The sequence below is a fragment of the Theropithecus gelada genome, chromosome 5, assembly GCF_003255815.1.
Source record: "Theropithecus gelada isolate Dixy chromosome 5, Tgel_1.0, whole genome shotgun sequence".
NCBI lineage: Eukaryota > Metazoa > Chordata > Mammalia > Primates > Cercopithecidae > Theropithecus > Theropithecus gelada.
In genome coordinates this window covers 21,026,535-21,098,623 of record NC_037672.1, presented here as the reverse complement: position 1 = coordinate 21,098,623, position 72,089 = coordinate 21,026,535, and positions in this window count along the sequence as shown.

Genomic DNA, 72,089 nt, shown 5'->3' with positions numbered 1-72,089 from the left:
AGAGACGCAGTTTCACTGTGTTAGCCAGAATGGTCTTGATCTCCTGACCTTGTGATTTGCCCGCCTCGGCCTCCCAACGTGCTGGGATTACAGGCATGAGCCATAATCACTGTGTTAACAATACTGTCATCACTGACAATAACAATATCATTACTGCCTCTATGACTGCCACCACTGTCACTACTATGATTACTCCAACAGCCTCTGTTTCTTCCATTACTGTTCCGTGGCCTCAATAACTTCTCTACCACCACTGCTAGAATCACTACCATCAGCAACCACTCATTTGCTACAGTTGATGATGCTCATGTCAGCCCTTGGGATAAGGGGTTTACATAAAATATTGTGTTAAAACCTTACAGCATTCCTATCAAGAAAGTAGTGTCATTCTCCTTTAAGAAGAAGAGGGCAGTTCAGGAATTGGAGTTGATTAATAGGTTGTGCAGCCTGAGCTCTCAACCACTCCTTAATCCTTTCCCTGAATGCTGGCCACCTGTGATGGGTTAGAATGACATCGTCTGCCTCCTCAATTTTTTTTGATGGCAACGTAAGGCATCATTTTGTTCTTGGGAGAAAGAGCCCTGCTCTTTAGTGTTTGTCTATAAACATGTGGTATGAAAGGAAATGTAAGTAGATGTGCTTTTGCTTCACTGGCAGGAAGAAGGTGTTGGTGATATAGGGATGCTTATACAGTGCAGAGAGCAGGTGCCTGGGATTTGTCCTGGCCATTCTGAAGTCGCATGTTTTCGGACAGTCACCTTACCTGGCTGCACCCTAATTTCACCTCATTTTGTTGAAAGAGGTTGTAAAAATTCTTCCAACTCTATCTTATAGGCTAGAATTAAGGAGACAGGAAGGAGTAGGGGAGAGATGCAGCTTTCCTCAAGAAGCCAATGTTGGGAGCAGGTTTTCAGGGTATTCGTTCCAATTCACCTGCATCTGAAATTTTGTTGGGAGTTACAGCAGACTTCTCACCTACGGAAAAGCATAACTGATCTTTAAGAAGCAAAGGTGGGGAATGGGTTTTACAGTGTTTACTGCTTTGGAATTGGAGGATCTTTAGCTCTGAAAGCTTTTGAGCAATGTTCAAATTACATCAAAGCACAGGACTTCATAAACATTTTAATGAATATTCTTCCAGTAATGAAATTACTTTGGGTAATGCATTTCTTGGATGTTTCATGTAAGGAGAGGAAAATAAAATTGTGTCAATTAAATACACTGAAGTGAACTTGATGAACTAAAGCTACTAAATATTTAAAAGATCTAAACCATTATAGCACCCTTTTCATTTCATTTTAACAGAAATACTGAAGAAGATATTTAATAAAATGTTAACACAAATGTGTGAAAATTTATGAAAATAAGCATTTTATTAATCCAGTTCACACTGGTGTGGACTTCCTTCATTTTACTACTCAGTAGTTTGGAGTGTGAGAGTGTGTGTGTGTGTGTGTGAGAGAGAGAGAGAGAGAGAGAGAGAGAGCAAGCACACGAGAGATTGAAAACCCAGATCCCATGTCTAGCTTTTCTTAATTGATAGCTTCAAAAACATGATTAATACCAAGTACCATATATGTAGTGCCAGCTTGTAATATGGCTTTCTTGAATTCTGCTTTTCCTTGAGTGATTTGCAATTTCTTGACAGACAATGAAAATAATCACTAGTGTTTATTGAGTGTTTCTGTCTCTGCCAGGTGCTGTGCTAAGCATGTCTTATGAGGCCTTCCAAGATTTCTTATGAGGTTGGCACTGTTATTACCATCCTCATTTTACAGCTGAGGAAATTGAGGATCAGAACCACTAAATAAATTCTTAGGGCCACAGGGCTGCTAACAGCCAGTCCTTGAACCCTCCTCCCTCGGAATCTAGAGCACAGGCTCTTAAAAACCATGTTACCCTGGGCGGCACTGGTTCCCTTTTAGTCCTGCATTACTTGTTGCACTGATTTGGGCATAATGTTGGGATTATTTTCTGAAGTTTGAAGTAATGACCTGTCTTATAGAATGACTGCATCAATGGCCTGCTATCCACAAAGTCAAGGATTGAACTCTGTCATGCACAGTGTTTCCAGCGAGAACTTCTCAGTTGTGTGCACATGGCCCCAGCATCCACCTCTTCTCCAGTCAGCAAGTCCTTCTTCAGCAGCACCTGATAGCTGCTCTGCACCAGCCCTCCTGAATCCATTACAAGGCCTTAAAGACCCCACTGTGTCATGCCTCTTTAACTTGGCCCAGGCCATTTCCCCTCCCATCTTTGTGCCTGGTGAAATGCTACTAATCAGTCATGTATCATCTTAAGCATATCCCCCTCCGGCAGGAATTTCCCTGACCTCTCAAGCAGAGCCTTGTGCTTTCCCCATAGACTGATGCTCCGGCCTGTATGCTCACTATTTCTATAGCAGCGCTACTTTGCTCTATTGCCATTATTTTTGATGTGCACCATCTGCCCCATTAAGCCCATTGACAGAAATGACCATCTTCTATTCCACTTTGTATTCCAAGTTCCTATTATGGTGTCTAACACATGAGAGAGACTCGATAAATATTTGGAAGAATAAATTTAAATGTGAATGAACAAAGAACAAATATTTGGAAAGAGGAGCAACTTGCTTCCAGCAAAAGGAAAGCACAGATAATTTTTTTAAATGGTAGGATAGAGACTTAAAGAGGAACCTGGGGCAAGAAAATCAAAACTTAATTTTACATTTTGCTAAGCTTTAAAATCATTTCCCAAATCACAATGATGTAACTACTTTCATAAATCCATTAATATACTCCAGGCTACTGTCTCCTACCTCAAGGAAATTCCCTTGCCAAATGGAGAATTATTCTTAAGCCCTTGGGTTTATCCCCCATTCCTAACTTTAAAAGGCTTGTACAGAGTTCCAGACACAAGAAAGCAGTCCTTTCAGCACCTTTCCTCCTACCATTATTTTAATGAATACTGGAACTCATTCAGCTTTAGAATTTAAGTGTTTCTGTCAGCATTTTAAAGATCTCTTTGGATATAAGTAATTTGTATTCAAAATCTAAACATAATTTTCTATTCAGAAAAAAGTTATCAGGATGATTCTGGCCTCATAAAATGAGTTAGGAAGGAGTCCCTATTTTCCTATTGTTTGGAATAGTTTCGGAAGGAATGGTACCAGCTCCTCTTTGTACCTCTGGTAGAATTCGGCTGTGAATCCGTCTGGTCTTGGACTATTTTTCGTTGGTAGGCTATTAATTACTGCCTCAATTTCAGAACTTGTTATTGAACTATTCAGGAATTCAACTTCTTCCTGGTTTAGTCTTGGGAGGGTATGTGTCCAGGAATTTATCCATTTCTTCTAGATTTGCTAGTTTATTTCCATAGAGGTGTTTATAGTATTCTCTGATGGTAGTTTGTATTTCTGTGGGATCGGTGGTGGTATCCCCTTTATCATTTTTTATTGCATCTATTTGATTTTTCTCCCTTTTCATCTTTATTGGTCTGGCTAGCGGTCTATTTTGTTGATCTTTTCCAAAAAATCAGCTCCTGGATTCATTGATTTTTGAAGGGTTTTTCGTGTCTCTGTCTCCTTCAGTTCTGCTCTGATCTTAGTTAATTCTTGTTTTCTGCTAGCTTTTGAATTGGTTTGCTCTTGGTTCTCTAGTTCTTTTAATTGTGATGTAAAGGTGTCTATTTTAAATCTTTCCTGATTTCTCTTGTGGGCATTTAGTGCCATAAATTTTCCTCTACACACCGCTTTAAATGTGTCCCAGAGATTCTGGTATGTTGTGTCTTTGTTCTCATTGGTTTCAAAGATGGGCTGATGGGTGCAGCAAATCACCATGGCATATGTATACCTATGTAACAAGCCTGCATATTCTGTACATGTACCCCAGAACTTAAAGTATAATAATTAAAAAAAAACTTAAACCCTATAAAAATTCACTTATCCAAAAAGATAAAATGTCAGCATTTAGGAAGTAAATGTCCAGTGCTATCTGAAATTGCTAAAGCCTTATGTTTTAAAAATTTTTTAGTCCTGCAGATGAATTTGCTTCAATCAAGTCTCACATTTTCATCCTTTGTGACTAAGGGTATAGATTTTGTTGCAAAATTGGCTGGTCCAGAGGCCTCCTTGGTGTTCAGGTATACCAGAAATACAAAACGAAACAAATGAACTTTTCTTGAGATTCACTTGTATGTGCCAGAAGCAACAATAAGAATCCTTGTGAGGTAGATGTCTTGTCCCCATTCTAAAGATTATAGCAAGCAAACCATAACAAAACAAAGATCACCCAAAGCATCAGCAATCTAAACTGCCATGTAATGAAATCCAGGACTTAGTCTTATAGTGGCACTCCTCAAGGTAACCGACCTGTGTTGCAAAGCAGTATTTTCTTTTCTTTTAATGAAAAGTTTTTGAATATTGAACATTTTAATGGATACAGTAATATTTTTAAAAACTCTTTGATTAAAAGCCTCCATTTGCATTATCTTGAATATAATTCTCAGGTTATAGGGACCTGGATAGAAAAAACTACATCTTTAAGTTCATCAATCTCTAACTGAAATGTAACAGGTCTTCTAATTAAGAATTTAGGCAACATACTTCAGTAGTACTAGCAGTACCTGTGACCTTGTCACAAATAGAAATCACAAAGACTTTCACATTACATTATAATATTAGCTGATATATTGAAATGTTTTTATGTTCCTTGCTACTTTGAACTATAACAGTTATCATATCTACCATTTGATATGGTTTGACTCCGTGTCCCCACCCAAATCTCATCTCGAATGGTAATCCTCATAATCCTCATGTGTCAAGGGAGGGACCTGAGGGAGATAGTTGGATCATGTGGGTGGTTCTCTCATGCTGTTCTCCTAATGGTGAGTGAGTTCTCATGAGATCTGATGACTTTATAAGTGTTTGACAGTTCCTTCAGATGCTCACACTCTCTCCCTGCTGCCTTGTGAAAAAGGCTCCTGTTTCTGCTTCTGCCATGATTGTAAGTTTCCTGAGGCCTCCTCAGCAGTGAGGCTCTGTGAGTCAGTTAAACCTCTTTCCTTTGTAAATTACACATTCTTGGGTATTTCTTTATAGCAGTGTGAGATACAACTAATACACCATTTTATGTTGTTCTTTAATGGACTAATAGAGAAGCATATACATTCTGGTATCCCAGATTTATTGTTTTAATCTTTTGATAACTGTACTTTCAATATCATTGGTTTTCTTTACAATATTATGAATGCTATTTTATGCACTTGAAAATATTATCCTAAAAAAAGGGCCCATAGACTTCCAAAGGTTCCAGGCACAAAAAAGTTAGAACTTTTAAATCTTTAATGTGTGTGCCATACTCAGTCTTTTTTCATTATTTCTTTTCTTTTATTCAGTTTCTCCCTCTCTTCTCTCCATTTATTCCTTTATTCATCCCTACCTTTTTCTCCCTCCTCCCTTCCTGTCTGTCTCCCTCCCTCCCTTTCTCCCTCTACCTACTTATGCTAAACAAGAAGACTCTATTCAGGCTTCTGTCTGTTCTAATACATAGTAGACTGAGTTTTTCTTGACTTCCTTTATCCTTATCTGACTGTCTTAACCTTCTCTGAAATATAGTGCTCTGCATATAGAAATACAGTGTCTGAAAAAGCTGGAGGAAGTGGGGGATCTAACGGGGTCCTTGTGCTATCTTTGTGACAAAGCTTAGCTCTGCTTTCTTTTCTGAGATTGTGTTAAATGCTTTATATTCAGGAGTATTTCCTTCTTGAATAAGAAGGGAAACATACAAGTTTCCTCAATTCATTAAAAACCACCACAGGTTCTACCACAGAGAGAGAAAGAAAAATCCTGGAGGTACATACACTGTTTTGGCCTCATTGCTTATTGTCTAGGGGAGGAGGATGTGAAAACCTCCCCTGGTCTTCTGTGTGCTCCTTTCCTATTAATTAGTTTTTACAAAGAAACATTCTTTTTCCTCTATGTTAAGTACCTGTGTCTGACAGATAATAAATATTTCTGTGCTATTATGACTTTCCTCCTTTTGCTACCTTTTCTTTCAGTCTAGAGGGTTTACAATGTTATTCTGTCCCAGTGATTTTAGGTAATGTTTTTTATAAAGCTCTTTAAATATTTTACTTAGGGACATATAATTCTGTTTCTCCATGGTGTTTAACACAAGCAATCTCCTTAGATATTGCACAAAATAACCCTACAATACAGATATAATTCAGGTATCTCTTGAAATTCTTCTGTCGTAATTAAATTTGTATATTCAATGGCATGATTTTCATTCTTATTTTTACCTCTGTTCAAAAAGTGAGGGCCCAGACTATCATTTATGGCCTTGTTATTTGAAGAGCTGGAATTGAGTATGGGGATGGAGTGTAACCTGCCCTCAGGACAAAAATTATGCATCAGAGTGAAGTTAAAAGACAGCATCTCAGGAACAAGCTGGAATTAAGACAAGCAGACAGACAGGGAGTCATACTCAAGCTGAATGACTCATAAAAGCTGATAGAAAATAAAATTTTGAGGGACCAAGATGGAGTTCCAGGATCCTGACTAGAGGAGAGAAGGTAAAGCTTGGATAGAAAACTTTTGGAAGTTTCTTCTATACAACTTCAATGTTCTAATGAATAATCCCAATTTTCCATCTCTATCTTTTTATTAATTTGAGGAAGTGTTCTCATGACAATTATAGGGGACAGGCACTTGCTTGAAAGTTTGAGAATCAGTAAAGATACCCATGCTACTGTAATGGAATTAGAAAGAGGTAAGAGGTAGCAGAGAAGGTCAGAAAGAAGAGGAGGCCAGATTATGTAGAGTATTATGAATCTTATAATAAAGTCTTTGAGTTTTTCCTCAGAACGTTGGGAACTACTTGCTGGTGTTAGTCGGAAGAATAAGATAATAAAGTTGCTAATGTTCTCTATAGCTGCTGTGTTGAAAATAGATTACAGAAGGTTCAGAATAGAAGCATAACAATCATCAGGAGTCTACTGCAATTGGCCAGGCAGGAGATGAAGATGAATTAGACTATGTTGGGGTGGTAAGAAGTCTTATTTATGGGACTTATGATGGATTAGATATAGGGCGTGATAGAAAGAAAGTGTTAAGGATGACACTGGGAATTTGGAACTGAGGAAGTAATAGAATTGAATTGCTATTGACTATGATAGGGAAGCTCCAAAAGAAACAAATTTTTGAAAAATGATAAATCAAAGTTCCCTAAGTAGTTACCCACCTTGTTCATCATTCAAATGTGTTGGTTTCTCCAAAACTGCTATATAGGAATAATTTAGAGACAGTACTCTTCCATGCTAAGCATGAGGGTGAAGCGAAGCTTGAAACTACTTTTGCATGTCACTTTATATGAAATTAAGATAATTAAATTGTGCAGGCCGGGCATGGTGGCTCATGCCTGTAATCCTAGCATTTTGGGAGGCCAAGGCTGGCAGATTGCCTGAGCTCAGGAGTTGGAGACCAGCCTGGGCAACATGGTGAAACCGCATCTATACTAAAATACAAAAAATCAGCTGGGTGTGGTGGCATGCACCTGTAGTCCCAGTTACTCGGGAGGCCGAGAGAAGAGAATTGCTTGAACCCGGAGGCAGAGGTTACAGTGAGCCGAGATCATACCACTGCACTCCAGCCTGGGTGACAGAACAAGACTCCGTCTCAAAAAAAAAAAAAAAAAAAAGAAAAAAAAAGTAATTAAATTGTACATATTGCAGAGCAAGGTGCTTTTGGAGACTATGGCTAACTAAGTCATTCTTTGATACTAATACTGCCCAGTGGGAAGTTCAAACCTTCAGAAATGGATCTTCTGATCTTCCTGGAAGTAACACCTTCATTGAACTGACTTTCTTAGGGTTTTGCTGATAATTACAATGATTCTCACACCAGAAGCAGAGATACAAAAAATGTTAATAAGTAGTTTAATAATCCTTTTTGAGTCTTTTCATGAAGACAGAATCATCACCATACCCTTCCTTATCAGGGAATATTCTGCCTGCCAGAAGAATCCGTGCTAAGTAATTATAAAAGGAATCAATTACAGATACTTATAAAAGTGAAGGACTTGCAGTTGTGGGAAGCTGCTATCAACCCTCAGGTTGGAGGGACTAAGAGAGGAGCTGGGGCCACCAGTGGAAGTAGGAACCATGTTTAGCCTCTCAGCAGGAACTGGAGCTGTGGCCAGAGAGCTGAGGGGACCTCTGTGGAGATGATGCCCATATTAGTTTGTTTTCACACTGCTATAAAGAACTACCCGAGACTGTGTAATTTATGAAAAAAAGGAGGTTTAATTGACTCACAATTTCACACGCTTAACAGGAAGCATGACTGGAAGACCTCAGGAAACTTACCATCATGGCGAAGGCAAAGGAGAAGCAAGGCACATCTTCCCATGGCAGAGCAGGAGAGAGAGAGCCAAGCAGGAGGTGCCACACACTTGTAAACCATCAGATCTCATGAGAATCCACTCACTATCACAAGAACAGCAAAGGGAAAGTTGGCTCCCATGATTCAATGAGCTCCCACCAGGCCCCCACCCGGACACATGGGGATTACAATTCGACCTGAGGTTTGGTTGGAGACACCAAGCCGAACCCTATCAATGCCTAAAGCAAAAAGATAGAGGAAAGATACATGGGCTTTCTCTTCCTCCTGCCCATCAGTCTCCCGTGGTTCCCACCCAAACGCGGTTGGCAAAGAGACTCAAAACATGGTCCCCAGGGATCACCACCCATGGTATTCAGAGCAGGGGAGGGATGAGGATTGAGTTGAGGTCAAACAAACACATCATTAGTCAACTTCCTCACAGAGGTGTTGGGCTGAAATAAGAATGAAGTTGGTGACTTTTTGCCTCAGAAATTAAGGAAAGAAAAGAATTATGTGGGGTTTTGGGTAGTTAGCATGGAGTCAGGTCTTGGAGAATAGAGACTGTTTTTATTGAGAACTGGGTTTTGTTTGAAGGTTTGTAATATCTCCATGTTTATTTGTATTTTCCTTGTGGCAGTAGATTCCTTTCTTTCTGCTATGGAAAAGGGAGACCTATGAGGAATACATTCTACTTCACAAACATTCTAAGAAGAGAAAAATCCCAGATGATGGAATGAATCAAGGAAGAGCTTGAGAGAATAAAAATTGGCAAATCATGTGGAATTATAAATTATGAAAAATAAAATCAAAATAGAAGTGAAGCAGTAACCCTTTAGTAACACTTATTCTCAAGTTCAGCTTTCTTCTTTTTTCCAGATGATATTCTAGATGATGGTTGGAAGTTTTTACTGAAGTAATTATTTGTTTTCCCACCACCATTTATTAGAGCTATCATAAGCAAGCTGCTTTTTCTGTTTCTCTTCCAATTTAAAGTCATTGCTTTTGCATCTGAAATAGCATGCACCTTGGACAATGCAAGTCATGTTTTTTTTTTTTTTTTTATAAGTATCATAACCTAGAAATATTTGTTGAATATAACCAATATGGAGTCTGTCCTTTGGAATTTGACCAGTCGTATTTTGCAAAATCATTTGCTGTGTATATGGTCTTTTTTAAAGGAGACACTAGTGTCAAAACATTGGTAATTCTAAATTCAACTCTATAATTTGTAATTTTTATAGACAATCCAGATTTGATTTTGTTGCCTGCAAGTCTGAAGTTTATAATGCATGTAATTTGATTATCTAGAGATATTTTATCTAGTCAATATGAGTCTTTATCAGCTTAAGCAAAGTAAAATTTCCATACAAGTTATTATGAAGAATCCTTCTAAAGATACTGTTAGAAACTGTTGCTAATTTTAAAACACATTGGTAGGATGAGCCTTGGACTTACTTCAAGTGTATATTCTAGAAATGTTTCTAATTCTTTATTTTATACTTATCATACTAATTTGCTTTTCTTTTGTAATCTTCTGTCATGTCCTTAGTATTTCCCATGTTAAATTTTTGAAAAATCATTAAACTGAAAGTCATTTTCAGAAATTAAAATCTGTATTTTAAAAATATTTATGTCTTATCATTTCAATAGGCTATTTCAGAAATTAAAACTCTAAAGATCACTTAATTTGCTAAGTGCTTTACACATTTTACATTTTACCTTTGTACGCGTCATCTTAGTAGCACTATGGAATGGTTCAGGAGCTTTTGATTTTTTAGAGAGGAGAACCTTGCAGTTCAGAGAGAATGGATGACAACTGTAACTGTGATAGTGTGGCTCTATCCAGGCCTGTTGACGAGGATAACTTATGTGCAATACTCAGGAGAGTCCCTGAAATAGTAGTGGTTCAGCAAGTGTTTGCTTCATTCCATTTACTACCCTGTATCTGGAACATTGTCTAGCCTAGAAAAAATATATAACAATAGGAAAATTGCCTTGCCTTTTATGGGTATTCTTTGGTATCTTTCAGATGCAGATAAAATAACAGCTTTTAAAACAGCAAATGAATCCACTGACAATATAACTGCCTTGTTAATTCTAAAGGTATTGCAGTTGTCATTTATGATGATGAGGTTCAGAAACTTATGAAATAAGTGAATGCATAGACATAGAATAAGAATCTTAAGTATTTGAATAGTGACTAAAATTTAAAAGCCAATAATATTCTGATTTTTTAGAACTCTTCATTGGAAGGGCTACTGAATCCCTAGAAATGTTCCTGTAGTTAAGATGAAGTCTAGTTTTCCATGGAAGCCAAGTAGGTCTCTCCTTTGTTATGACTTTTGGAAAGGAATATTTTTTCCCCTTTCCTCCTCTTCCTCAATCCTCAGATTTCTAAACATTTTTATTCACATTAGAATTATGCCTTCTGGTTGGTATGATCTGCAAACATGTGTTGACATATAATTCTAGGCCAGGCACCATGCATGGAAATAACAGAACTGGACATATTCTCTGCCTCTGGAAATTCAGATCCTTAATGGAATTTAGTAGCGTTTTTATTATTGCAAAAATTGCTTTCCTATCCATCGTCTCATTAATTTTTCACCAATGTCTTTGAAGATAGTACCAGTATTTTGGTGAGGTTAAATATGCTTAATGTTACTCAGAGATGAAGTGAGACCCAAATGTGTGTTCTACTCTTTTTTCCGAGGTGGTGGTGATGTTTTTCTTGCCATGTGGGATCTACAGAAAGCCGTCCTATTCTCTTAGAAAATTGTACCTTCCCCTTGCCTTTATAGCTTCCACAACCTCCACCCTCAGGCATATAAGGCTCTACCGCACCCTGCTTCCCTTGGGAAAACCTGATATAATCAGCATGATAACAATGGTGGGTTGTGTACCTTGGTCTACCCCAGAGGCTGGAAAGGTAAAAGAAGAACTGTGTATTTTCTAGACTCATTTGCAGCTAGTGTTCCTTCATGGCTGCTATTTTCCATCAATAAGCACAGCCATGGCACTGGTCTTCACATGCAGACTTCTGATTTGAAGCCACCAGAATTGGAGCCATGATGAAAGGCAATTTTCCAAGTCTAGAACTGAGATAAGAATGCGATGAAAACTACATACTTCTTACTAAAAAAAGAAATACCTAAATACACTTACACATTTGCAAAATGTTTTTGTAAATTTACTTTAGAGTTATAATTGGGTTCTCAAAATTAACTTATATCTCCTTTTTGGTAATTTCAATTCCCGTTGACAAGTTCTTTCCCCCAGTACACGCAGCCTTGGTGAAGGTGAGAAATGGTGTTGATGACCTCAGCATTTTACCCTTCTCTGTATCCATGCCTTTCAATTGTGACTTAACGGATACACATAAAGAAGCAATTGAGTATATTTTCCCTATCCTTTGATTCTGAGTTTGCCCTCAAGAATGTAGTAGGGGTGAAGGTGTGCCAGTTCTGGGTCTTAGTTTCAAGAGACCATGGGAATTTCCTCCCTTTGTCTTGTGCCTCTGTTTTCACTGTGAGAACATGGCTGGGCCAGTCTGATGCAAGATGAGGGACACATGAAGCAGTGACACAAAAAGCTGAGGTCATCAGAGATCACACAACACCATCTGACTCCTAGATACACGAGCAATTTCAACTAAGATTAGCAGAGCTCCCTAGCTGACCGTGAGCAGTAACGCAGTAGTAAGTTATTACTACTTATTGCTGTATACAGCATTATAATGGCAATAGGTAACTGCAACTTTGGGATTACAAATCAAAATACTGTGCCTTTCCCTGTCCAAATGGTTGACAATGGCCAAAAGCTAGGCCAATTGAAGACTTTAAACTTTGAGTTTGGGGAGGTAAAAATAATAACAAAATTTATTTTTTGGTAATCATTCACTCCAGTTGAAGGACTCAGATGAGACTGCTGGGTAGTTTCTGATATCTGCATCCAAGAACACACCCTAACATGTGTGCATTTGACACTATGAACCACATTCATTGCTCCAATAAATTTATCTTTCTTTTCAAATTTGCCAAATTTCTGTGGTTTGCTGTTAAAGTTACTAATACTTTGTTTAAAATTGCCTTAAAGCTAAGTGGCTTAAACTAATCATTTTATTTTATGCATGATTTTGTGAGTCAGGAATTTGGGAAAGACTCAGCTGGTCTGTTTTTACTTGGAGTTTTTTTTATGTGGTTGAAGTTAGATGTCAGACATTGAAATGTTTAATAAGACTGGACTTCCAAGATAGCTCACCTAACTAGTGATTGTTCTTGGCCATTGGCTAGTGACTCAGTTGTCCTGCACTGCAGAATGACTACCTTTGGCCTTTATAGGTAGTCTCAGGGTGCTTAGCATCTTATACAGTAGCTGGCTACCTCCAGAGTGAATGTCCTGAAAGAAGCAGGCATTGCTCCTCTCTATATGGGAAGGTCAACAAATTTTGCCATGTTTGAGAAAATCACTATATTCTGCCCTCTGGCCACAAATTGGTTTTATTTTCTCACTTGTAAAATATGCTCTCTCCCTCCCCTACATTTCCCAAAGTCTTGTCCACTAAGATTAGGGTATGAGTCTAAGGCTCTGGGTCAAGGATTTCATAATCTAAATCAGGTCCAATTGTAGATGAGTCTCCCAGGGTTTGATTCTTTGGTCACAGTTCCTCTTAATTTAAAAAATGTAGTGAACTAAAGAAGCAAGTTTACTGCCCTTCACCCATCCATTATACAGTGCCGCACAGGGGTAGGACAAATGCAGTAACCACTGTAGTTCCAAAAAGGGGGAATGCGAGACACATAACAGCCACTGGCCCATATTACTCTGAAGTCCAGATGGGCATACTTGACCGTTTGATTAGGACCAAGTTCCGCTCCCTGAAACAAAATTTATAGAGCAATAAAAGCAATTGATTGAGATTTTATTTCATGATCAGGATTAGAAATCATAATTTTATGAATTGTAATTCTTTCACTCTCATTTTTTTCTTAAAAAAATTATGCCAACTTTCTGGGGAAAAATAGTTGAAAGAGATCTAAATTGTGCTAATATCAGTTTCATTTACTTTGATTTTAATGAGACATTCAGACACAGAGTGCACGTTGAAGTAGCAATATGCAGGTCAAATTTGATATCCATTTGATTTTGATGTTGATTTTTGTAGGAATAAGTGCTGAAAACTCTGACTGAAACCAAATGTTTATTCTCATTATACTCTTTGTTATAGGAGGACAATTTATCTCTTGAAAGACTAAATATTTTTGAGATTCTTTGGGGCTTGAATTCATGATTTCACTTCCTGTGTCCTCAACTCAATGAAGATATCTTTTTAGGCATTTCATCATTATTGTTACCTATGTTTTCAGGAAAAAAAATTAGGAACCCTTTTTCCATCTAGCAGAAGTAATTTTTAGCAGAATTTTATATTTCCAAGTGCCTATAGACTTCTAAAAAAATTGACTTGATTTTATCATTTTCCAACTTCATTCTGCTGAAATGCTTCTTCCAGCACTGGAAAGTTTTCACCCATTTCTGACTCTAATCTCTTCCAATGCAGTGAGCTGGCCAAACATATAAAGAGTTGGCCAGGAGCACCCATAAAGGTGACTACAGGGCTTCCAATTAAATGATTTATCTCATTCTTAAGTGCTCACATAGCTGCCAACTGTGCAAAGACATAAATGGACTTCACCCCTTCAGACTGTCCTGAGCATATGATTTACTTTTCTCATAAAAACGTGCAACTTCTGCCCAAACTTCAAGCAAGCCCTTGAAGACTAATTCTCTCGTAAGCCAGAGAACATCTGTGCAGAAGACATGTTGGTATTCTGCCCCCTCTCCTGACCACAACCATTTGAAGAGGCTGTTACTCAAAACCTCACTCAGATGAAATAACGCACTTTGAAGGAAGTAGATAACACTTCTAGGACACTTGGATGTCTGTGATGTCAGAACAAAGCAAAGAAACCTCTTGACATGTACAACTTCCTTCATTAAGGCAGAAACAAAAAATAACGCTGTCAAGTATAACAGGTGAAACTTCTGTGAGTTCCAGGAATACTTATGCGAAGGTTTTCCCTGGCAAAGAAGCATCACTGTTTTGAGGTTATCAGCTGCATTCACAATTTCTGAAAGGGGCTTAAAAGGGCATTGTAAAAATAGACATGTTAGCTAGAAAATAAAGTTAGATACTGGCACAATCGTGAGACAGTGATAGTTCCCTAGCTGACTCTGGAGGATGATTAGCTGCATTACTGTCTAAAACATAGTAGAAAGGATATCAGCAATTTTGGAGATAATACTGATTGAGGCAGTACGTTGATTTTTTGAATTTGGCTATTTCTAGGTCTCCCACTCCCCACTCCCAAATTCATATGTTGAAGTCCTAATCCCTTGTCCTTGGAATGTGACTGTATTTGGAGATAGGGTATTTAAAGAATCAACTAAATTAAAATAAAGTCATTAGAGTGAGTCCTAATCCAATATAACTGGTATCTTTATCGGAAGAGGAGGTTACGACAGAGACTTGTGCAGAGGGACGACCATGTGAAGACACAGGTGGAATACACTCATCTCCAAACCAAGCTGAGGGCCTCAGAAGAAAACAATTCTGCTAACACCTTAGTTTTGGACTTCCATCCTCTAGAAGTGTGAGAAAATTAATTTCTGTTGTTTAGGTTGCTCGGTCTGTGACACTTTATTCTGGCAGCCCTGGCATACACCTGGGTTCTTTAAGATCTTACCAACCATAGGAGACTTTTTTATTGCTTGGCAATGTGATAAGCTTTCTTGGAGGATGCTTGAAGGATATCGTGTTTTGGTCATAACAAATCCAAGATTTTATAAAGTTATAATATTTTCAAATCAAGTCCCCATCTTATGAAAAAGACCTGTGATTCGTGTTGTCTTACCATGACCATCACTGAATGTGTTTCTCTGGTTGTGTGGACTTTAAGACTACCCCTGGCACACAAATAAACACAATGGCACACAAATGGCATTTGTGTCCCATCTTGCTCAGTAAGAAAGGGAAGCCAGGAGACACCTAAGCTTTATTCCACTGGTCATTTCCAATGGAAGGTGATCCTGATGAAAACTCAGAAGTTTCCCTAATTATATGGTAGAGAGTGTTTTTACTAATTATTAGTGGTAAATAATTCTGGGCCTCATTGTGTAATGAATATTTTAATTATTTAATGAATTGCATGGTTTAATTATTTGTGTTATGGCTGAGCCCAGTCATCTGGGAGAAGAAACAAAAGAGAGCCTGAAGAAGACGCATGTGCTTTTTTCATGCCCTGTCCTGGAAGGAACCATATAACTTCTGCTCACATTCCATAGTGAGAAATAGTCACCTGGCCACACCGAGATGCAGAAAGGCTGGAAACTGTTATCTTTCACTGCGTACACCATCTGTAGTCACGACACTATAGTATGGAAAGAGGTGCCCAGATTTTGGTGGAGAGCTGGCTGTCTCTGCCAAAAATAGCCAATGACTGTTCAATACTCACTGTTTGCCAGATGCTGCTGTAAGCCTTTTCATACGCTTCATCACTTAATGCTTACACCAACCTGTTGGTAAGTTCTGTTAGTATTTCCAGAATACAGATGACAAAATTAAGGGAGAATTAAATAAGGTGGTTATTCTCATACAGCTAGAAAATGGAAAGACAATATTTCAACCCAGTCCACGCAATCTGGCCCCAAATTCCGTGATCTTAACCATTATGCTACACCAATTCTTTGTGTTTATTATAAAGGAACTGATTAGATCACAAAATCATGAAAGACTAGGACTTCAAGACCATTTGGACACGACAGTGAAGGGTAATTTTCTAAGGAAGACAACTCAGCTAATTTCATTCCTGTCTTCTTTCTAGTCGATGAAAATATTTTGAATATTTCAAAGCTTGGGTAACCACCATCTCTTACATAGTTTCTTCATCTCACTAGCCTATAGAATTATCTTCCTCCATTTATCTCCCATAGCACTCTGTCCCTTGCATCTGGTTCATTTAAAGATTTATTTATTAATTCACTTATTAAGTTATTTATCAATCTATTGACTATCTTTTGAGCACTTACTAAGTTCCAGGTACTGTGGTAGGCACTGGTGATGCAAAGAATAGCAAAGGAATTGTTTTTCCAAGGTTTCACAGTCTAAAGGAATATGAATGTGGGAAATAGACATTGAACTAGCTTATATTACTGTGGAATTCTCTTGTGTTTGTTGTGTTTCAACGGTGAATTTTTGGGTTATAATTTCTACCACTCTTCTTTCCCTCATTGTGACTTATATGGTGGTAGACACATAATATAACTTGGGACACTGTCTTTCTTTTTAAACATACAAATTTTATTCAAGTAATTACATATATACATATAAATATATATATACACACACATATACGTCTTTTTTGTTATACTTTAAATTCTGGGATACATGTGCAGAACGTGCAGGTTTGTTACATAGGTATACATGTGCCATAGTGGTTTGCTGCACCCGTCAACCCGTCATCTACATTAGGTATTTCTCCTAATGCTATCCTTCCCCTAAGCCCCCACCCTCTGACAGGCCCTGGTATGTAATGTTCCCCTCTCTGTGTCCACGTATTCTCATTGTTCATCTCCCACTTATGAGTGAGAACATGTGGTGTTTGGTTTTCTGTTCCTGTGTTAGTTTGCTGAGAACGATAGTTTCCAGCTTCATCCATGTCCCTGCAAAGCACATGAACTCATCCTTTTTTATGACTGCATAGTATTCCAATAACACTGTTGGTAGGAGTGTAAATTAGTTCAACCATTGTGGAAGACAGTGTGGTGATTCCTCAAGGATCTAGAACCAGAAATACCATTTGACCTAGCAATTCCATTACTGATTATATACCCAAAGGATTATAAATTATTCTACTATAAAGACGCATGCACACGTATGTTTATTGCAGCACTATTCACAATAGCAAAGACTTGGAACCAACCCAAATGCTCATCAATGATAGACTGGGTAAAGAAAACGCACATATATATCTTTAACTCATTTGTATTTAGAATAATATTCAGCATTGGTTTGAAAATACACCAATGAATAATGAGGTACTCCATTAGAACATAAGGAAAGCTCAATTTAATAGTGGGGTCAGTATCCCTTGTACCATAAAACTGCTTGCAGGAATGGTCAATTTTTTTCAAATTTGGTGAGTGGAATTTGATCATGGGCACTGGGTTATTGGCACTGAAAGGGACAGTGTCCCATAATGCGCAACCAATTTCTAACTCAAATAAATGTCACATTTGCTCACCTTTAGCTGAGCTCAAAATAGCTCACATATTGCATGTAATAATCAATGCCAACTTACAGTACTTTTTGTGAGAAGACTAATACAAAGTGCAGCACATTTATAAAACACATACACACACACACACAACTGGTGGTTAGATAATCTGTTCAATTATCCATTTAAATCCAAAGTCTCAAAATGCCTTGTGTCCAGAGTTGGGGGACTTTAATAATTAGTCGGTCATACAGGAAATTCGGAGAAGAAAGCTAGTTGTGCTATAGTTGCAGCAATCAATTCAAAAGTGAGAAAAACTCAATTAACCACCCAGATTGTGTTAAATACATAATAATTTACCTGATTTTTCTCTCCACTGGAAGTAATGCAGTTATAGAAACAGCCTCAAACACAACACCTTAGATTTAATTTTCTGGATTTTAGGGCTTTTCTTTGAGCAATGAGGTAACTGCAATTGAGTTTGAGCAATCACTTTTAAAATTAACATCTCTGTTGGTAGAATGAAGGAAAATTTTGACTCATTGATTTGTATCATTTTGGAGAAGTCATCTTTTATCCTTATGCACCTTAATTATGAAGACAAGTGAATATTTTGTCCAAATTAATTATGATTAAGTACCCTAATTTTTACCTTAATTTTCCTATTAGTGGTTTTTCTTATTAATACTGTTTGTAGGCTAAGGTCATCTAATAGAATAGTTGTAACTGTTCTGGGGGAATAACAGAAAGTGTCTCTTCCATAACTATGTAAACTGTAAGAATTTTCACCATATTTTATGCATGCATTTTTGACTCTTTATTTCATTCTCCCCAAAATGTACCATAGATTACAATAGAAATAGAAAAAATAACTTAAGTATTTCCCCCTACAAAGGGTCTCTTCCTATAAACGACCCCCAGGAAAATCCTTTACATGAGATTTGAGGCACAATATTGCTACCAGGTAACACAGCTTATTCTCATGATAAAAAGATGAAGTAAAGAAACTATGACTCTTGTCTGTTTTTAAGCAAGATGTGGTCAGCAGTCACTAAGGGCAGCCCATTGATCCCCCACCTCATACTCACATGCTTGTGTAATCTTCTTCCCTTGAATGTAAGCAAGATTTATTGACTGGCCTCTAACAAATTGCATAGGGCCAATAAATAGAATTTCAATGTTGAGATTAGGTTATGAAGGTATCACAAGTGGAATCTAGATTTTAAAACACATTTTCCAATCAATACTTTAGAGAATAAAACAAATAATTTCCTTTAATTGAAGGCCATACTTTTCCAGATTAAAAGGGCCCACTTCTTATATAGAAGAATAAAAGAAAAAGACCCACACTAAGACCTATCATTAGGAAAATGCAGAACATTAGCATGAAATAAAGAATTTTGAAAACTACTAGACAAGGAAAAAAATAGCAGGTCACATACGAGCAGGAATTAGAATAGCATCAAGCTTCTCAATAGCAACACTGGCAGTTAGAAGACAACAAAAATGTTTCTCAGTCCTGGGGAAAATGAATTCTAATTGGAATTATACTCTCAACCAAACTGTAAATCAAGTCTGAGGGAGGAATGACTACATTCTCAGACACACAAGATCTCAATGAATTTATTGCCCATGGTCTCTGATATGGTTTGGTTGTGTCCCCACCCAAATCTCATCTTAAATTCTAGTTCCCATAATTCTCACATATTGTGAGAGGGACCCGGTGGAAGATAATTAAATCATGAGGGTGGTTTTTCACATACTGTTCTTGTGGTAGTGAATAAGTCTCACAAACTCTGATGGCTTTATTAGGGGTTTCCCCATTTGCTTGGTTCTCATTCTTTCTTGTCTGCCACCATGTAAGACATGTCTTTCACCTTCTACCATGATTGTGAGGCCTCCCCAGCCACATGGAACTGTGAGTCCATTAAACTTCTTTTTCTTTATAATTTACCTATTCTCAGGTATGTCTTTATCAGCAGTGTGATTAACACATCCTCTCACTCTGCACATACAGGCAGATACAAATAATAAACAGTAAAGCATGATATCCACAATACAGGGAGCCCCCAAAGTAGACAGTGGTGAAAAAGGAAAGAAGGCCATTATGCCTGGCATGCAGCTGGCCAAGGGGAACCAGAAGAGAAGGGCTCCATGAGAGAGATCTTCAAGGAAAAATCAGATAAAATGCTTGATGTGTTTAACCTTACTGGGATACATTTTGCTGCTCTGGCAAAGAGAAGGATACAGCAATGATTAGCACAGAGGACATCGAGCAAACAAAACCTTTGTCTTCCTTAGTAGGAGAAAATTAGATAATATCTCTAGCTACTAAATTAAAATAATACCAAACAAGATATATTATTTTAAAATTAATTGGTGTGATGGTTAGTTTTATGTGTTAACTCAACTGGGCTAAGGGATGCCCAGATAGCTAGCTGATGAGACATTATTTTTGGCTGTGTCTTTGAGAATGTTTCCAAAAGAGAGTGAGTTTTGAATCAGTAGACTTTGTAAAGAAAATCACCCTCCCCAAAGTAGATGAGAATCATCCAATCTGTTGAGGAACTGAATAGAAAAAAAAGGCAGCAGAAGTGTGAATTCTCTCCTTCCTTCAGCTGTGGCATCCATCTTCTCCAGCCCTTGTATTCCCAGACCAAATCGAGGGTCATGCTGCTTAATCTCGCAGCCCAATAACGAGATGCAGAAGAACTGGGAAAGAAGGGAGTTTATTTCTGTAACCAGGTAGAGGGAGAAGGCCTGGAGAAAACTGCCAGGCCAACTCAAAATTGCAAAGCTTTTAGAGCTTACATTCCTTCTAAGCTATATGTTTACGTGCAAGTGTGCATTCATCTAAAGACGTAAGTCTAACTTCTTCTAATCTGTAACTTAGATCTGAGTCCTGAACACCTTCCTCTGGAGCCTCAGTAAATGTACTTAATCTAAGTGGGTCCAGGTGCCGGGGTGATTACCCTTATCTTGTCTCCTGCTAAATCATAAAGGTTTGGGGAGTTCCTTCAGACTCCCAATACACTTGTTTGTAGAGGTCTGGGGAGTTTATTCAGACCCCTAGTAAAACTTGTTTAATCCTAAACAGGTCCTGTTAAGAATTCCTTCATTATCCTGTCATCCTTCAAGGCCCAGGGAAGGCCTGGGCAAAACTCTTGGTGAGCTTTTGTTACATGACAGCCTTTGTGTAAGGCCACTGGTTCTATTGGCTGGCTTTTTGAAAAGATTAACAAAATAGATAGACCATTAGCCAGACTAATAAAGAAGAGAGAAGAATCAAAGAGACACAATAAAAAATGATAAAGGGGATGTCACCACTGATCCCACAGAACTACAAACTACCATCGGAGAATACTATAAACACCTTTATGCAAATAAACTAGAAAAATCTAAAACAAATGAATAAATTTCTGGACACATACCCTCCCAAGACTAAACCAGGAAGAAGTAGAATCCCTGAATAGACAAATAACAAGTTCTGAAATTGAGGTAGTAATTAATAGCCTACCAACCAAGAAAAGCCCAGGACCAGACAGATTCACAGCCGAATTCTACCAGAAGTACAAAGAGGAACTGGTACCATTCCTACTGAAACTATTCCAAACAATAGAAAAAGAGGACTCCTCCCTACCTCATTTTATAAGGCCAGCAACATCCTGATACCAAAACCTGGCAGAGACAAAACAAAAAAAGAAAATTTCAGGCCAATATCCCTGATGAACATTGATGTGAAAATCCTCAATAAAATACTGGCACACTGAATCCAGCAGCACATCAAAAAGCTTATCCACCACAATCAAGTCGGCTTCATCCCCGTGATGCAAGGCTGGTTCAACATACGCAAATCAATAAACATAATCCAGCATATAAACAGAACCAATGACAAAAACTACAAGATTATCTCAATAAATGCAGAAAAGGCCACTGACAAAATTCAACAGCCCTTCATGCTAAAAACTCTCAATAAACTAGGTATTGATGGAACAAATCTCAAAATAATAAGAGCTATTTATGACAAATCCGTAGCCAATATCATACAGAATGGGCAAAAGCTGGAAGCATTCCCTTTGAAAACTGGCACAAGACAAAAATGCCCTCTCTCACCACTCCTATTCAACATAGTATTGGAAGTTCTGGCCAGGTAATCAGGCAAGAGAAAGAAAGGTATTCAAATAGGAAGAGAGGAAGTCAAATTGTCTCTGTTTGCAGATGACATGATTGTATATTCAGAAAACCCCATAGTCTCAGCCCCAAATCTCCTTAAGCTGATAAGCAACTTCAACAAAGTCTCAGGATACAAAATCAATGTGCAAAAATCATAAGCATTCCTATACACAAATAACAGACAAACACAGAGCCAAATCATGAGTGAACTCCCATTCACAATTGCTACAAAGAGAATAAAATACCTAGGAATACAAATGACAAGGGATGTGAAGGATCTCTTCAAGGAGAACTACCAACCACTGCTCAAGGGAATAAGAGAGGACACAAACAAATGAAAAAACATTCCATGCTCTTGAATCGGAAGAATCAATGTGAAAATGGTCATACTGCCTAAAGTAATTTATAGATTCAATGCTATCCCCATCAAGCTATCATTGACTTTCTTCACTGAATTAGAAAAAAAAACTACGTTAAATTTCATATGGAACCAAAAAAAGAGCTTTTACTATTTAACCACTCAGTCAGTGCTGAAACAGCTCTTACATAGGCCTGTGTTAGTGAGACCTGGCCTGCCACGCTTGGACATCAGAACTCCTGGATCTCAGGCCTTTGAACTTCACGGTTTATGACAGCAGCAGCCAACTCCTCTACCTCCAACCCCTAGATGGCATATTATGGAATTCTCAGCCTTCGTAATTGTGTGAGTCAATTTCCATAATAAATCTCCATTGGTTCTGTTTCTCTAATGAACTCTGACTAATACAGGTAGCAAATTTTGGAAGAAAGAGTGAAAAAGTAGGAAGTGATGACTCTGGAGATTAAGAAGTCAGTAGAAAGTGACAGAAAAAGGGATATTTTTTAAAGAACTGAGTTATACTCTTTAACTCTTAGATTTATCATTTTAAAAATAACAGTAAGTTGCTAAGACTCATAATTATAAACCCTAAAATGCCTCTTGTTAGTTTTCTTCCTTTCTGTGTGTCCCCTTCCCTGGGAACGCTCAGGCTTTTACATTCTCACTGAAGCACCATGCCAATAGATAAAGACCCCAGAAGCTCCCATTATCCAGTTCCCATATGTTGCTCCTTTTTTCTCCCTATATCACTGTCTCTCCTCCCTAGTCTGTATTAGGAAAGCTCCTAGGAAAGGAGCTTATGTAACCATGACCTTCTATCTTTTCCTTTTCTCTCACTAGAATTTTAACATTCAGCCTCTGGCAGGCACTCAGCATCAGATGGGGTCACTGGCGGGTCTTGCTAATGATTTTCCCTCTTCTGTGTTTTTTTCATAACTACTTGAAAACAATAGATCTCCCATTTAGTCCTGCTCAGTCTTAGGGCATCTCCGGAGTTTGTCCTGTATGTTCCACCTTAGCCTCATCTTTTACCCTGGAAATTAAATTGTTTCTTTGCTCATTTAGGCTTTTGGGTGAGATTGCATGCCATTAAGATATGCTAAGGTGTACTTGCCTCTCATTGATTTCCACATGAATTCCGGATAGGCTGTTAAAAAAAAAACGCTGCCTGCTGAGTTCCGTTTATGAATGCACTCCCTGGTGGGGAAGTCCACAAACTCCCTATGAGGGCCATTATCACAGTAGTGCTAGCTGGCCACCTGGGTGAAGACAGGGGAAATGTGTGCAGGGGCTTTTGTTCTTAAATTTCTTTTCCTTTTTCTGGGTTCCAAAATACTGGGTTCCAGAATACTGAATCTGATCCAATTCTTTAGTAAAACCAAGGGAGGGAATTTGTAGGGGACATCCTCTCCTTCTATTACTCTACATTTTTTATGTCCAAAATGTTGGAATATGCTATTGAAATGGGAGAATTCCCTGATTTTCCTCACAAGACCTGCTACAGGGGTATGACTTGCATGCTTGATTGCCCCACGGCTCAAACCCCTAGTGGGAGCATGCAGATGGGCAGGTGCAGAGGCTGAGGTGAGTGCTTTTGGGCTCCAGCCCCATGGCAGCAACTAGGGTTGGGTGTTTGCAACTCCCAAAGCCCAGGTGGGCATGTGTTACAAAGCTCTTTGAGATTGGCTGTCTGCAGACGGCTTATGTGTTAATCAGTTCAATGGACCCTCTGCCTTATTGAAATGGCAGAGGACCAGTGTGACAGCCTTCTGTATCCCGAGCTCTTGCCCAGTGTCCTGAAAGAATCTGATCACATGCAAGCTTGAAGGATAAGTGCAAGGTTTTATTGGGTGGTAGAGGTGGCTCTCAGTGAGATGGATGGGGAGCTGGAAGTGGGGATGGAGTGGGAAGATGGTCTTCCCTTGGAGTTAGGCTCTTCTCCAACCACCCCTGGCCAAACTCCCCTCAGTGTCCAGACATCCCTCCTCTTCTCTTTCTCTGCCTCATTGTTCCACTGTTGCTGGTCTGCTGGTCTTGATGTTCAGCTGCCTGTGTGTGTGCCTGCTAAGGGTTTGTATGGGGGCAGGAGGGGTGGTGTGGTGAGCCAAAAGGCAACTATTTGGGTGCAAAACCAGAAATGCCTGTCCTCATTTAGGGCCACAGGTCTTCAGGCTTGAGGCTGGGGCCTTTGCCAGGGAAATGCCCTCTTCTACCCAATATTTCCCTGCCACCTGTCCATATCACTACGACAGGGAGAAGGATAGACCACAATGGGAGCATGCCAGAGGGATGCCTAATCCAGTCTTAGTGAATCATGGACAGCTTCCCTGGGCAGGGGATTTTTAAGCACAGAGCTAGGAGGATGCAATTGTAGGAGCTCTTGACCAGTTAGGAGCTAGTTGGGAAGAAAAATCAACTCTGTGTAGAGTAATACTAACAACCAAACCAAACATCATCCTTTACCTTTACGTAGTACTTCAGTTTATAACACCACCTCCAAGTGTAGGATTATCAAATAGGCAAATTAGGCCTGAGTTCAGAGCATCAGCAAAAGTGATGTTAGGTACTCAATGTTTGTATTCCTCACCTGGATTCATATGTTGAAGCCCTAACCCCTAATGTGATGGTATTAGCAGGTGAGGCCTTAGAAGCAATTAGTTTTAGATGAGAGTGCGCCCCCTATGATGGGATTAGTGTCTTTATAGTAAAAGGAATGGATACTAGCACTTCCTCTCTCTGCCATAGCCACATAAGAACATTAGTGAATAGGCATTGTCTGCAAGCCAGGAATAGCCCACATGAATAACTGAATTTGCGAATCTGCCAGCACCTTGATCTTGGACTTCCTAGCCTCCAGAACTGTGAGAAATAAATGTCTGTTGTTTAAGATACATAATATTTTGTTATAGCAACCAGATGACCATAGGGGCCTAAAAAAAAAAAAATGGGGCTAAGTCTGGCTTTAGTAAATGCAACCAAAATGGCTCAAAGAGAAAATCAACAAAAGTCCATTTTAATTGTATATTTTATTTAAGTTTTGGATTTTTGCCAGTTGCATTAGTTTTCTTTTGTAGAATATTGTGGAATGGGATATTGTAAAGTTGGGGAGACATCACAAATTTCTAATGGAAATGACCTGGTCATTTTACATACATGTTTCTTACAACAGCCTTGAAAAAGCCTGGATAGGCTGAATAATAAATTACTGTTATTATTATTGTCATCCTAATAGATGACCAAGCTCAGGCCAGAGAACTGCCAAGGGACTCACTTAATCAAAAAATCACACTACTGGTAAAAGGCAGAGGTGGGACTTGAGCTCAAAAATTCCATTGAGGCCAGGCACTGTGACTCACGCCTATAATCCCAGCACTTTGGGAGGCTGAAGGGGGCAGATCACCTGAGGTCAGGAGTTTGAGAACAGTCTGACCAACATGGAGAAACCTCATCTCTACTGAAAAAAAAAAAAATTAGCCAGGCATGGTGATGCATGCCTGTAGTCCCAGCTACTCTGGAGGCTGAGGCAGGAGAATCACTTGAATCCAGGAGGCAGAGGTTGCAGTGAGCCAAGGTTGTGCCTTTGCACTCCAGCCTGGGGCAACAAGAGCAAAACTCCATCTCAAAAAAAAAAAAAAAAAATCCCGTTGAGAGACCATGGTTTGTAAAGTCAGGTAGACCTGGATTCAAATCCCTTTTCTACCTTGTGATGACGTTCCTTAACTTCACTTACCTTCATAAGTATCTCATAGAAACAAATATCTCATATCTACCTGACTTCACAAATCATTGTCTCTTAATGGGATTTTTGAGCTGAAGTCCCACCTCTGCCTTTTGCCAGCGGTATGATTTTTGACTAAGTAAGTCCCTTGGCAGTTCTTTGGCCTAAACTTGGTCGTCTATTAACATGTCAATAACAATAGTAATAACAATCTCATAGAGTTTTGGGGAAGACTAAATAAGGTAGTATAGAAAGCATCTCTCCCAAGGCTGGCATGGAGTACGCGCACATTTATTAAATGGTAGTTATTATCTCCTGGTTCCTGGGTTCAGTGTGGTTTCTGTTCTGCAGCATGTGACTAAGAATCCATTAGATGCAATGAGAGATGTTAGGGAATTAAGTATTTAGCTTGCTGTCAGGACTGGAAGAGCTATTAGAGTCCTGGAGTGATTTTGATGATACTGTTGATAAACATTGGTGCTCTCTGCCCTGTTTCTTCCATTTTATAGAAAGTCAAAACAACTGAGGTTATTGTTCTGTCCAGATTCTATATAAAATTATTTCAAGTGCCCATCTTTTCCACAAGCCCTCTTCTCTATTTATTCAATCAGAATGCAGTGGTCACAGAGGAATCTCTGGGTCCTGCAAAGCTGGATTGCAATCCCAGCTTCCTTTACTTGCTTGTGCATTATGTTGGATGCATTAGTGAAACCGTCTGTATTTGTTTCCATGCCCATAAAATGAGAGTAAGACTAGTGTCTACACAGTGGGTGGTTGAAAGGATTAAATGAGTTAAGACATGTAAATTGCCTTTAAAAGTGCCTAGTACAAAGTGAGGTTCATTGTTTTATTGAGCATTTACTATAATAATGCCAGGTCCTATTTTAAGCACCAGGAATATTATCAATAAATAAGATTGACAATGTCTCTCCATGGACCTTACATTCTAATGTGGGCAAATAAGTAAGAGTTCTGAAACTCTGAGATTTAAGATGAAGACCCGCTTTGATGCTGTTTAATTAGAATGGAACAGCATATGTTTCCAGGGTTCCTCTGGGCTTTGCCAGATCCTTCATTCAGAACCCCGATGATATTTCCTTCAGCCTGTGGGCAAGGCTTTGCTTATTTTTTTTCTTTCAGGAAAGACTTCCCATAAACTGATACTTATAAATTCATATAAAGCAGCTTCTTTATAAAAACCATTATATGGAGACCAGATTTTTAAATGTATCTACAAGACCGCAGATTAGAACTGTCTAGTTTTGAGTTTATTTCTAACATACAGCCATGAGTTAGGAGCCTAAGTTAGGCTCCTGCCTGAGTTAGGAGCACATAATCTTTGTATCATAAAATTTTCATCATGCTAACTAAGACTTTTCATCATATTAACTAAAAGTTTTTCTTTTGTTTTTGTCTCAAGATTGGTTTGAGTGGTTAAGGAAGTCATTCATTCATTCTTTTTTTCTTTTTCTTTTTCTTTTTTTTTTTTTTTTGAGACAGAGTCTGGCTCTGTCACCCAGGCTGGGGCACAATGACGTGATCTCAGCTCATCGTAACCTCCACCTCCTGGTTCAAGTGATTCTCCTGCCTCAGTCTCCCGAGTAGCTGGGATTACAGGCATGCACTACCATGCCCGGTTAATTCTGTATTTTCAGTAGAGACAGGGTTTCTCCATGTTGGTTGGGCTGGTTTCGAACTCCCGACCCCAGGTGATCCACCCGCCTCAGCTTCCCAAAGTGCTGGGATTACAGGCCTGAGCCACTGCTCCTGGCCCATTTCATTCATTCTTATTAAAGAAACGTTGAGATAGTACCTGATATTTTTCCTCTTAACTCCTGTAGTATTTTTATAGCAACTGCAATCTACTTTTAACTACTGTACCTTTCAGACCCAGGGGAATCCCTTTGAGTCATAGCCAGAAATTTGGCAGTAGTCAAATTAGTATGAACGCATTATCTTTATGTTCTGCCTATTAGCACACACATAAAGCTTAACATAAGCTCACAAATAACTTGGACTCATTCCAAATCTAAGTTACTGATGACTTCATTCTGGGTAGGTAATACATATCCTCATATCAGAAAAGGCAGAACGTCATTGGATAATTGAAAGGCTGGATTCCAAGCAGGCATTGTTTCCTTTGTCAATAGCACAGTGCCATTTCCTCTGTGTCATTTGCTACCCACAGAGCAGGAAATTACCCACAATAATAGCAGAGAGCTAGTGGTTCTTTGTATGTGATAGACTCTGATTACTTAATCTCATCTGACTTTCATGTTTTATCGTGGCTCAGATACAGAATGGATATATTTATTAGCATCTGGAAATGGGCTCATGGGTACTTCTCAACATGCAGAAGAATTTAGAACCATTTATACCATCATTCAAATGTCAAATTTGGAATTTAACCAACTCCTTCATAGTAGCCATTTATGATATTTCTTGTCAGAATCTCTTGTCTTGGGAAATGCATCCCCATCCCTCATTCTGCATCCCAGTCCATATGTTTGTGAATAGATTTTCTATACTTTAGCATAAATGTAACCCCAATTCCCCAACAAACTCTAGCTGCAAAGTTGAGCTCAGATTTAAGTGGAGTTTTTGCACTATTGACAGGGCTGATGTTTTACCAGTAGGCACTGGCAAGTCTTTACAGGAACACTTGTTCTATCTTGTAGGTTGAATATTTTGAGTATAGTCTTGTAGCTCCATGAACACACTATCCCCTGCCTAGGAACCATCGCATAGTCATTTAGTACATAAAGATAGATCTTTGTGTTTCCATAGAGTGAAGAATCATCAATTTAATGTCAGAGAACTTCTAGAACACACAGCTTTGGGGAAAACGATGAATGATTCCTGTGCTGACCATCTTGGCATCTCTTTCCCCCCCCGCCCCCACCTTTTAATAAAACATAGAGCAATGCACTGACGCTCTTTAACAAGGAAAATAACATGTTAAAAATATTGGTGTAAAATTGTCTATTAATCTCGTTTCAGTGCTATCTGAAATCACTGACTTGCTTTACTCAAGTGCAATTATTATTATTTTTTCCTTAATTAAGCAGCATTGGCACTTGTGAAGCACCATGCATCTTTTTACATTTGAAATAGAATGTAACTGAAGGAAATGCATGTTTGTGTTTATAAGCCAAAGTCACAACAGCAACACCTGGCAAATTTGATGGGCCTAAATATTTGTTTTTCAAATCAAGTATTTAGGGTCTGAAACATAAGAAATCCTGGCTAACATTTGTAAGTACGGACCATGTTTTAGACATTGTCCGAAGGACACACATTAAGTCAGTTAATGTACACAAGACCTAATGAGATAGTTACAATCATTATCTTGATTTTACAGATGAGAAAACTGAGACATATGAGTTAAGACAATATGCCTAGAAGGTGATATTCAAACCCAGGACACAAACTCAGGTGTCTGACTCCAGAGCCTATGCCAATAAATACTGCAGTATGAGCTTCTTCGTATATAGTGGGGTCTGGGAGTAATATTGATCTTTATTCAAAAGCCAAGGTATTAGAAAGCATACTTTATACACTGCAACTTTTTAGCTTTTGCTCTGCTCAACCTACAAATGGCCTCGGGATGTTAACTGCATGTGTTCCAGAGTACAATCTAAATCCAATTCACATATAAAAATTAACTATTTCCTGTCCATCCTGTGGCTTGGGCAAATGGGACATTTTACCACAGGAAGTCACTGAGCCAGCACACTGATCTATCCATATAGCTTTTTCCACATCTTTCTTTGGGCAGATTTACATTTTCATCACTGGTAGCAATTCAGCAGCAGAACAGCTCGGGTTCCATGGAGTAGAACATGGATGGAGAAATGAAAGCTCCTGGATTCAGATCTCAGTTTTATGCTTGGCATCTTCTACAGAAGACATGAGACAGAATGAAACTGGATGTGAGCCACCTGGGTACTAGTGTTCAGTTTGTAAATAACTCTCCATCTAGTTTTTAGATTTTCATTTGAATAATAAAAATATTGGATCAAATGATAGCTATGTTACTGTCTAGCTTGGAAAAACCTTCAGTACAATTGACTTATCACGATGAATCTCTCTTATCGGTGTGAATATATAATGCAATGAGATGTGCGTTCATTTTCTATTGCTGCATAACTAATTACTACAAAAACAGCAGGTGATAACAATGTCCATTTCTTATCTCACAGTTCTGTAGGTCAGAATTCGGAGCAGTACTCAACTGGTTTCTCTGCTCCGTGTCTCAGAAGGCCAAGACTGCATTCTTATCTGAGATTCAGGGTCCTCTTCCAGGCTACCTTGTTGCTGGCAAAATGGAGTTCTTTACGGCTGTAGGAGTGTGATTTTCACTTTTTTAGCATATATTAACTGGGGCCACTTTCAAATTTTGAAACCCACCTGCTATTCTCAGCTGCATTGCCTTCTCTACAATGTGGCAGTGTGCTCCTTTAAGGCCAGGGAGAGAATTTCTCTCACTTTGCATAACTCTGACCTCTTTTGAAAACTCAGCTGATTAAGTCAAATCTCCTAAGGATAATCTCTCTTTTGATTATCTCAAAGTCAATTGATTAGGGATTTTAATTAATTACATCTGCAAAATCCTGTCTGCTGTATAACATATCATCATGGGAGAGATGTCCTATCATATTCACAAGTCCTGATTGCAATCATGGAACACAGAGAGGATTATATAGAGGTGTACACCATGGCATGACAATCTTGGGGAGCATATTAGAATTCTGCCTGCCAAAGACTGTCTGAAGAAATGGAACCTGAAGCCTTGTTCAGTGACAGAAGCTGCCAATAGAAGTCATCAGCAGGCTGCTTTGGAAAAGATCTACCATGTATTTGTGTCTTGACTGCCTGGAAAATTTGCATGAGAGCCCAGTTAACTTGAGGAAAAAGAATGTCAAGTACCTAAAAACTTTCTCTCAAAAACTTCATGTTTTGAGAAACTCTGCTATTAAACCCAGAATGCCTTCATTTGAATCCAGGGGTCACAATCTCCCAAGCTGGTGAACCCAACAGCTGCATAACCTTTGCATGCTATTTAAACTTCCTAGGCCTGTATCCTCATCTCTTGTAGAGGAATTTACCTTATAGGGTATTTTGAAAATTGAATTATGAATACATGTAAAGTATTTAAAAGAATGGCAATAGCATAATAATTAGCATAGAGAGCTTCACTTTTTATTTTATTTAAAATAATCCTATGTTCTGACTTCCTGTGGAACAAGCACTGTCATAAGAACTTAAGAACTCTGAGTTAGGCACTATTATATTATCCCCATTTTATAGATGAGGAAACTGAGGCACAAACAAATTAATTTGTCCAAAGCCAAAGTGCTGATAGGCATGGCCTTAGAATTTGAATCCAGGCAGTCTGGCCATTAATGAAGTTTGCCTGCAGAAAAGACACTGGAGGTTCTTAGGGGAAGCTTGTCTTGCAAGAAGGAAAAAAAACTAAATTGGCTGCTTTCCATCAAAGCCTGGGCTTAAGTTGTTGGGAGTTCGGTTAGGAGTCGGTCTTAGCTCAGCTTGTGGATGAAACAGAATACCCCTCCCAGATAGTCATCCTCTGTTGAGCAGCATGCTTTGGCATAAAATAAACTCCAGGAACACAGACTGATTGTCCTGTTTATGAATGGTTCTCAACAGCTGAAACAGAGATTTACTTACGGTTGGTGCTCACAATAGACTAAATATTTGTCTGCCCCCAAAGTACTTAAACCCCAATGGTGTTAGAAGGTGCCCTTTGACAGATTAGGAAGTCACGAGGGTGGAGTTCTCACGAATGATACTATTGTCTTTATGAAAGGGACTCCAGGTTGATCTTCACCCTCTTTCCACCATGTGAGCACGCGGTGAAGCATTGGCAGTCTAACCTGGAAGAGAGCCCTCATCAGAACCCAGTCATGCTGGCACTGAAAGGAATGAGGCACATCCCCCCATATATCTCCCAACTCCCTGAGCCCAGCACGAGCCCAGCACAAACACATCCCCCATATATCTCCCAACTTCCTGAGCCCAGCACAAACACATTCCTCCATATTTCTTTCAAACTTCAGAAAAACATCACCTGGGAAATCTCCGATAAGGACGCAGCGGGAACCAATAAAAAATGCTAAATGTATAATATTAACCAATTGTAATGCTGTAACCGAGAGAATTACCTTGTTCCCCTGTAACTTTACATATCCTGTTTACATCGGGCTATAAAAAGCAAGCACTCGCATTGTTCGAGGCCCTCTTGTATGCTGTGGAATGGAGGGACCAAGTTCGAACTTGTAGTAAAGGATCCTTGCCGCTTGGCTTTGACTCTGGACTCTGGTGGTCTTCTTTGGGGAACAAACGGTCTGAGTATAACAGCACCCTGATCTCACACTTCCAGGCTTCTAAGCTCTAAGAAATACATTTTTGTAGTTTACAAGCCACCTACTCTATAGCATTTTGGTAGAGCAGCCTGCAATGACGAAGACAATGTTCAATGAAAAATGATTAAATGCATGATTGCAACTTAAATCATGAACCTTGGGAGGCCCATTGAACAACCTTGGCTGAGTAAAAGGGTGCTGAAAGAATGGACTATCTTTTTTCAGGAAGACTCAGGAGCCCCCACAGGGATCTCTTGTAGAGCAGGAATTAGAGAAATATAACATGAGATATTCTGGCTCAAGATGGAGACTGAACTTAACTTTGAGGAGAAGAGACTTTCTTTCCTCTCCCACTAAGCCTTGAGATACCATCACCAGGCCCGACTGCAACAGTAGAGACATACAGCACTAGGTTATATAGATTTTCAGTAGCCTCATCGCAGCAAAGCAAGAGATGGCAGTACCAAATGGGACCTGTAAACGGACTCCTGTAACCCAGTTTTCCTGCAGTAAAGGCATTTTAAAGCAGGCGGCCTCTTTAAGAAATTAGACTAAAGAAAGACCCAAGACCTAAGAAAGTTCAGGGGAGGAAGGAAAGTCCATGAAGAAAGACTTCTCACTTTTCTAGTCATGTGGAGAAGGGATTGTTATCTTTAGAAATATATTTGTCATAAAAACATGAAATTTGAGTATTTAGTACCCAAATCTTCTTGTAAGGGTCATAGTCATTGGTATCTGAGTCTGATGCCAAAACAGCAAATGTTATTCTTATTTCAAAAGGAATTGAAATGATAATGCTGTCCACTGAGTCAAATCCATGAAATGAGACAATCTCCTAGCTCTTGCATGCTCTCGAACCAAAAGCTTCCATTTTGCAGAATTTTTCTGCCTCAGAACACAAACAAAGTTAATCAGATAGGAAGGTTCCACAGGAGTTAAATGTCTTTTTCTTAATCATGATTCAGCACTCAGACACAATCTATTTCACCAAAATAGTATTCCAAACCATGTTTTGGAATATCTCACTCACCAGGGAAGATAGATTTTACAGTATTGTCTTTTGCTAGTGGTAGAATTGTCAAATTTATTATCCTGCTGTTATAGACCTTCTAAAAAGCACAGCTGGGTGACCATAGACAATGAAGTGCCCCAAATGAAGTTTATCTCAAGGCCTTAACTGATAGCATTCTCCTATTTCTTATTTTTCATGCCCAGTTTGCTGTGATACTACTGGGAACTTGTTAACTCAGCAGCGTTTATCATGATTCTGTTTTGTTGAACAAGTACAATACAATCTTTTTTTCCCCATTTAATCAATAAGCAGAAGTAGGAATGAGGTACAGCAGGGAGGAATCATGTTAGATTAATGGTTTCTGACTTACGGTAAAATTCAGCTTGAATATTGCACTTATACTCTCTTCTGAGACAGCCTCTCCTGGGAGCAAAATATTCCCAAATAATTCAACTGCATTGCTCTTATACATCATGACTGCTATTTCATCTCTTCACTCAGGGGAAAAATAAAAAGCATTTTAATCCATCGAGATCCATGTTATTTGGAAGGCAAACTTTTGCAGACAGAATGAACACTAATTGGGAGAAGGGGATGGAGGAAAAAGAAAGGAAATACTGGAGATTATCTATCTATCTATCTATCTATCTATCTATCTATCTATCTATCTAGTCTATCATCTTTCTTATCTATCTATGTCTCTATGTATCTATCTATCTATCTATCTATAATCTGTCTATCCATCTATCCACCCATCTATCTGTATCTATCTATCTATCCATCCATCCATTCATCCATCCATCCATCCAATCTACCTGTCTATCTACCTACCTACTACCTACCTACCTATTCATTAGATATTGAATGTACGTTTAATTTCCTTTATATAGTGAAGGAGGTCCTAGGCTTATTTTATGAATAAGAAAAGAACTGTGAGTATGGCAGAGATTCAGGAAGCTTGAATCACAGGCCTAAGGTCCCAAGTCGGAAGGTGGCAAACTCAGTTTCTGGCTAAAGACCGTGTAATTCAAAAGCCCTGTTTAGTTTCTTCTTCTTTTCTCTTTCTCCCAACAGGCCACTATTCTCTGTCTTTGAGTTTGGTTTTACAGTGATGAAATTTGCTATCATAATTTAAAGTGAAGACTTTGGTGAGAATTTTCCCCAAAACAGAATAGTAGGGTTTTGTTTGACTTCTGCTCTTAGCACTCTTTTTCTACAGCAAAATAAGTTTTGAGGAGATGTGACTGAAAGAGGTAGGTTTAACAGGAGGAAAGACTTGCAGTTGATGGATACAAAAGGCACTGGTGGAATAAAAATGAGTTGTAGGGTGTAAGAAATGCCAAATTGGGTTTTAAGTGTCCTAAGTAAATATGAAGAGAAAATGATTTGTGTTCTGGTGATGCTCACAGTAGCACGCACCTTATAGATCCTTCTTGTTTGTCATGAATAGTCTCAAGACCTGGGTAAGGGATCACATGATTTGGCCAGGGTTGGTGTGACAAAGTAGTGCAAGCTGGCTGGTCTGAACAATAGCAACGTATTACTCACAGTTCTGGAGGCTAAAAGTTTGGAATCATGGCGTCCTCAGAGTTGGTTCCTTCTGAGGGCTGTGAGGAAAGAATCTGTTTCAGGCCTCTCTTCTTGGCTTCTAGGTGGCTGTCTTCTCCCTAAGTCTCTTCATTCATCTGCTCTTTATGTGTGTCTCTGTGTTCAAATTAACCCTTTTTATAAGGAAACCAGTCATACTGGATTAGCTCATTTTAACTTGATTACCCCTGTAAAGACCCTATTTCCAAATAAGCTCCCATTCTAAGGTGCTGGGTGTTAGGATTTCAACTTACGAATCTTGAGCGGGAGGCAAACAATTCAGCCTATCATAGAGGTGAAGTGATGTGTAGAAGACAGCATAGTTTTAGAGTCAGAAAGACTTGGGTTTAAGTTGGGAAAAACACTGCCTAGCTCCTTGAGCAAAATTAATTTATCTGAATTTTAATGTTCCTATTTACAAAATAGTCATAATAACACTAGACTTGCGAGGTTGTTTTAAAGATTAAATGAGATATTATATGTAGGAAACACTGTATTTAGGACATAGTCGGTACTCACTTAAAAATAGTTAGATTTTTCATGTTTAACTTAGATAATCACTAATAAGAGAAATGTAGGTTGAGGAAAAAGAAGTCAATGGAGTAGAAAAAATATTGTGAAGACATTGTGTAGCTCTTCCAAATGTGGCCATCCTTTGTGTAGTAACAACTCTATTCTCACAGATATGATTTGCCTGGTTCTTGGAAGGCTCCTAACATAAAATACCGAGGTGTCTGAAAAATCTACCAATAACTTTATTTCAGCTTTTGAAGGCTTTAGGAAACAGACATCGAAGGAGGAACGTATAGTGAGGAAACCAAAGGTGTCAAGATGGACCCACACCAAGCCAAATTTTACCTGCATCACAGATTGCTAAGGCCAGCTCTGCTCCAAAAATCCCAAAATGAAGCACATTGGAAGTTGGATGTTGCTAACCTTAGAGATGAACTAGCCTTGATTTCATTTTGAGGGAAAGTCAATCAGGGAAAATGAGTCAGAAAGAGTTATTGCTCTAAGAGACCTGAGCCAAGGCTTCCTTTTTGCTGTTGCCTACCATTTTCCCTCTAGCAATCATTTCTAAAGTAGAATTTTACATTCAAATGCTTTTCTTTCTTCCACTCTCTTTGGAACAACAATATATGAAATCACTCCAGGAGGGAGAGCACCTTCTGTGAGGAGATTAACCTGACATGTGATAGAAAGAAATGGAAGATAATATAATGACATTAGAGTGGACCATTTCTGGAAATGAGGGAGGTTTGGTATTCCACTTAGGAATGGGTATTTAGGAACTTCTGAATGCACGCCCAAGAAATGATTCACTCCGCTTGGCATGAACACTTGGACATTTCAGTTCAGATATCATTATGATAAAATATAACTTCCCTAGGCTGTGGGGTTTGCTCTGACTCAGCTGACAACCCACCACATTTCCCTCACTTGGGTCATGACTAACCCCTCCCACCCACACACACACACCAATGAGAGTTACTATGTTGTCCCACCAAAGAAGCAATTTAGGTTGTTATTGTCACAAAGGGCACATTTGGAATGATACATTTATCAAAGGAAACAAACAAAAGCCCACTGTTACACCTTCAGGAAGAAATACTGGTTAAGTAATGCATATTATATTTGTTCTTCAGGTTTTTTACCACGTACCTACTCTCTGAAGGTTGTTTGGAACCAGTATCAGAACATTTGAAAGTAAGTCACTTGAATTGAGTCTATATAAAGTTCCCCATAAAACAGAAGAACATGGCCAGAAAGCTTTATTGTTCTGACCGACCTAACCTGAAAAAATAGGTTTGTGTTCTCTACTAGACAGGAGCATATGTTATGAAGGGATAATATATTTCAGATTTGTTAATGTTATCCCTGGCATCTAAGAGGTTTAAAAGCAGTTAGTTAAAGGCAAAAGATTCATTACTTTAAAAATGAATCAGTTAAAGTCAAATAACCAGTCTCTGATTTGTCATTATCCAAAACAGGAACACTCAAAATTAATTGAGCCATTCACTGAGATATTCATAACCATTGTAGATATAAGAAAATATTAGTAACTGATCTGATAATATTGGATTTAGTTATTTATTTACCTCAATTTTTGTATTTTCCAAAGCCTAATATAGTGGGTTATATAGTAGGAACTGTATAACTTTTTATGGAATGAATGAGTGGATGAATAAAAGGAGGAAAAATATATTATTTTGAGAAGAAAGCAGTGATCTTGGAGAAAGGTAAAATTCCTATTAGAAAGGATAAATTCTCTTCTATTAAGACAAACACAATATTGGTGTTTTTTTTGATATTAGAAAGTGTTGTCCCTCCCCTTGGTGATGGTCTGAATATTATAACCACATCTCTGGAAATTTGATGTTATTCACAACAGCTCCATAGATGGTGGAAGTAGGGAGAATGAGATTCTTCAATGGGCAGGGAAAGAGGAGATGTATGGGAATTAGGAGAGGAGTTCGACACACTTGGAAAGAAACAGGAACCTGAAGAAGGGCCTGGCCAACAAAACTTTTCATCATGACAGGAATAGATAAAAAGTTTTAGGGCAGCAAACTATAATATTTAAACTTATTTTTCCAACACTGTCCCTTGCTTTAACTTATTTGTGTTATTTCCAACTTTAATCAAACGATTGCTACACCAAGAAGCACTGTGATATGGTTTGGCTATGTCTCACCGAAATCTTATCTTGAATTCTCAACTCCCACAATTCCCATGTGTTGTGGGAGGAACCCAGTGGGAAGTGATTGAATTACTGGGGAGGGTCTTTCCTGTGCTGTTCTCGTGATAGTGAATGAGTCTCAAGGGATCTGATGGTTTCAAAAACGTGAGCTTCCCTGCACAAGCTCTCTTTTTGCCTGCCGCTATCCATGTGACCTGTGACTTGCTCCTCCTTGCCTTGTGCCATGTTTGTGAGGCCTTCCCAGCCATGTGGAACTATAAGCCCATTAAATCTCTTTCTTTTGTAAATTGTCCAGTCACTGGTATGTCTTTATCAGAAGTGTGAAAACAGACTAATACAGTAAATTGGTACTGAGAGTGGGGTGCTGCTGAAAAGATACCCAAAAATGTGGAAGTGACTTTGGAACTGGGTAACAGGCAGAGGTTGGAACACTTTGGAGGACTAAGAAGAAGACAGGAAAAATGTGGGATAGTTTGGAACTCCCTAGAGACTTGTTGAATGACTCTGCCCAAAATGCTGATAGCGATATGGACAATAAAGTCTAGGCTGAGGTGGTCTCGGATAGAAATTAGGAACTTATTGGGAACTGGAGCAGAAGTGACTCTTGTTATGTTTTAGCAAAGAGACTGGTGGCATTTTTGTCCTTTTTCTAGAGATTTGTAGAACTTTGAACTTGAGAGAGATAATTTAGAGAATCTGGCAGAAGAAATTTCTAAGCAGCAAAGCATTCAAGAGGTGACTTCAGTGTTGTCAAAGGCATTCTGATTTTAAAGGGGAAACAGAATATCAATGTTCAAAAAATTTGCAGCCTAACAATGTGATAGCAAAGACAATCCCATTTTCTGAGGAGAAATTCAAGCTGGCTGAAGAAATTTGCATAAGTAATTAGAAACTGAATGTTAATCACCAAGACAATGGAGAAAATGTCTCCAGGCCATGTCAGAGATCTTTGTGGCAGCCCCTCCGATAACAGACCTGGAGACCTAGGAGAAAAAAATGGTTTCATGGGTCAGGCCCAGGGTCCCTCTGCTGTGCGCAGTCTGGGGACTTTGTACTCCACATCCCAGCCACTCCAGACATGGCTAAAAGGGGTCAAGGTACAGCTTGGGCTCTTGCTTCACAGTGTGGAAGCCCCAAGCCTTGGCAGCTTCCACATGGAGTTGAGCCTGTGGGTGCCCAGAAGTCAGGAACTGAGATTTGGAACTTCTGCCTAGATTTCAGAAGATGTATGGAAATGCCTTGATGCCCAGGCAGAATTTTGATGCTGGGGTGGGGCCCTCATGGAGAACCTCTGTTAAGGCAGTGCGGAAGGGAAATGTGGAGTGGGAGCCCCCACACAGGGTCCCTACTGGGGCACCAGCTAATGAAGCTGTGAGAAGAGGGTCACCATCCTCCAGACCCCAGAATGGTAGACCCACCTATCTCTTGCACTGTGTGCCTGGAAAAGCCACAGACACTCAATGCCAATCCATGAAGGCAGCCAGGAGGGGTGCTGTATCCTGCAAAACCACAGGGATGGGGCTGCCCAAAACCATGGGAACCCACCTCTTGCATCAGTGTGACCTGGATATGAGACACAGAGTCAAAGGAGATCATTTTGGAGCTTTAAGATTGACTGTCCCACTGTATTTTGGATTTGTGTGGGGTCTGTAGTCCCTTTGTTTTGGCCAATTTATCCCATTTGGAATGGCTGTATTTACCCAATGCCTATACCACCTTTGTATCTAAGAAGTAACTAACTTGTTTTTGATTTTACAGGCTCATAGGCAGGAGGGACTTGCCTTGTTTCAGATGAGATGTTGGACTGTGGACTTTTGAGTTAATGCTGAAATGAGTTAAGACTTTGGGGGACTGTTGGGAAATAATGATTGGTTTTGAAATGTGAAGACATGAGATTTGGGAGGGACAAGGGGCAGAATGATATGGTTTGACTGTGTCCCCACCCAAATCTCACCTTGAATTTTAACTCCCACAATTCCCACATGTCGTGGGAGGAACCCGGTGGGAGGTTATTGAATTATGGAGGCATCTTTCCTGTGCTGTTCTTGTGATAGTGAATGGGTCTCATGAGATCTGATAATTTTAAAAACAGGAGTTTACCTGCACAAGCTCCTTTTTTGCCTGCCACCATCTACGTGAGACGTGACTTGCTCTTCCTTGCCTTCCTCCATGTTTGTGAGGCCTCCCCAGACATTTGGAACTGTGAGTCCAATTACATCTCTTTCTTTTGTAAATTGCCTGCCTTGGGTATGTCTTTATCAGCAGTGTGAAAACAGACTAATATACACTGTAATAGTGTGTTTTTTGGTAGAATGAAGGAATCCAGGCATTTTTCAGTGGAGCCAACGTGATAGGATAATGGTGAAAATGAAAATGACAGGAACTGCAGAGAAGGTGGCACAAGGTAGGTATTCATGTTTTCAACTGAAAACATGTAATTTGAGCAATAGAAACCCAGAGAAACCTAAGTCCATTTTGAAACTTGGCAATTTAAGACAGGCTGTCCTAGGTATAGTGAGGAGGTACTCGCACATGCTTTCTCCCCACCATAAATATTCACGCATGTCTGTGCACTTTGTCTTCATCAATTAATTTAATCATTCCTTCTCAGGAAGAACTGATGAAAAGTACTCCAATCAATACAGTTGATCACTGCCAAGGATTCCAGCCTTCTGGCGGCAAAGTTTATTTTCATTTAATTAACTAGTAGCTGATGTATATATTTTGTTCTAGTTGCCCAGAAGTAGGAGTTTTAAATGTCCTGATAATATGATTAATTTTGGCTAAGGCATGCCTTCTATCTTATTTGGATATGCAATTGTTGGATAACTCCTAAATTTTCTTTAACACTGAGATTTTGTAATCTTATAGTCTATTTAACAAATCCTCATCTTCTTTTGGTCATTGTTTTATGCTGAAAGTACTCAAGTGCTTAAATTTGTATATCAAGCCTGTGTCTACTTCTTAGAAATAAACCAAGACAGAGTATTCTATTTGGACTGTTTGCCCCTGGATGAAATTAGGGAAAGATGACAGAGATAGATTTGTTTATATATTAAGTGTACAAGTGTATATTGGATCTATCAAGTTTTTCAGTTTCATTATGAAAGTGAAGAGTGCTTAAGGTGGTCAGCAGGCTCTGCAGTGAATTCAGGTTTCATTTTTCAGTTTACTGTGAGTCTAGTACAGAGTATATGCTCATTTGTTTGCTAATATAAATAAAAGAGGCGGAGTTTTCAAGGTATATGAGATCACTGTCTCTCTTTTTTTTTTTTTCATCTTTTTGCAGGGAAATTCCCGTAGAACATTGCTTATCTACCATGATAATTTGAGTTCTTATCTACCATGATAATTTGAGTTCAGTATTCAGGATGACATTTATTGATACCTATAAATTCTATAGGAGACTTTTATTTATTTGGCTGCCTTTTCAATCTCATTCCACTGAGAACAATGTAAAGTGCCTTTAGCCAATAGGATGCTCTGGAGAACACAGAGAGCAGATCAGACCTATTTTTTCTATGGAGTTCCTTTCTACCCCTTGATTCTAAACTGATCTTTGTTCCAATTCATCTTTCTAGTGGAAAGAAGCACAGACATTTTAACACTTTTAAAAAGTTTTCTTCTACAAATATGCTAAAATGGGCACTTTCTTTACAGAATTTTAAGTAGTTTAGCTCTAATTAGGGATATTTTATTCAGTGGGATAGAACTCAAAGAGTTGTTCTCACCTCTAAATCAGCGAAACCATGATGCTCCGAATAAGCAAGACTTTGTAATAAGTTCTTCCCTTGGAATACGATTACTCTCCTGTCTTACCACAAAGCCATTTCTAATATCAAATGGGAAGGGAAGGTGTTGGGATGTGTCTCAAAAATGTAAAATCAGATTTTTAAAACTATATTCTCTGCACATTTTCAAGACAATCAGAAATCTTGGTTGGTCAGATTGCCACATGCAAATTTTCCCAGTAATAGCCTATTGAGTTTCAAATGTAGCATTCACCATGGACACTTATAATTGCAGATGTTGTATTACATTATCAACTCCGTACATGAGGGGAATAGAAAGATAATGGAAAGTAGACTGTAAGTGAATATTGGATGTTAATAAGAATTCCTACTCAAATTATGTTTTATTCAATTGTTCAGCACCAAATTGTGGTACTAAGAGGCTTGAAAGCATACATGTGGGAAATGGGAGAAGTAGGACCAAGAGGATAACTCATCAACCAGGAGACCCTAAGAAAAAATTCAGACACTTTCTGGTTAAATCTTATTATTTTTAATTCCTTGACATTCTGTGGGCAATTATATACAAGTCTAATATTCTTTATTTCTCAGAAAGACTGATGATAAAGTACTTGCTTTTGTGTCAGACAGTAAGCCTGGCTATTTTAGTGATATAGCTACTTGCTAGTTTGTTGTTCTAATTACCAGAGTTCCATACCTCTAAATACCATCGTTTTATAATGCTAAAACAAAAGAAAATAACAACAACAACAATGATGAAAAAATTAGGAACAAAATGCAAATTGATTAATGTTTATACTTCCAAAAAAAGATGTCACCTGGACTGGAAATGAAGCTTGAATCCCTTAAGAATCAGTCAAGAGTTAAGAGGGAAAAAATTGGAGAAACATTTTAAGAATTATTTTTTAAAGATGAGGGTCTTGCTATGTTGCCCAGGCTGGACTGGAATTCCTGAACTCAAGTGGTCCTTTTGTCTCAGCCTCCTAAGTAGCTGAGACATTCAGGTGCATACCACTACACCTGGATTATTTTGAAGATTTTGATTAATGACTAATCAGTTATCCCCATCTGTCAAAGGTATCAATTATTTTTTAAGATGGACACCTATACAGGATCATGTCGTTTGTCCATATTGGTAAAGGTTTAGAGCTAAACTAATTAAACTGATATAGAAAATTAAGTACCATGCACATATGTGTCTATTTGTATATGTATGTGTATATGTATGTAAGTATGTGTATATATAGGATTCCTTTTATTGCTGATATGGTTAGGTTTTGCATCCCCACCCAAATCTCATCTTGAATTGCAATCCCCATAGTCCCTGTTATCCTTATGTGTCAAGTGAGAGACCAGGTGGGGGGAAATGAATCATGGGGGTGGTTTCCCCATGCTGTTCTCATGATAGTGAGAGAGTTCTCAGCAGATTTGAGGGTTTTATAAGGGGTTCTTCCCCCTTTGCTCAGCACTTCTCCTTTCTGACACCTTGTGAAAAAGGTGTCTTGCATCTTCTTCACCTTCCACCATGATTGTAAGGTTCCTGAGGTCTCCTAGCCATGCTAAACTGTGAGTTGACTAAACCTCATTCCTTTATAAATTAGCCAGTGTCAGGCAGTTCTTTATAGCAGTATGAAAACGAACTAATGCAACTACATTTTCTGTTGTTCTTATTACTCTCGATCAAAAATTCCCATTGGTATTTGCTTCATGGAATTGGTTTATCTTCATAGTCTTGAGAGCACTCAGATGACATCACCTCTAAAGAGAAGAATAATTACAATATAATGGTCTCAGGGCTGATCAAGAATTCCCTAAGCCTCTGAAAGTGTGGGTCTCCCCACACATAGATCCAATGGGAAACTTCCCATAACCACTTTACTTTTCTAAACAATGTATTTTGTATTGAAACAAGATAGTAAATAGTAAGTATACTCTGGTAAATAAAATAATGCAATATATAATAAAATACAAATTTAAAAGAGGAAAGAAGGCATATTCAACTTAGCAATATCTGTAAGACTTCTTTCTGCTATTTGTTTTCTTTTTAACTAAAGTCTTGTAAAAAACCATTCCCCTGTCTTTGTATCTTCTGAGTCAGACATCCTGATTTAAAGAGGCTCTGCAGGTGCTTCAAGCTCTGGTGGCACATGGCCTTGAGCACTTTCTCTGGCTCCTTGAGGGCTGGAAACACAGTTTTCTCTAGACTTTTGGCAATTCTAGTGATGTCTGTTGCAAAGCCCCCACCTCCCATCCTGTCCCTGCTGGCACTGGATTTTGTTTAGTGCTGACTTTCATCTCAGGTAATATGACCTTATGTGCCTGTCTTTCCATCAGTCCTATCTTTTGATCATGCTATCATCAAAATGAAAACAGACATGGAAAAATCCATGAGAAATAGCCTCTTATCTAAGTGAATCTGGTTTAAGCTCATGCTTTCTTCCATGTGACCCAGTAACTTAGATACCACTCTTGTTCTACACTGATACAGTTTGACTCTGTGTATTGGGATATGATTTGGCTATGTCCTCACCCAAATCTCATCTTGAATTGTAATAATCCCCATGTGTCAAGGGTGGGGCCAGGTGGAGAGAATTGAATCATGGGGACAGTTTCCCCCATACTGTTCTTGTGATAGTGAATGAGTCTCATGAGATCTGAAGTTTTATAAATGGGAGGTTCCCTGCACAAGTTCTCTTGCATGCTGTCATGTAAGAAGTCCCTTTGTTCCTTATTCGCCCTCGGCCGTGATTGGCCATAATTGTGAGGCCTCCCCAGCCATGCGGAACTGTGAGTCAATTAAACCTCTTTCCCTTATAAATTACCCAGTCTCAGGTATGTCTTTATTAGCAGCATGAGAACAGGCTAATACAAATTGTAATCCCCGTAATCCGCATGTGTCAAGGGCAGGACCGGGTGGAAATAATTGGATCTTGGGGGCAGTTACCCCATGCTGTTTTCATGATAGTGAGTTCTCATGAGATCTGATGGTTTCATTAGCATCTGGCATTTCCCCTACTTGCACCCCCTCCATCCTGCCGCCCTTGAAGAAGATGCCTGCCTCTGCTTTGCCTTCCCCCATGAGTAAGTTTCCTGAGGTGTCTCAACAATGTGGCACTGTGAGTCAATTAAACTTCTGTCTTTTAGAAATTACCTGGTCTTCAGTAATTCTTTATAGCAGCATGAGAATCGACTAATACATACACTCTTGTCTTTTTCTCCAAATCCTATTTCCACGTACTGTCAGGGATTGTATGCTAACAAGGGTTTCAATATCCTGTGTTGGATTTCTTCTTCCAAGAAACCACCCATAACCTTCCCCTCATCAGCCCATGATTAGAGTTAGGTGCCCTCGTTTTTGCTCCCATCACTCCATGTTCTAACAATTCACACAAAAAATTGCCATCATTGATAAAAGGCAGGACTACCCAAGTGCATCCTCAGCTGCTAGAAAAATTCCATTGTATAGAAAACACTCAATTGTACTCAATTTCACCGAAGCTTGGCCTGCTCAACATTTAGCAAGATGCCCTAGCTTTCTACTAAAAGGAAATTTGTCTTATCCTTTAAATAAACACCTTAAAATTGTGGCATATAAACAGCCACCTACACAAACAAATAAAACAGTTGTTTCTGAGTCACAAGGCAGTGGTTTTTCTCTTCTTGAATGGACATGAATCGTCCACCAGTAGATGGGTGAGGAACTGCATCAACCTCCCTGTGGAGGCACTACAGTGAGGCTCTAGGGAAGGTAAAGGACCAGGCTAATACTCCCCTATCTTTCTGGGTACCCTGATTTTATGGTCTTTCATATAGACTAGATTTTTTTTACAGAGTCAGAATTCAAGAGAAGTTCACAAAGCAAATCAACAAAGAGGAGGGAACCAAGGAGTCAGCTTTTTATCAAGGAAAGGAAAATGCCATGAAACTGTTATGCCATTTGTTTTTGCAGCCAAAGGTGTAAGCTCTGGCATCTGTAAGAAACAGGAAGCATTGACGTATTGTTAAAGCTAGTAGATATTATCATTCGTGGCTGAGCAACTCTCAGTTCAGTCTTCACCAGTGCCTTCTCTAGTGGGATGAAAGCATAAATAAATGTGGTGGAAGACTGAGTTCTGGAGCTACTGCCCAAAGCTACTGAGTGTGGGAGCTTCTACTATGCTATTATTTGGAGACTAAAAGTTATTACTCCTCCCTCATTACGTCAGTGCTTGCAACTCAGTGGTTCCCTTTCAGATTTCATCTAGCATAAGACAAACTGATCACCTGCAGTCTCTCAGCATGGTTGGAATGGTGTGAAAATGCTGTACTCACCCTTTAAATGTTATTGTGGCAGCAATGGTAATTATACTTTTTTAGCACTCACTGTGTGCCAGACTTAGAATACATGCTTTTATATTTGTCAGTTAATTCTCATGACAGCCTTGTATTTTTGGCTAAGCATCATTATCCATACATTTTACATATAATGAGCAAGTAGTTAAGTTCTGAACCCATCTCCATCTTACTCTAAAATTTGTGGTCTTCTTACTCATCCAATCTATTATAGGCTGGAAACATTTCCTTTTAAAAATTGGACATAATTCTAGAATGGTTCTGCTGCTATGAAACCAGACCATTTTACAGCAGTTTTATTTCATCTCACATTGCCTTATGACGGCTTATCTGGGACATTGTTTAAATCATGGTCCCTTTGTAGACCTTTTGCTATACTGGAGGCATGAATTTCTTGATAAAGAAGCCAAACATAAAAACAAAAATACAAAAAATAAAAGTCACAAGGTCAACCAGAAAAGGTTTAGCCTCTGGTTGTATCCGGAAGAATCACTTTTATAGTCCTCTACAATTTGTAAGTGTGTTAAATGCATGTTCCGTTACATAACTTGGTGGTCCAGTTGACAGACGTGCATTATTAATCCATTCTAGAGATGAATAAAGTTAAGCTCATGGTTTACTGAATGTATTAAATTCATATTTTTCAGTAAATATGTATTAAATGTTTAATGTCAAAATCTGTGACCTAATGGACCTTTCATACTAGTAAGTAGAAATGGAAATTAAGAGAAGAAGAAAACAAATAAGATTCAGATTGCAATGAGTTACTATAAAGAAAATGGAAAGAGGAGGGATGGGATTTTTGAGATCTGAAAGCTGAGAAGGCTCCTCCGGTGTGAAATCTTGGGGAGTGGTGATGAGAGCAGAGGAAGGAGTTATTTCCAAGGCCCTGAAACTGGACTAACACTAGCCAGTTTGAGAAGTAATGGTGTGATGGGAGAATGGGAGTAAAGAGGGCAGTGGTAGGAGTGTCTGTGAAGACAGTTAGGGAGGGCTTGATCCTAAAAACTTTCAGAGACCTATGATTTTATTCTACATTTAGTAGCAGACAAGGAGAAGACATTATGGAATCAATAGAATAAGAAAAACCATATTTTCCCTAATGATATCTTAATCACGTCTAGGTTAGTGGCCTAGATCCAATAGAAACCGAAGCTTTTAGTTCTGTCCCCGCAAATCTGCTTTGTCTACTAAGGACATTTAAGTGCAAAGCTTATTAGGCTCCAGCTGCCTCAGATTCTCTCCCATTTCTCAAATTTGCCAGGACCCTTCTCAACTCATGGCTTTTGTTTAAGCTTGAACAAAATGGCAGAAATGCAAATCTTCTCCTAGCAGTCTGGCCAACTCCTGTTCATGTATTAGGTCTCTGCTTGAATGGCAGTTCTGCAAGGGGAGCCATTTGGGCCCTAGACCAGCCTAAATTCCCTGCTACTTCTCATACTACCATGTGAATTATATAATGTTGTATAATCATCTGTTCAATGTCTACCTCTCAAAAAACTGTAAGCTTCCCATGATGGTTAGTTTTATCTGTCAACTTTGTCAAGGTATAGTATTTACTTAATCAGACATTAATCTGGCTGTTGCTGTGAAGGTATATTGTAAATGTGGTTGGCATCAACAACTAGTTGACATTAAGTAAAGGAGGTTACCATTGATGGTGTGAATAGGCAGCATCCCACCAGTTGAAAGATTTTAAGAGCAAAACTAAAGTTTCCCTAAGGAGGAAGAAATTTAACCTCAAGAATGAAACATGAGTTCCTACCCTAGAGTTTCCAGCCTGACGGTCTTGCCCTATCAATTTTGGGCTTGCCAGCCTTCTCAAACCAAGTGAGCCAATTGTTTAAAATAAATATCAATCAAAATCTCTTTCTCTCTCTCTAGATACACACACACACACACACACATACACACACATCTGTGTGTATATATAAATCTGTATGTATCTTTATATTCATATATAGACATACATATATACATATGTATAGACACAAAAAAAATCATGCATCATGTAACGATGGAGATATGTTCAGAGAAATGGATTCTTAGGCAGTTTTGTCATTGTACAAATATAGAGTTTACAGCACTTACACAAACGTAGGTGGTATGGCCTATTACACACCTAGGCTATATGTTATAGCCTATTGCCACTAGGCTACAAACCTGTACAGCCTGTTACTGTACCAACCATTGTTAGCAACTGTACCACAATGATAAGAATTTATGTATCTAAACATATCTACTAGAAAAGGACCAATAAAAAATGTACAGGGAACTTAAATCAACAAACAAAAACCAAATAACTCCATTTAAAAATGGGCAAAGGACGTTAACAGGCACTTCTTAAAATGAGACATACATTGGCCAACAAACGTGAGAAAATGCTCAGCATCACTAACCATCAAGAAAATGCAGATCAAAACCACAATGAGATACTGTCCCATACCAGTCAGAATGGCTACTATCAAAAAGTAAAAACAAAAGAAAACACAAAACAGATACTGGCGAGGTTATGGAGAAAAGGGAGCACTGTTGGTTGGAATGTAAATTAGTCCAGCCACTGGGGAAAGCAGTCTGGAGATAGTGAAAATAACTTAGAACAGTTGACTCAGCAGTACCATTACTGAGTATATACGCAAAAGAAAATAAATCATTCCATCAAAAAGACACATGCACTCCTATGTTCATTGCCACACTATTCACAATAGCAAAGACATGTAATCAATCAGTGACAGATTGGATGAAGAAAATGTGGTATATATACACCATAAGATACTATATAGCCATAAAAACAATGAAATAATATCCTTTGCAGCAACATGGATGGAGTTGGAAAGCATTATCCTAAGCAAATTAATGTAGAAACAGAAACCAAATACCACATATTCTCACTTGTAAGTGGGGGCTAAACATTAAGCACATGTGGACATAAATATGAGAACAGTAGACACTATGGACTACTAGAGGGTAGAGGGAGGCAGAGTGGGTTAAAAAACTTCCCATCAGGGCCAGGCATGGTGGCTCACGCCTGTAATCTCAGCACTTTGGGAGGCCGAGGTGGGCAGATCATGAGGTCAGGAGTTCGAGATCAGTCTGACCACCATGGTGAAACCCCGTCTCTACCACAAATACAAAAATTAGCTGAGTGTGGTGGCACACACTTGTAATCCCAGCTACACGGGAGGCTGGGACAGGACAATTGCTTGAACCCAGGAGGCAGAGGTTGCAGTGAGCTGAGATCACACCACTACACTCTAGCCTGGGTGACAGAGCGAGACTCTGTCTCCAAAAAACAAACAAACAAACAAAATGGCCAGGCGCGGTGGCTCACGCCTGTATTCCCCACACTTTGGGAGGCCAAGGTGGGTGGATCACGAGGTCAGGAGATAGAGACCATTCTGGCTAACAAGGTGAAACCCCATCTCTACTAAAAAAAAAAAAAAAAAAAAAAAAAATTCAAAAAAATTAGCCGGGTGTGGTGGCAGACGCCTGTAGTCCCAGCTACTCGGGAGGCAGAGGCAGGAGAATGGTGTGAACCTGGGAGGCGGAGCTTGCAGTAAGCCAGGATCGCGCCACTGCACTCCAGCCTGGGCGACAGAGCAAGAGTCTGTCTCAAATAAAAATAAACATAAAATAAAAACTTCCCCATCAGGTACTACACTCATTACCAGAGTGACAAGATCTATACCCCAAACCTCAGCATCATGCAATATTCCCATGTAACAAATCTGCATATGTACCCCTTGTATCTGAAATAAAAGTTGAAAATAAAAAACCACCACAATTCTAAAAAATAATACAGTATTATAATTTTGTGGGACCACCGCTATTTATGTGGTCTGTTGTTGACCAGAAGGTTGTATGCAGTGCATGACTGTATGTATATGTATGTATATACATACCTCTTATTGGGTCTGTTTCTCTGAGAACTCTGACTGGCACAATCTCTGAGAAGAGTGACCCAAGTTGGTCTTATCACTATGTGTCCTTCAAACTTTACACAGGGTCTTAGATCGAATTGGCACATAATACACATTTTAAAAAATTAATGAATGATGGAAAGGAGCATATGACACCGCTGTTTGATGCAAATACAACGTTTTATATGAGTTTAAATCAGATGCAGAGGTCCTGGGCATTTGAAGATCTTTCATGGCTTTAATTCATGCAAATGGATGAATTAAATGCCTTTGCTCTCACAAAGACCTTCCAGCCCCCAGTAATGGTAGGGCTGAGATAGAGCCAGCTTCTTTTGATGTCTCCTTTAATGCCTTTTTCTACATTACCTTATTTATATTTAATTTGGTTTACTTGCTCATGCTGTGGAATTGTGTTGAACTTTCATATTAGAAAAGGAACATCTGCATATGGCGACAGGTATCATTAGAAGGGCCTTTAAGGTTAACATATGACCAAAGCAAATTTATTAGGATATTAATCTCACAGAAGTTAAAAGTCATCCAATATAAGAAAAAGTTAAGCTAAAAACTACATAATACTGGACCATGTCTTGTTTATCTGTCATGATAATTGATGCTGTTATTCTCAAGCTGCTCGCAGAAATGGAGGAAAAGTTATTTGAACAAAGATAAAAATTCTAAATTATGTAATAGGTTTTTGGCTTGACATTGTGAGAGTCAGTTTTTGGATAATACTCTGAAAGGGAGAATTGCTCTAATGCAGTGATTCTGGGCTTTGTACATTGATGAATCCATGATTTCTTGGGCTGTCACTGTCCACCTATGCTCTTGAAAATCTTTTCACCAAAGTAAGAATTAGTAAAATTTATGGTTTTGTTTTTACAACTGGTACGAGGAAAGAATTGATCAAAGAGCAATCTATCAGTCTTCTCAAGGTCTTGCTCTTGTTTTCCCTCTTGAATTAAAATGAAAACCATGGAGACTATTGATTCAAAATCTTCCAAATTCCATTTAATTTTCAACTCCATCTCAGAAACTATGATCACTTTTAGAGTTGTAATTGATTGCTTATTAGTTGTTTCAGAAAGGCTGCCTTATTTCTTGCTTCCCTCATTAGCTCTGCTGGAGCATCCAGGTAAATTGTGTTGGTTCTACTGTTTGTACCAGTCTAGCTTCAGCCTTGTTGGTCATAAACAAGTATTTATGAATTCCCGTGGTGTACCTAACATTGTGATACATACACTGCAAGGCATCAGAAGAGACAACACAATCTCTGCCTTCAAAAATTTGCAATCTAATTGAATAAGCATGTTCTCATTTAAAAAAATAAAATCACAAAATTGATAAATGATGGCAGAGTCTGGGTCCTAATATTTTCTTGAAGTTATATAGCCATAACATAGGCCACTGGACCCCTCTGGGCTTTGGTTGACCCAGATCGTTTCTGGGGCTCCTTCTAGGGGAGTATGATATGTTCTCTTGGCAACTGTTATCGGGCCAATGTGGGAAGACCACTAAGCTAAAAAGACCTTGTTTCTTGGGAAAAACTGGCTAAGCATAATTACATAAATGTGAAATGCACACTTACTGTGTAAAGTACTATATGTGTTGTGGAGATGACATAAAAGTTCGTGTGGTACATACTATTCCTGTTCTTTTTTTTTTTTTTGAGACGGAGTCTCGCGCTGTCACCCAGGCTGGAGTGCAGTGGCCGGATCTCAGCTCACTGCAAGCTCCGCCTCCCGGGTTCAGGCCATTCTCCTGCCTCCGCCTCCCCAGTAGCTGGGACTACAGGCGTCCGCCACCCCGGCTGGCTAGTTTTTTGTATTTTTTTTTTAGTAGAGACGGGGTTTCACCGTGTTAACCAGGATGGTCTCGATCTCCTGACCTCGTGATCCGCCCGTCTCGGCCTCCCAAAGTGCTGGGATTACAGGCTTGAGCCACCGTGCCCGGCCCTATTCCTGTTCTTAAAGAGATTGCAGGATAGTTCTGTAAGGAAGCGTAATAAAGTTGGAGCTAGGATAAAAGCTCTGACCCCAAATCTGTGCTTGAATCTTTACTTTGCCAATAACTGACTGGGAGGAAATGGCATCATTAATTACCCTCTTAGAATAGTTTAAGAGAATTCTTCCTATCCTCTAGGTTTATTGAAATAATTAAATGATTTAATTCATTCAGTGGAAAATGTTTACTGAATGCCTGTTCTATGCCAAAGACTATAATAGATGCTTAATATATATTGGTGAATAAAATAGACAAAGATACCTACCCTCTTATGGCTAAGTTTCTAGTGGAGGGAAATTGGTTGAAGATAAACAATACATTTAATAAAGGAGTGAATTGCATCCTATGTGTTAAACTGATGAATGATATGGGCAGAGGTGGTGAACAGTCAAGTCGCGCAGAATAAAATAACCAGGAATAGGGCCTGGGAGAGGGCTACACTTTTAAATATGGTAGTCAGGGTGAACTTCATAGAGAAAGTTCCAGTTAAGCAAAGATCTAAAGGAGGTGATGAATATTGCCTTCCTACATCTTGGAAAAAGCAATTTAGGGAGAGACAATATCCAATACAGAATGCTAAGGCAGGGGCAAGCTTGGCTTGTTGAAGGAAGAAAAGAAAGCCAGGGTGTCTGGGACAGAGAAGGTAATGAGAAGGGTTTTAGGAAATGAAATCAGGAATGGGAGAAAAGAATCATATTGTGTAGGACTTCATTGGTGGTTGTAAGGATTTTGGTATTACTGAGGGTAATGGGAAGCATTTAAGGGTTTCCCTGAGGAGTGACTTAATCTGACTTAAATGTGAAGCAAAGTTCTAAAAGTAGGAAGAAGCAGGAGTGTGGACAATGGTGAAAGAGTGAGAAGGATTAGAAGTCAGTCATTCAGGAGAATATGACTTGATCTGGGATTATAACAATGGAGGTGATAGGAAGGGGTTAGACTCTGGATTTATTTTAACCAAAAAATGAACAAGGTTTTCTGATTATTTGTAAGAGGGATGTGAGAAAAGAGACAAGTCAAGGGTAATGCCATGGCTTTTATTCTTGGAAAAAAATTATAAAGCACTGAAAACATGTAAAAGCATTGAAAATATTTAGCACAGTGAACGGTGCATGGTATGCACTCAATTAAGAAATTAAGGTAACTGATGTTTACAAATAACTCACCAATCTGCCTTGTTCTTTTCATCATTGAGATATTAGTTTACATACCACTTACACTGAAAACCTTTTCCAACTCCCTCTGGCCAATATGCCTCTTCCATAGAATCCAATAAGTCTTTCCAATTTCCCTTTCATATTGATTCTTATCTTACATTGCAATTTATGTAAAGCACCATCACAGTGAAAGAAGTGCTTGAAGGGAGATTCCTCATATTTGCTATAAGAGATCAGAAAAGACTTTTATGGGGGAGGCAACCATTAAGATGGGGCTTGAAAGGATGGGTAGAATATGTGACAAAAGTTGGCAGAATATAAAGAGGGGCGCTGGATGCATTTCCACACTCCCTGGTCAGAGAAGTTTATACAGGTGTTCACCTCACGTTTCAGGTTGTCAAGCAAGAAAATCACTATACTCCTAATTTGAGGTTTTTGTTTCATATCCTCTGATCCGGCACTGTTGTCAGACAGTACAGAGGTTTACTGGCATGCTTCCATCCCGTGAATGCACACTTCGTGGCTGCTACCTGTGATAAGAATAAATTAATGATGACCCTGCTTGGAGGTGTCTGTGTGTGAGTGTGGCAGTGGTGGCACTAAAATATAAAATGTTATGTGCTTTTCTATTATTTGTTATTGACTTTTTAGATGTTCCATACTACTCTGTGGCAAGGTACGTATGGGAGTAAATGGAAACTGGGATCAATGTCTGCACATCAGAAGAAGATATTCAAACCCCAAGATAAGAATGCTTCACCGAATTAATATTTCTGTAAGCACGCACAGCTTATCTTTTCTGAGGGCAACTAAAGGATTAAGGAAATACACACCAAGTACATATGTAACTGTATTTACAAAAAAAAAAAAAAAATTTCATTAAGGAACAGATTCATTAAAAGCACAGGTCTTCCACGATGGTTGAACTAATTTACCCTCCCACTAATAGTGTATAAATGTTCCCTTTTCTCTTCAACTTTGCCAGCATGTTATTTTTTGACTTTTTAGAAATAGCCATTCCTACTGGTGTGAGATGGTATCTCACTGTGGTTTTCATTTGCATTTCCCCAAGGATCAATTATGTTGAGCTTTTATTTCATTTGATTGTTGATTGCATGTATGTCTTCTTTTGAAAAGTGTCTATTCATGTTCTTTGCCCACATTTTTATGGGTTTTTGTTTCTTGTGAAGTTGTCTTAATTCCTTATAGAGACTAGATATTAGACCTTTGTCAGATGCATAATTTGCAAAAATTTTCTCTCACTCCGTAGGTTGTTTGTTTATTCTGATGATAGTTTCTTTTGCTGTGCAGAGGCTCTTTAGTTTAATTAGATCTCATTTGTCAATTTTGGCTTTTGTCGCAATTGCTTTTGGTGTCTTTGTCACGAAATCTTTGCTCATGCCTGTGTCCTGAATGGTATTGCCTAGGTTGTCTTCCAGGACTTTTATAGTTGTGGGTTTTACATTAAAGTCTTTAATCTATCTTGAGTTAATTTTTGTATATGCTGTGAAAATGGGGTCCAGTTTTAATCTTCTGCATATGGCTAACCAGTTATCCCAGCACCATTTATTGAAGAGGGAATCCTTTCCTCATTGCTTATTTTTTGTCAGGTTTGTTGAAGATCAGGTAGCTGTAGGTGTGTGGTCTTATTTCTGGGTTCTCCATTCTGTTCCATTGGCCCATAGGTCTGTTTCTATACCAATACCATGCTGTTTTGGGTACTGTAGCCCTGTAGTATAGTTTGGTGTTGGTTAGATTCTTCAAAGACATAAAGACAGAAATACTATTCAACCCAACAATCCTATTACTGGATATAAACCCACAAGAATATAAATCATTTTACTATAAAGACACATGCACATGTATGTTCATTGCAGCACTATTTACAATAGTAAAGCAACCTAAATGTCCATCAGTGACAAATTGGATAAGAAAATGTGGTATATACACACTATGGAATACTATGCAGCCTTAAAAAAGAATGCGATCATGTCCTTTGGGGGACATGGATGGAGCTGGAGGCCATTATCCTAGGCAAACTAACACAGAAAATGAAAACCAAATACCACATGTTCTCACTCGTAAGTGGGAGCTAAATGATGAGAACATGTGAACACATAGAGGAGAACAACACATACAGGGGGTGGTTAAAGGGTGAAGGGTGGGAGGAGGGACAGGATCAGGAAAAATAACTAATGGGTACTAGGTGTAATGCCTGAGCGACAAAATAATCTTTATAACAAACCCCCATGACACAATTTTACCTATGTAACAAAGGTACATAGCACATGTACCTCTGAACTCAAAGTTTCAAAAATAAGAGCACAAATCTTCATTACTTTATGATGAAATGTTATAGATGTTGTGCTATGAAGGCAAGAACATAAAATGCAAGGATATGCTTTTATTTACAAAGTATGCACAACCAAGCAAAATATAGCCTCTTTTGAAACTTATTTTATTGAATGATGTTTTTTCTTGCATAGAATGAATGCTTCAGAATTTTTATAAAATTCATTTATAAAATGTGAATTCGATAATTTCAGCAAAGGAGGATTTATTTTTCTGAGAGCTCACCTGCAGCAAATAGAGACATTCTTCATCACAACAAATAAATTTAGCTATGTTCAAATTAAGGTTATTTTGTCTTAAAATTTTTATTCTATGTTCAATATGCATACATATCCCTGAAATGATTGAGGTTATTAAAAGCAAATTTTGGACATTGTTGTAAATATTTTTTATTATATAAAAGGTTTTTTTAAAATAAAAAATTTAGGTTTGAGCTAAGTCCTTTAACTTGAGGTGTCCTGTAGGGAGCTTCCCTATGAGTAAACAGAGAACAGTAACATTTGGTTTCATGGTGGGTGACATTGTAAAAGATAGAGAAACAATTGGCACTGGAAGATTTTGACAGCAATTTCTAGTGATGGATCCAGACACAAGGATGCAATCCCACAGGCAAGTGTTCAATCCTAGGATGGAAATGTTTAACAGTTAGTCAGGAGTCTCATTTTATAGGAAGCTAAGGTTCTAACCAATTTATCATAGCAAGGACAAAGGGATGCACATGAGTTCAGGGGAAATAATGGAGTTGGCCTGATGGAAAAGGTTATTTATCTCAGAAGTCAAGAACGGTGCTTTGAAGGAGTCCTGGTAGTCTTCAACTCAGGTCTGGACTTTTTCTGGGAATTGGGAAAAATGGATCTGTAGGTGTCCCCAATGATGATGGAGAAAAGGGAACTCAAGAGGAACCTGGGGCTTCAACAATTGTGTTTTAAGCTGCAAGAATATAAAGTCTATTACTCTCACAGGCTGATGATGAAAATGTCAATTAATAAAACCACTCTGGAAGGAATTTCACCAATCAGTATGTATCAAAAGACAAAAAATATACATTATTTTCACTTCAAATATTTAATTCTGGAAGTTTTAGTATGAGTAAATATTGCAAGTACATGCAGATAAAATTTTGATAGATACTACAGTTTACAAATGTAAATAATTATAGTAAAAAGGAATAAAGGAAACAATCAAAATATACTGTAGAATTTTGGTTAAGTAAATTACATTTATTTTTGCTTGAAAACATCTTAACTGACCTCTCTGATTCTATGACTCACCAATCTGCCAAATTCTTTTCATCTTTCAGACATTATTTTAAACATCACTTATGCTGTAAACCTTTTTCAACTCCTTCTAAATAGGGCAATATTCCTTTTCCATGTACTCCCATAACTCTAATTCCTCCTTCATATCAATTCTTATCTTACTATATGCTAAATGCTAGATTTATTTTCCTAATAACATTCAAAAATAGGATGATATAAAAAACATTTTCAAACAAATACAAGTAGAATGGTTTCATGAACAGGCTAGCACATAATAAATGTCAAAGAAAGTTTTTTGTACTTAAAGGGAAATGAACTAGATGGAAACTCAAATACAAAAAAAAAAAAAAAAAGAAACAAAAACCATCAAATATAGCAAATATGTGGATAAATAGACTGTCTTTTGTTTTTGCTTTTTTAAGACAAGGTCTTGCTCTGTTGCCCAGGCTGGAGTACAGTGGCGTGATCTCTGCTCACTGAAAGCTCCACCCCCCAGGTACATGTCATTCTCCTGACAGCCTCCTGAGTAGCTGGGACTACAGGCACCCACCACCATGCCCAGCTAATTTTTTGTATTTTTAGTAGAGATGGAGTTTCACTGTGTTCTCCAGGATGGTCTCGATCTCCTGACCTCGTGATTTGCCTGCCTCAGCCTACCAAAGTGCTGGGATTACAGGTGTGAGCCACCACGTCTGGCCTAGACTGTCTTTTTTTTTTTAAGAGCCTCTTTATTATTTGAGGTACATGAATCACAACAGATTGTAGAGATTATAGTAAATGTAGATGTAAAATCTATGACAATCACCAAAAAAGGAAAGTGTGTAAAATGATGTATATTTTGTAAGGATTTTACATTACACATTAAATAGTATAACATTACTTTCAAAGCATTACTTTATTACAGAAAGATAAATTAAGGATATTTATTATAATCCATAGGGCAATAATAAACAGCTCCAACAACAAAAAATAAGAGACATGACTAAATAGTCAACAATGGACATTTAAAAGATACTTTTAAACATATAGACCAGTGTCACTATAAAGCAGCTACACAAACAAGCCAACATAACCAGCTAACAACACAATGACGGGATCAAATCCACACTCATCAATACTAACCTTGAATGCAAATGGGCCAAATGCCCCACATAAAAGGCACAGAGTAGAATGCTGGATTAAAAAAAAGCAAGACCCGCCAGGCGCGGTGGCTCAAGCCTGTAATCCCAGCACTTTGGGAGGCCGAGACAGGCGGATCACGAGGTCAGGAGATCAAGACCATCCTGGCTAACACGGTGAAACCCCGTCTCTACTAAAAAATACAAAAAACTAGCCGAGCGAGGTGGCGGTGCCTGTGGTCCCAGCTACTCGGGAGGCTGAGGCAGGAGAATGGCGTGAACCCGGGAGGCGGAGCTTGCAGTGAGCTGAGATCTGGCCACTGCACTCCAGCCTGGGCGACAGAGCCAGACTCCGTCTCAAAAAAAAAAAAAAAAAAAAAAGCAGGACCCAATGGTATGCTGTCTTCAAGAGACCCATCTCACACTTAATAACACCCGTAGGCTCATAATAAATGCATAAAGGAAAATCTATCAAGAAAATTAGAAACAGAAAAAAGCAAGGGTTGCCCTACTAATTTCTGAAAAAACAGACTTCAAACCCAAAAGATATCAAAAAAGACAAAGAAGGGCATAATATAATAGTAAATGCTTCATTAAGAAGACCTAATTATCCTAAATGCACCCAACGCAGGAACACCCAGTTTCATAAAGCAAGTTCTTGAAGACCAACAAGAAGACATAAACTCTCACCTAATAATACTAGGAGACTTCAACATTCCCCTGAAAGTATTAGATGGATCATTGCAACAGAAAATTAACAAAGATATTTAGGACCCGAACTCATGATTGAACCAAATGAACCTGATACACTTCCACCCCAAAACAACACAACATACATTCTTCTCATCACCACATGGCACATACTCTAAAACTGACCACAAAACTGAACGTAAGATAATCCCCAGTAAATGCAAAAGAACTGAAATCTTATCAAATACACTCTTTGACAATAGTGCAATAAAAAACAGAAATCAAGAGAAAAAAATCACTCAAAACCATTCAATTATATAGAAATTAAACAAAATGCTCCTAAATGACTTTGGGGTAAATAATGAAATTAAGGCAGAGATCAATAAGTTCTTTGAAACTAATGAGAACAAACATATAACACACCAGAATATCAGGGACACAGCTAAGGCAGTGTTAAGAGGGAAATTCATAGCACTACATCCCCACATCAAAAAGTTAGAAAGATCTCAAATTAATCATCTAATATAACAACTGGGAGATTTAGAGAAGCAAGGACAAATTACCCCTAAGCTAGCAGAAGAGAAGAAATAACCAAAATCAGAGCTGAACTGAAGGAAATCAAGATACAAAAAAGTCATTCAAAAGGTCAATGAATCCAGGAGTTTGTTTTTTGAAAAAATTATTAAAATAGGTCACTAGCTAGACTAATGAAGTAGAAAAGAGAGACGAGCCAAATAAACACAATTAGAAATAAAGAAGTGTTATCACTGACCCAGAAATAAAAACATAGAAATAAAAACAATCATCAGAAACTACAATGAACACCTCTATGCACACAAACTAGAAAACCTAGAAGAGATAGATAATTTCCTGGAACCATACATTTTCCCAAGACTAAACAAGGAATAAATTGATTCCCTGAGCAGACCAATAAATAGCTCTGAAACTGCATCAGTAATAAACAGCCTACATAACCAAAAAAATCCTAGGACCTGATGGATTCAGAGCCAAATTCTACCAGATGTACAAAGAAGAAATGCTACTATTTCTACTGAAACTATTCCAAAAATTTGAGGAAGTACTCCTCCCCAACTCATTATACGAGGCCGGCATCATCTTGATACCAAAACCTGACAGAGACACAACAAAAAGAGAAAACTTCAGCCAATATCCTTGATGAACATCAATGCAAAAACCCTCAATAAAATACTGGCAAACCAAATCTAGCAGCACATCAAAATGCTAATCTGCCACAATCAAGTAGGCTTTATTACTGGGAGGCAATGTTGGTTCAACATACACAAGTGAATAAATGTGATTCGTCACATAAATAGAACTAAAGACAAAAACCATATGATTATATTATAGACACAAAAAAAGGCTTTTGTAAAATTCAACTCTCCTTTATGTTAAAAACCTTCAATAAGCTATGTATTGAAGGAACATCGCTCAAAATAATAAGTGCCATCAATGATAAAACCACAGCCAGTATTCTGCTGAATGGGCAAAAGCTGGAAACATTCTCTTTGAAAACCAGAATGAGACAAGTATGCCCTCTCTCACCACTCCTATTGAACATAAAAGTCCTAGCCAGACAATCAGGCAAAAGAAAGACATAAAGTGCATCCTAATGAAAAGAGAGGAAGTCAAACTATCTCTCTTTGCAGACAGCATGATTCTATATCTAGAAAACCACATAGTCTCAGTCTGCAAGCTCCTTCAGCTAATAAGTAACTTCAGCAAAGCTTCAGGATACAAAATCAATGTACAAAAATTACTAGCATTCCTATAACAAAAAAAAAAAAAAAAAAAAAAAAAAGAAAACAGCCAAGCCAAGAGCCGAATCAGAAAGGCAATCCCATTCACAATTGTCACAGAAGGAATAAAACACCAAGGAATACAACTAACAAGGAAAGTGAAAGATCTTTACAATGAGAATTATAAAACATTCCTCAAAGAAATAAGACAAGACACAAACACAAAGAAAAATGTCCCATGGTCAAGGATAGGAAGAACAATATCATGAAAATGCCATGCTGCCCAAAGCAATTTACAGGTTCGATACTATTCTTATCAAACTACCAATGACATTCTTCACAGAACTAGAAAACAAATTAAAATTCATATGGAACCAATAAAAAGAACCTGAATAGCCAAGGCAATCCTAAGCAAAAAGAATAAAGCTGGAGGCATCATGTTACGTTACTTCAATCTATACCTCAGGGCTATGATAACCAAAACAATGTAGTACTAGTACAAAAACAGGCACATAGACCAATGGAACAGAATAGAGACTTCAGAAATAAGACCACACACCTACAGCCATCTGATCTTCAACAAAGCTGACAGAAAAAAAAAGTCATAGGGAAAAGACTCCCTATTCAATAAATTGTGCTGGCTAGTCTTGTGCAGAAGACTGAAATTGGACGCCTTCCTTACACTGTATACATAAATCAAATCACAATGGATTAAAGACTTAAATCTAAAACCTCAAAATATAAAAACTCTGGAAGATAACCTAAAAGCGATATCATTCAGGACACAGACATGGTCAAAGATTTCAGGATGAAGACACCGAAAGCAAAAGCAAAGGCAAAAATTGACAAAGGGATCAAATTAAACTCTCTGCACAGCAAAGGAAACTATCAACAGAATAGACATACAACCTACAGAACAGGAGAAAGTTATTGCAGACTATGCATCTGAAAAAGATCTAATATCCAACATCTGTAAGGAACTTAAACAAATTTACAAGAAAAAAACAAACAACCTCATTAAAAAGCAGTTAAAGGACTTAAACAGACACTTCAAAAGAAGACACCTATGCAGCCAAAAATCATATGAAAAAAAGCTCAATATCACTGATCCTTAGAGAAATGCAAATCAAAACCATAATGAGATACCATCTCACACCAGTCAGAATGGCTGTTATTAAAAAGTCAAAAAATAACATGCTGGTGAAGTTGAGGAGAAAAGGGAACACTTATACAGTGTTGGCGGGAGTGTAAATTGGTTAAAAGATTGTGGAAATTCCTCAAAGTATGGCAATTCCTCAAAGAGCTAAAAGCAGAACTACCATTTGACACAGCAATCCCATTAATGGGTATATACCCAGGTGAATATAAATCATTCTACCATAAGGACAAATGCATGCCAACGTTCATTGCTGCACTATTCACAATAGCAAAGACATGGAATCAACCTAAATGCCCATAAATGACTGATTGGATAAAGAAACTGTGGTACATATATACCATGGAATACTATGCAGCCATAAAAAAGAACAAGATTATGTCTTTTGTAATAAGATGGCTGGTGCTGGAGGCTATTTTTCTTAGCAAAGTAACAAAGGAAAAGAAAACCAAATACAACATATTCTTACTTGTAAGTGGGAGCTAAATGATAAGAACTTATGAATGAAAGGATAAAAAGACTCTAGGCTGTACTTGACAGTGGAGGGTGGGAGGAGGGAGAGAAGCAGAATTTATTTGTACAACAAAACCACATGTCACAAGTTTACTTATGTAATAAAACTTCATGCGTACCCCCAAACTTAAAATAAACTTTTAAAAAATACTACTTTATTCAAATGAAGACAGAAAAAAAAATTAGCACAAAACATATGAAACAAACAGGAAACTAATAGCAAAATGGTAGCTTCAAACTCTATCATATCAATAATTACATTAGATGTAAATGGATTAAACATTCTAACTGGCAGAAATTGACAATATGAAATAAAAGCAAAATCTAATTATATGATATTACAAGAGGTGCATTTTAAACATGACAGATTGGCTGAAAGTAAAAGGATAAAAAAAGTAACCATGCAAACACTACTCATAAGATACTTGAAATAATTATATTAATATCAGACAAAGACTTCAGTACAGTGAATATAACCATAAATGTAGAGGTATATTTAAAATTGATTAAAAGGTCAATTAATCAAGAAGATATAATGATTTTAAGTGTGTGCATACAGCTAAAATGGAGCTTAAAATTGACATATTCACAATCATAATTTAACTCTATATGACTTTAATACTATTTTTTATAATCTGTACAATAGACAAAAAACACTGATAAGAATATAAAAAGATTGAACAATACCATCAAACATCTTAGCCTCATTTATGTATGTTGAACACTACTTCCCAAAACTGCCAAATGAAAATTATTTTCAAGTGTATGTGGAACATTTATAAAGACAGAACATGTGCTGGATGATTAAAAATGTCTAAATCACCAAGGATTATATTCTTTTATCAAAATAGAAGTAAATCAGAAATAAAGATATCAAGGAAATTCTCAAATATATGGATATTAAGCAACACACATCAAAGTAAATCATTTGCCAAAGAGATATTTAGGTGTATTAGTCCATTCTCATGCTGCTAATAAAGACGTACCCGAGACTGGGTAATTTATTAAATTGAATTGACTCACAGTTCAGATGGCTAGGGAGGTCTCAGGAAACTTACAGTCATGGTGGAAGGGACAGCAAACATGTCCTTCTTCACATTACAGTAGCAAGGAGAAGTATCAAGCAAAAGGGGGACAAGCCCCTTATAAAACCATCAGATCTTGTGAGAACTCACTCACTATCACAAGAACAGCATGAGGGTAACTGCCCCATGATTAAATTATCTCCTACCAGGACCCTCCTATGACACGTGGGGATTATGGGAACTATAATTCAAGATGAGATTTGGGTGAGGACGCAGCCAAAACATATCATTAGAAAATCAGAGATGTTTAGGAAGTATTTCAAGTGAGTGGTAATGAAGACAACATATAAAAATTTGTCAATAAAACAAATTACTGCTAAATGTTTAAATGCTTGTATAAGAAAAGGAGAAAGGTTTGAAATGAATTCACCTTAAGAAATTTTGCTAAATGAGTAAATTAAACTCAAAATAAACAGAAAGAAGAAACAACAAAGATAAGTAGAAATCAATGAAATAGAAAACAAGTAAAAGTAGAGATAAAAAAAATCAAAGCTAACTCTTGAAAATTTTAAAGAATTAATATAATTTTATCTGAGTTTGTCAAGGACTAAAAGAGTTGCACAATTATTAGTATCAATAATGATGTGCATCATTACAAATCCTGCAGACATTTAAATGATAAGGGACTATTATGAAAGATACTCTGACAATGAGTTTAATTATTTAAAGTAAAAGAACTGACTTTAATTTTAACTTTTAGGGGTACATAGTGGATGTGCATATTTATGGGGTAAATATAATGTTTTTATCCAAGCATACAATACATGATAATCATATCAAGGTAGTTAGGATATCTGTTACCTCAAGCATTTATAATTTCGGGGGAGTTAGGAACATTCTAATTACATTCTTTTAGTTATTTTTTAAAATACAATAAATCATTGTTGATTTATGTAGTCACCTTGTTGTGCTATCAAATAGTAGATGTTATTCATTCTATCTGACTATATTTTTGTACCCAATAGCTATCCCCACTTCTTCCTTGCACCCTCTAGCTACCTTTCCCAGCCTCTGGTAACCACCATTCTACTCTCTGTCTCCAGGAATTCAGTTGTTTTAATTTTTAGCCCCAAAATATGAGTGAGAACCTGTAAAATTTGTCTTTCTGTGCTTGGATCATTTCACTTAACATAATGTCCTCCAGTTCCATTAATGTTGTTGTAAATGACAGGATCTCCTTTTTATGACTGAATAATACTCCACTGTGTATATGTACCACACTTACCACACTTTTAAAATATTATTCATCTTTTGATGGATACTTGAGTTGATTCCAAATCTTGGTTATAGGGAATAATGCTGCAATATACATGAGAGTGCAGCTATCTCTTCGATATACTGATTTTTTACTTTGGGGTACATACTGAGCAATGAGATTGCTGGATCATATGGTAGTTCTATTTTTAGTTTTTTGTGAAACCTCTATACTGTTCTTCATAGTGGCTATACTAATTTACATTACCATCCACAGTATATAAGTGTTCCCCTTTCTCAGCATCCTCACCAGCATTTGCTTGTCTTTTGGATAAAAGCCATTTTAACTGGAGCAAGATTAATTATGTTGAACATTTTTTATATACCTGTTGGCCATTTGTATGTCTTCTTTTGAGAAACGTCTATTCAGATCTTTCACTCACTTTTAAATTGAATTATTGTTTTCCTTTTGAGTTGTTTGTTGTCCTTATATATATTCTGACTATTAATTCCTTGTCAAATGGGTAGTTTTCATATATTTTCTCCCATTATGTGGGTTGCCTCTTCACTTTCTTGACCACTTCCTTTGCCCTGTTGAAGCTTTTTAACTTCATGTGATCCCATTTATCCATTTTTGTTTTGGTTGCTCATGCTGTTGAGAGATTATTCAAGAAATCTTTTTTCAGGCAAATGTCCTGGAGAGCTTCCCCAATTCTTTAAGTATTTTCAGAGTTTCTGGTCTTAGATTTAACAGTTTAATCCATTTTGATTTGATTTGATTTTTGTATATAGTGAGAGATAGGAGTCTAGGGAGTCTAGTTTTATTCTTCTGCATACAGATATTCAATTTTCCCTGCACCATTTTTTTGGAGAGACTGTCCTTTCTCCAATGTATGTTCTTGGCATCATTGTTGAAAATAAATTCACTGTAGATGTATGAATTTATTTATGGGTTATCTATTATATTCCATTGATCTCTGTGTCTATTTTTATGCACATACCATGATATTTGGGTTACTATAGCTCTGTAGTACAATCTGAAGTCAGGTAATGTGATTTCTTCAGTTTTGTTCTTTTTGCTCAGGATGGCTTTGGCTATTTTGGTCTTTGATTTTATACAAATTTTGGTGTTTCTTTATTTTTATGAAGAATGTCATTGGTATTTTGATAGGGATTACATTGAATCTGTAGAATGCTTTGAGTAGTATGATTATTTTAATAATATTGATTCTTCCAATCAATGAACATGCATTATTTTCCATTTTTGTGTCCTCTTCAATTTTTTTCATCAATGTTTTATAATTTTCATTATAGAGATCTTTCATTTCTTTGGTTAAGTTTATTTCTGGGTATTATATTTTTATACTTATAGCTATTGTAAATGGAATAACTTTCTTGATCTCATTTTCAGGTTGTTTAATGTTGGCATAAATGAATGCTACTGATTTTATTTTCTTATTTTGTATATTACTGAATTTGTTTATCAGTTCTAACAATTTTTGGTAGAGTTTTTAGGTTTTTCTAAGATCATATTTACAAAAAATAATAATTTGACTTTTGTTTTGATTTTAATGCCCTTTTATTTACTTCTGTTTTTTAATTGCTCTAGCTAGGATTTCCTGTAGTATGTTGAATAACAATAATGAAAGTAGGCATCCTTGTCTTGTTTCAGTTGTTAGAGGAAGGGCATTCAATTTCTCTTCATTCACTATGATACTAGCTGTGATTCTGTTGTATATGGCTTTTATTGTGTTGAGGTAGCTTCCTTCTATACTCAGCTTGTGTGTGTGTGTGTGTGTGTGTGTGTGTGTTGTTTTTTTTCTGTGTTTTGTTTTTATTTTTTGAGACTCTGTCGCCCAGGCTGGAGTGCAGTGGAGCAATCTTGGCTCAGTGCAAGCTCCACCTCCTGGGTTCACGCCATTCTCCTGCCTCAGCCTCCCAAGTAGCTGGGACTACAGGAGCCCACCACCACACCCAACTAATTTTTTGTATTTTTAGTAGAAATGGCATTTCACCGTGTTAGCCAGGATGGTCTCGATCTCCTGACCTCATGATCCACCCGCCTCGGCCTCCCAAAGTGCTGGGATTACAGGCATGAGTCACTGCGCCTGGCCTTTTGTGTTTTTTTTTTTTTAATCATGAAGAGATGTTGAAATTTTTCAAATGCTGTTTCAGCATTAACTGAAATGATCATAGAATTTTGTCCTTCATCCTGTTGATATGATGTATCACATAGGTTATTTTGTATATGTTGAAGCAAGGAACTAATTTGTTGAGAGACACACATCTACAAAACTGACACAAGGAAAAAAGAGAAAATTTAAATAGCCCTACAACTGTCAAAGAAATTGAGTTCATAATTTGTAAAGTTTGCAGAAAGAAACCGTCACATTTAGATAGCTATACTGGGAAATTTAAACATATAAGGAGGAAATAATCTCATTTTTCCACAAACACTCCCAGAAAATAATAAAACTGACAACACATTACCAGAATGTCTATGATCATATGTTGCCAACATCCATCATAAACACAGATGAACAGAATATTAGCAAATGAAATCAGTAATATGTAAAAATCATAATAAAACATGACCAAGTAGAGTTTATTCCAAGAATGTAAGATAGTTTCAACATCCAAAAATCAATTAGTCAAACTGTTGCTATTTGCTGATGATATAATTGCATACCTAGAAAACCCTAAAGACTCCTCCAAAAAGCTCATGGAAGTGATAAATAAATTCAGCAAAGTTTCAGGGTACAATATTAATGTACACAAATTAGCAGACTGCTATACACCAATAGTGACAAAGCTGAGAATCAGACCAGGAACTCAACCCCTTTTACAGTAGCTACAAAATAATACAATACAATACAATATAATACAATACTACAATAATACAATACTTAGGGATATACCTAACCAACAAGGCAAAAGAACTCTACAAGGAAAACTACAAAGAAATCACAGATGGCACAAACAAATGGAAACACATCCCATGCTAGTGGATGAGTAGAATCAATATTGTGAAAATGACCATACTGTCAAAAGCAATATACACATTCAGTACAATTCCCATCAAAATACCACCACCATTCTTCACAGAATTATAAAAAACAATCCTAAAATTTATATGGAACCAAAAAAGAGTTCACATAGCCAAAGCAAGACTGCACAAAAAGAACAAATCTGGAGGCATGACATTACCTGACTTCAAACTATACTATAAGGCTATAGTCAACAGAACAGCATGGTACTATTATAAAAATAGGCACATAGACCAACGGAACAGAATAGAGAACTCAATAATATAGTCAATTACTTACAGCCAACTGATTTTCAACAAAGCAAATAATAACATATAGTGTAGAAAGGATACCCTATTCAAATGGTGCTTAAGTAATTGGCAAGCTACATGTAGAAGAATGAAAGTAGATCCTCATCTCTCACCTTATACAAAAATCAACTCAAGATGTATCAAGGACATAAATCTAAGACCTGAAACCATAAAAATTCTAGAAGATAACATTAGAAAAGCCTTTCTAAACATTGGCTTAGGCAAAGACTTCATGACCAAGAACTCAAAAGCAAATGCAACAAAAACAAAGATCAATAGATGAGACTTAATTAAACTAAGAAGCTTCTGCACAGCAAAAGAAACAATCAGCAAAGTAAACAGACAACCCACAGAGTGAGAGAAAATCTTTGCAATCTATATATCTGACAAAGGACTAATATCCTAAATCTACAAGAAACTCAAACAAATCAGCAAGCAAAAACAAACAATCTCATCAAAAAGTGGGCAAAGGACATGAAGATAATTCTCAAATAAAATAAATAAATGGCCAAGCAACATCCAGAAAAATGCTCAACATCACTAATTATCAGGAGAATGCAAATAAAAACCACAATGTGATACCACCTTACTCCTATAAGTATGACCATAATAAAAAAATGAAAAAATAATAGATGTTGGTGGGGGGGTGGTGAAAAGGGAATACTTTTACATTGCTGTTGGGAATGTAAACTAGTACAACTGTTATAGAAAACAGTGTGGAAATACCTTAAAGAACTAAAAGTAGAACTACCATTTGATCCAGCAATCCCACTACTGGGTATCTACCCAGAGGAAAAGAAGTCATTATACAAAAAAGATACTTTCACATGCATGTTTATAGCAGCACAGTTCACAACTGCAAAAATATGGAACCAGCCCAAATGTCCATCAATCAATCAATGAATAACAAAATTGTGTGTGTGTGTGTGTGTGTGTGTATATATATATGTATATATGAAGCATGGTACTGGTATAAAAATAGGCACATAGACCAATGTGCCTATATATACCATGGAATACTACTCAACCATAAAAAGGAAGAAAATAATGGCATTCTCAGCTGCCTGGATGGATTTGGAGATCATTATTCTAAGTGGAATAACTCAGGAATGGAAAACCAAACATCCTACGTTCTCACTGATAAGTGAGAGCCAAGCTTGTGAGTATGCAAAGGCATAAGAATTATATAATGGACTTTGGTGGCTCGGGGGAAATGGTGGGAGGGGTGGGAGGGATAAAAGACTACAAATTGGGTACAGTGTATACTGCTCGGGTGATGGGTCCACTAAAATCTCAGAAATCACCACTAAAGAACTTATTCATGTAACTAAACACTACCTGTTCCCCTATGGGAAAATTTTTTTAAAAAATTAATTAGTATAGTATACCAAACTAACAGAAAAAAGGAGAAAAATCTTATGATGATATTGATAGATGCAAGAATATTTGACAAAGTTTGAAGCATGCATTCATGATAGCAATCAGACAGAAAACTAGAAACAAGGCATTTGCTCAATCTGATAAATGGCCTCTTCACTAAACTGTTAGCCAACATAATTCTTAATGGTTAAACTTTTAACCCCTTTCTCATATGTTCTAGAAGTAGGCAAACACATCTAATCTCACCAGTTCTATTCAAAATTGTACTTCAAACCCTAGCCAGTGAAGGGCAAGAAAATTGTCTCAAATGTATATGAATTAGGAAGGGAAAAGTAATATACTGTCTTCATTCTCAGCTGATATAATTTTCTATGTAGAAATTCTATGTAGGAATTTATAAATAAGCCATAAAAATGAGTAAATTTTAGCAAATCACAAGATTTAAAAATATGCTCTATTTCTATTTATTACTAGTGAATAATTGGAAAGTAAAATTTAAAGTAATACAATTATGAAAACGAAATACTTACAAATAAATATAGTGACAGATATGCAAGACTTCTAAACTGAAAACTACATGACAACCATGAGGAAATATATTATAAAAATGGACTGGAGGACTCCATAGTGTTAAGATGTCATTATCCCCAGAATGTTCTATAAATTCAACCTCAATCAAAATCTTAGCAAGCTTTTTGGTAGAAATTGACAAGGTAATTTTAAGAATTATATGGGACTGCAAAAAACCTAAAATAACTGAGACAATTTTGGAAAAAAAGCAACATTTTATGACTTACATTGTCCAGTTTCCAGAATTACTATGAAACTATAGTAATCTAAAAAGTGTAGTGCTGGCATATGTGTAAAGAAAAAGACCACTGAAAAACTACAAAGGCTGGAAATAGACCTTCCCAAACAGAGTGACTTGATTTACTGCAGTGATGCCAAGGCAATTCAGTGGGCAAAGAAACACTGTTCACCAAATGTGGCTGGAACAACTGGATAGCCACATGGAAGAAAGCAGACATTGATGCCTACCTCACATTTTACACAAAAATAAATTCAATTTGAATCATATACATAAGCATAGAAGCTAGAACCATTAAGCTTCTAGGAAAAGTCAGGAGAATATACTTGTGACCTTGGTGTAGACAAAGCATTTTGACAGGTTACAGAAAATAGTATAAAAGGAAAAAAAAATAGATAAACTAAACTTCATGAAAATTAATAACTTCAATTCATCAAAACACATCATTAAGAAAATAAATAAAAACCTTATTGGCTGAGAGAATATATCTGCAGTACCTCTATCTGACAAAGGACTTATATTCAGAATATAAAGGACTCCTACAAACAACCCAACTTTAAAATACATAAAATACTTAAATTGTTCTCAAAGGAAAATATACAAATGGCCAATAAGCACATGAAAATGTGGTCAATATTGTAGTAATCAGGTGTATTAGTTCTCACACTGCAAATAAAGACATACCCAAGACTGGGTAAGTTATAAAAGAAAGAGGTTTAATTGACTCACAGTTTTATATGGCTGGGGAGGCCTCATAATCATGGCAGAAGGTGATGGAGGAGCAAAGTCATGTCTTACATGGCAGCAGGCAAAAAGAGCTTGTGCAGGGCAATTCCTCTTTATAAAACCATCAGATCTCATGGGACTTATTCACTATCACAAGAACAGCATGAGAAAGACCCGTCACCATGATTCAATTACCTACAACCAGGTGCCTTCCACAACACATGGGAATTATGGGAGCTACAATTCAAGATGAGATTTGGGTAGGGACACAGCCAAATCATATCATCAGGAAAATTAAAATTAAAACTGCAGTGATAACCTCTGTACTTCATCTGGAATTATTACATTAAAAACACTGAGGAACCTTAATGTTTTTAAGGATATGAAGGAACTGGAACTCTCAAACATTGTTGGTGGAACAATAGTAGTACAACCATCTTGAAAATAGTTTGAAAGTTTCTTCTAAGCTTAAATACCCACCTAATCTATGTTCCATCAGTTTTACTACTAGATATCTAGCTGAGAGAAATGAAAACTTATATCAATAAAAAGGCTTGTACCAAAATATTTATAGCAGCTTTAAAATAACCAAGAAATGAAAACAATGTGGTGTCCATCAAAAGGAGAATGAATCAGACAACTGTGGCATATTCATACAATTCAGCAAGAAAACTGAATAACCTACTGATACAATAACTTAACTGAATCTCAAAATATGCTAAATGATAGAAGACAGACACAAAGGTGTACTTACTGCATAACTTTACTTGTGAGGCATTTTAGAATAGGCAAAACTGATCTGTTGTCGTAGAAGTAAGAAGTGGGGTACCCTCTGGAGGAAGATAATTTTCTTTGAAGTGGCATGAGAGGATTTGTTTGGGTAATGAAGTTATTTTTAAATCTGAATAGAGTTGTGGGTTACACAGTTTAGGCATTTGTCAAAACTCATGGAACCTTTCAGCCAAGGCCTGTGCATTTTGCTGTATGAAAATTATATCTCAACTTTTTTAAAAAAAGAAATTATAATATAGCATTTATGAATTAAAATAATACCGTTATATAAAAAATATTTTATTGGATTGGTCAAGATTCATGATTACAAACAACAGAAAGACTCTTGCGAGGGTATTATTTAAGGATATTTAGTAGTGTGTGAAGTATTCAGAAATGTCAGAGAATTAGGCTTGCATACTCCCAAGTCAGGAACAAAACAAAAGGAGTATCACCCAACCACACCATGAGACAGTTCTAGAAGAAGTTCTATCTCTGCTGCCATCTGCTACTAGGCACTTAGTATGCCAGGATAGAACCTGCATCAATGCTACTTCAGAGAACCAGATGTCTTTACTACTGTAGTTGCAAGAAGATATCATTTCCTTATGTGAGGCTGCCATCTCATGTTGCTCACTTTGCTCTTCAAGGTTTGTAGAGTAGAATCATGTGACTGGAACATGTGGAACCCTCACTGTAAAAGAACTGGGAAATATATGTTCTGGTTTCCAAAGAATAGGTAGTGATATGGTTTGGCTCTGTGTCTTCACCCAGATCTCCTGTTGAATTGTAATTCCCAATATTGGAGGTGGGGTCTGGTGGGATATGACTGAACCATGAGGGTGGTTTCTAATGGTTTAGCACTATCCCTCTAGTGCTGTCTCTTGATAGAGTTCTAACGAAACCTGGTTGTTTGACCAATGTGTTGTGCCTGCCCCTTTGCTCTGTCTTCCTCCTGCTCCTTCCATGCAGACGTACTTACTTCCCCTTTGCCTTCCTCCATGATTGTAAGTTTCCTGATGCCTTCCCAGAAGCAGAAGCCTGTACAGCCTGCAGAACCATGAGCAGATTAAACCTTTTTTCTCTATAAATTACTTAGTCTCAGGTATGTCTTTATAGAAGTGTGAGAATGAACTAATACAGGCACATAAGGTACAATATGGTACAATCCTAAATGGAGATAGGAGTGAGTGGTGAGCTAATCTAATTTATCTA